Genomic DNA, 60,948 nt, shown 5'->3' with positions numbered 1-60,948 from the left:
TGTTAAGTCAGTGTTTTTAAATGGACCACTTGATGAAGAAGTTTTTGTCGCACAACCTCCTGGTTTCATATGCAAAGGTAAAGAATTGAAGGTTTTGAGATTGAAGAAGGCCTTGTACGGCTTAAAGCAAGCACCAAGGGCGTGGAACAAAAGGATTGACTCCTTTCTCACTGGTTTTGGCTTTCAGAAATGCTCAGTTGAGCATGGTGTGTATATCAAAACAGTAAGTGAAACTGAGATCTTGGTACTGTGTTTGTACGTTGATGATTTACTCATCACCGGTAGTAGCTTGACTGCTATTGAATCACTCAAGCAAGGTTTGAAGAGTGAATTTGAGATGACTGATCTAGGCATCCTGTCCTATTTTCTGGGAATAGAATTTGCCTACACCGAGAAAGGCATCTTTATGCATCAAAGGAAGTATGTGTCCGAAGTTCTGAAGAGATTTAAAATGTTGGGGTGCAAACCAGCAGAGACTCCAGCTGAATTGAATGTGAAGCTTGAGAAGAGCGAAGATGAAGGCTCTGTTGATGGAACTATGTTCAGGCAAATTGTTGGCAGCTTGAGGTTTATTTGTCACAGCAGACCAGAAATAGCTTTTAGTGTTGGGTTGGTCAGCAGATTTATGAGTGATCCTAGACAATCACATTTAGTTGCAGCTAAAAGAATCATGAGGTATCTAAGAGGAACACTCAGTTATGGCATTTTGTTTCCTCATCACACTAAAGGAGATGATAGTTTACACCTTGTAGCCTATTCTGATTCTGATTGGTGTGGTGATATGGTTGACAGAAGGAGCACCATGGGACAAGTTTTCTTGCTGTCAGGATCACCTATATCCTGGAGTTCTAAGAAGCAGACAGTAGTAGCATTGTCTACTTGTGAAGCCGAATACATAGCAGCCTGTGCAGCTGCCTGTCAAGTCTTGTGGATATCCTCTCTACTTAAGGAATTAACGATGTTTACTGGTGAAGCAGTGGATTTGCTGGTGGATAGCAAATCAGCAATTGACTTGGCTAAGAACCCTGTGTCACACGGTAGAAGCAAGCATATAGACACGAAATTCCATTTCCTCAGAGATCAAGTAAGCAAGGGGAGGATCAGACTTCAGCATTGCAGATCTGAGAAACAGCTAGCTGACATTATGACTAAATCCATGAAGAGTGAAAGGTTTAAAGAGTTGAGAGAGTCTTTGAATGTTGTTAGTTTGTAATTGGTTTGAATCAAGGGGAGGTGTTAGAAGTGATTAAAACATTATAAATACCACCCTTGTGCTAAAATGTAATACATTGAATAAGAAAGCATAATTTTCTCTCCCTTGCCTCTGTGAGTGTGTGTTTCGTGTTACGTTTCACCTCTTTCCTCCAACAGCATTGACACTCTATACCACATGATTAACCCTCACTTTTCATTGGCGATTCAAAACTGAAAGCCCCTTGTAAGAGGTCAAAGGAAGGGTGATCCATCATAAGACCCATGTTGAATGCATATATTGCTTCAAGGGAATTAGATTCAATACAAATCCTCCTTGACTCAACCTATCAAATATGCTGGAGAGCTATAATGATAGTTCAAATTTCAATATCCAAAACAGAGCAAGGATTCAACTTCCTACAAAATCCCCACAACCAATGACCCCACTCATCACAAGACACTCTCCCACACCTAGAAGAAATGCCTCATTCACTAAACAACCCATCCACATTAATCTTAATCCACCCCAGGAGAGGAAGGGTCCAAACACAAACACTAGGTTGATCAACTGCTTGAGTGACAGTATGTCTATCTCTCTGCTAAACCTTTTGCCTTCTAAATAATCCCCTTAGTATTCCAATTTATATCTAAAAAAACTAGAGAATTCCTATCCTACCAAATGGACCAGAGGATAATACCAAACATCAAATTTCACTTATTTGAATTTGCACAAGTATTCCTCAAGATCAATTCCTTAACATTAGAATTGAAAAATTCACTCATTTTTTTTGTCAAACTCCATTCCATTGCTCAACTAGATATGACACACAAGTAAACAGTCTCTAAGAATATGGCTATTAGAAGCATTACAAATCTCACAAAAAATCTGGCATCCGAAGAAGGACCCCAAGAGGACTAATAATCACCATTAAGAACTCCCCAGGTTAGGTAAGCCTGTAGAACCCGAAACATGGCTAAAGGAAGGAAATTCTTTAAATAAATAATATCCCAATTATCATACCTAGTATCATATTCACATATTCGACACTACTCTTCAAGGATAGATGTTTTTGAAATGCCACGTCAAACATGATATCCCCTTATGGGAGCCACACATCCAATCAAAACCTAGCCTCCTTACCATTGTTAATATGCCACCTATTATTATTCACTACATATGTAATTTATTATAACTTTAATTATATATAATAAATATATGCATGTATATTGTAAAGATTAAAATACTAATTTTGTATTAATAAGGTAAAATAAAATAACGAGTATTTTAATTTGTGTATTTCCTAAGTTAAATGTTAATTATATATAACTAAAATTATAATTTATAATAAATTACATATACATGTTACATTTACTATATAATTTTATATTTATTATAATTAATTTCAATCATAACACAAATTATTTTATTTATTTATAATTTACTTTAAATATATAAATTTAATTTATAAATAATTATAATAAATAAAAACTGAATTATGTAAAAAATTAAAAAAATCTCTAAAAACACTCGTTAAAGAAATTTTTTAAAAATATAAGATAATCATTCATGTTTAATATATTGAAATTAATAATATGCAATTTATTTTATTTTTTAATATATTTTATTATGAACAGTTTTTCTTTTGGGTTACTTTTATTCTTAGTTTTCGATTCCCATGATTAAGGCTAAACTTTCCCCAAATTTATATATAGATCAAACCGGACAATTCTAACATAGAGCCAGCAAGAGTTGACAAATGTTTACTTTACAAATTGGGAAAACATCTACCATGATGTTAATATGACATGAAATTAGTATTCAATTTCAACAATTCCTAGTCATCCAATATCAAGACAATTTCTTCGTAGCGACGCCCAATCTCATTCCTACGGAAACCAAGGTTTCCAGTGATCTCGTGCTATTTGCTAGAAGGTCTTCATCAAGTGCAATTGAGTTCTGCGGAGGGGTAAAAAGGATGTTACTGCGTGCACATTTTCCAATCTCAATAGGAATAAACAATCTCAAACAAAGCTATAAGTTAAGTAAAGATAAAGTTTTCGAAATGGAAGCAAATTGAACTATTGTACTGGAAAAACTATACTTTTTAACCTCAATTGTATATTTACCATCAACTGTAACTTAAAGAAATAGTGCACTTCAGTAATGTCATTTTCTTAATATGTCAAAATTTAATATAGATTAATTTTTTTTAAGAATTTTGCACAACTGATTCGAACAGGAATAATCATTAAACATTAACTGGCTCTATACGCAAATATATTTTCAGCTACGAAAAATAGTGAGAGATTTCCCTCTCCTCTCTCTACATCCTGATTTACTGTAAAGGTTTATGATTTCATATTTATTTATTAGTTGAACGGTTAGGTCATAAAAATACAAATTATCAATAAAACCATATAGCTTGTGAGAACACATCAATTTTCCATCAACATTTTGTACAATCCTATCAAGAGTGGAATTTTAAAAAATCATTTGTGACATCCCCGTCAATCTCATCACATTGTAAAGTTTGGCCATTACAAAATAGAAATGCCACGGAGCATGCATGCAGATGCAGAGCTTAGTTTAAAGACATGTACCAGTCAAAAGCTAGATACTATATGATTTATACAAAACAAATTACTGTGAATCAGAGATCATAATGTGATGACCATGAAACATACGTATATACAATGGCATGAATTATTGGTGCCCCATAGACAGAGATCATACCAAACATATAAATCAAGGTCAGCAATATCAGGAATCAGGACCATATCCAACTAAATAAATTTCCAACATTCTTACAATAAGACTAAAAAAAGATAAACAGTATAACCAATTATAATACCAACCTTTTCAAAAACGCAAATTACAGTGCTTCCACCGAATGAGAAATATCCGAACTGAAAATTAAGCAAACAAATACCACTCAGAAACAAAGACAACATATAAGATGCGAAAAATGGTAATCAACTGTAACTTGCCAAACCTCATCTCCCTTCTTGACATTGTCGCCCTTTTTCTTTGTAAAACTAATGCTACCAACCATTGTAGCTCCTATTGCAACAAATGCCACCTGAATCCAAATTATAAGATACTGGTCAATATAGGTCTAATTAAAAGGTAGTAGAGATAGTAAGCTATAGGTAACTCAGAAAACATTTCAGCAACGTATAGCAAGAAGTTTCAGCAGGATATAGTCATAAATCATAATCATAAACTAAAAAATTCAGACAGAAATCAATTGCAAAGACCAACCTTTCCAAAATCTACAGTTGAAATTATGGAAACAACTCTCTTGTTCTCCGTGAAGACATTACAGTACTTGCTATTTACAGCAATGGGATTGACCTGAGGAGTAGAACACAATAGGGGGGAAATGCAAATGAGAATTAACAGAAAGAAAATAGACAGAATATATATATCATTTTCCTCAAGTTATTATTACACGTACAGTGTACAAGCATCCAGGGATATCTACAGATTGCTCAATAATTCCTGATACTGGAAAATGGAAACGGTGATAATCCTGCAATAAATATATGTTAAGATTAAAATTTGAAATCAAATTATACACAAAACTAAATGACTTAGAAAGAAAGCAACAAATACCTGTGGTGCCAAACGGAAAATCACCATTGTTCCATCAACAAAAGGACTGGAACACATTTCTTTCCCCAAAAGGCCTTGAACCGAAAACTTTCGACCCTAAAAGTAGTAACAAATAATCTCAAAAGCACTTTGTTTGGCATAAACGTATGAAGATAAAAAGATTAAAGGACAAGGGAATGAGAGATATCCCAATATTTTAGGGTATCTAATTTTTCTTGCCTCTAACTAGCAACAATTTCAACAATGATCTTTGCTTAATATTATAGTATAACCCCTTGAAACAAAAGAAGATGAAACATAAATAGATCATAAAGAAAAGGTGTTTAACATAGTAGTAGTTACTTGTTGCCACAAACAGTACGGTATTTCGACATTAAAAATTGTTCAAGCAGCTAAATTGTTTGATTTTACCTCTCAAGTTTGATTTAGTGCACAACAACAGCATGACAAAAACAAACCTAAGATCATAATCTCATATTTGCAAAACCAATTCCTCCCCCCACACCTCTGTCCTAAAGTAAGGTGAGTCAACAGGCCCAAATGAGTAAATTTATAATTTTATCATTTATATTTAATTCCAAGCTGAAAAAATTTGCTTTGTATCAATCAGATAGTATCTAACTTGACTGATACATGTCTTTAGTGCAGATTTCAAAACTTGGTTATAAAATATTTTTAAAAATTTGCATTTTTGAGATCATAAGCCTATCATGTGCAATTCAAGATATGTAACACCAAAAAACAAATACCTTGATCCAGAATCTTGTACTATCATTAACTGAATTGAATGCCATTAGACGGCAATCAGCAGCACATACAGCAATGTCATCACGTTCAGCAGAAGCAACTGGTCTTGAACCAGGCTTCAACTCCCTTATGAAAAATTCATTGAACGTCTGCCCAGAACATAATTCAAGATAAGTGTTATCTAATGAGATAATCACAACCATTATAAAGTCCTACATTCATTTCAGCATGAGCATTGCTCTAAATTTTCATTCACCTTCTCTCTAATTGTTTGTACAACCAAAAATGTATGCTGCTAGCTCAATATAAACATATTCTTTCAGTTACCCCTTTAGATCAAGTTATTCTGGGATCAATAGAGAAGATATATTTAACTAGAATCGGCAGCATATAACGTTTAACTTTATTAAAATTAAGACATGAGACTATGCATATGATGAAACACCATTAGTTTTCAGCATAAATAAATTGAACTCGTAAAGCATTCTAAATAGCAAACAGGGTCAAAAAGTGTGTTCAGGACCAATTAATTATGCATCAATATCAATAACATATAAACGAAACCTCGTTACAGAGTTTGGCCCACCTTAAAGTGTTCCAGGGGGTACTTGACTTCAGCCAAATTGATTTGATCCTACAACATAATAGTTACATCTTTTATAAGAAGGGAGTAATTATAGGAACACAAGTGCAGCACATAAAGAACTAAAGCAAAAAAATAGAAAGTGTGCTGGGAAAAAAAAATAGGTATCCTACTCTATTTTAGAGAATAACTATTTTAACTATTCATTGAAACTCAAGAGAAGTAAAAAAACTAATGAACATAATCAACAAACATAAGTTCAGAAAATACTTCAACATTAAGAAATACATTCGTACAACAAAAATTTGGAATTTAACACTTCATACACACTTAACGTTATACATGATTGTCTAGGGTCGATGGTGCTTGTATTATATACATAGAATCGTCATTTTCTATTGCTTTGTTGATTAGTATGTTTATGTACTATGCCATATGATCAGAATAATGACATTTTCTATTTCATTGTCAATGGGATGAAATATGCCATATGACGCTTAATCCTTCATTTAATATTTCATATCATATTCATGGCAAGAGTGGCTATTATGGTTCGCAAGTAAAAAAGTTAGGCATGGACAATGTCTTGCAGTATGGAAAATGCTACCAGCTGGACTTAAGTATGTTAATTGTAGAGGGAAAGCAACATCCTTCTGTTTTAAAATACAGAATATGCTTGCAAGATCAAAATGAGTATCTGGGCTGCTTTAGTTCCTCTTAACCATCATTTACTTAATAAACAGGTTGAAAATTTCCTAGTTCTTTGTTTTCTGTGGTGTTTGATGTTGTAGATTTGCTAACTCAATATTCCTTTCTTTCATGTTATTATTGTTTTTCTACTTGGGCTGCGTCTCTATACTTGTAAAAGAAACCACAATATTGAAATAAGGGGTACCATAATGAATGAAATTGGTCCAAACTCAGAATCAAGAGGCACCACCTAACTACATACTCACATGTTCCTAGGACATGACAAAGTCAAAATGTGCAATTCATAAAGAATTAAAAGAAGCTTTGTTACACCTTAAAAGATTCAATAAATTTTGGTATATCTGCAGACGATTCAGGTGAATCCATTCGTGCTCCCTGCTTTTCAGAAATGCTTTGCAAGAGCTCCTTCACCCCTGCATATGATTCATTCAATGATGTAAATACATAAAGTAACTCAATAAAGAATGAAAAAATTATTCAAATCCATTTTGGATCTCATATTGGCTAAAAAACCCAGGTTTCAAGTGTGACCCAAATGCCAGAAGGATGCATTTTGATAAATATTTTTGTAATAATTAATTGAACTTATCATCATTCTTAATCTACTTATAACGCACCAAGTCAGCTTAAACAAATGTCAGCTAGATCTAACATATCTATACAGCGATTTTTAACCAGCAATATTTTTATAGCATCAACTCTACTAACAACACCACCTCTGTAATTTCCACTAGGCCCACAATAGGGAGTGGGCCTAAAGCTTCTTTCAATTATTAAAACAAAAAAAGGAACTCATACCTATGTCCATTAGGCCAAGACCTATTTTTGACTGATAAATGGCTCTCATTGACAAAACAATCTTTTTGTCAATTATTTCTTCAACAAGCCTTTGAGACTTCCGATCATATACCTGATGTCAAAAATAATTTAAAGTTAACAAATATCAAATAACAAGTTGAGAGGGTGATAAGGTACAAATATAGGATTTAAATTACCAGAATTGAGCCATAGAATTGGAGAATGCAATCAGAATTGGTCGTATTACTTATAATTTTTATGTTGGAAATTCTTTTTCAATTAAAATCCTAATTGCATTACAATTCCATGGAACTACATAGTAACTAACTTGAGTCATTTCCAACTCCTAACCCACACCTTAAAAATTGTCAATTTCTCACTCCCAAACTGAACAATTGCGCTCCCTATTTCTACTACTGCTGACTCCACTGCCAACATCCCATTCATCCCTACTTCCATTGCTGCCGTCCCCACTGCAACACCACCCCTGCTACCATTTCACTATCAATGCTGTTGAATTAGAAATTTGGAATCGATTTTAGAAATTCTGATTCTACGTCTAATTCTTTGCATAATATAATGCTTAAAGGCAAAATTGGAATTGAAATTAAAATTCTAAACTGAAATTCCAATTCCAACATACAAACATACCCTAAGGATATCTCTAATTCTCTGCCTTGATGAAGATGTTAAGACAATAGTAATAGAATTCAAATTCTCAAGACTGCAAAAAATGATTTGCAAGAGAAATATTGATATTTGGTAATAGCATGAAAAAGGTGCCGACTTCCAGGATTGATATATGTTAGTAAATAAGCCTGGAAGCTTTCCTACTAATTATGGGGGATGTGATTGAGCAAACTCGGTCATTAGCAACGAAAAGAAGGAATTTCAAAGTGATCCTGTACATCCTGATATAATTTGAACCATACATTCATGACTGATGTATCATAATAAATGTACTCAGATTGTTAAATAAGAAGAGGAAATTGGTGGAAAATATCATATACCAGAATATGGGATGCACTTGATCCAGATCGAATACCAACATCATAGGATGAGAAATGGGCCCACTCACTCAATTTGAAGAACCAGCTAGATAAACAGAAAAAGAAACAAGTCATTTTTATTTTCTTGTGATACAAATCATAAATACATAACCATAGTTCATACATATGGCACTAAAAAACTGGGGTTTAAGTCAATAAAGATTCTCTCTCTCTCTTACCCTGTCTCTCATTAATGCCTAAATTAGCAGCAATTTGCAGAAATTTACCCATACGAAGCCTGCTTATCTGTCAAGAACCCTCCAGCCATCACCTGGTTACCAGTCCCTTCATCAAAACAAAGACTTAAGTGGATCATGCTGTTCAACAGGTCAGAAATCTTAAGAACCTCACCACACACAGGGCAGCAATTCAATAATGGTTCCCTGCAATAACAGAAGCTAGCTAAGCAAATAAGAATCAAACAAATTTCAAACTTCACAAACTTCAAGTCTTCAAAGACAAACACTTCTATAATTATACATTATCAAATCTTAACAAATTATATAAGGATACCAATTAAATTAGTAAATACGACTGCACTTATAGAAAAAGACATCGACAGGTATACAAAATTTAATTTTTTATCTCTTGTAATTTAGATGGGTCATTACTGTTCTTGATGAAAAGTAAGAAGGGAGGCCAACTCGTCCATGCTCACAACACCATCTCCATTCTTGTCAGCTGCTTTGAAAAGCTCTTCTTTCTGTTTAAAAAAATATGTATTGATGATACAGTAAAACTTGTGTATATATAAAACTAGATATTATATTGTAAGATTCACAGGGTAACGATTCACTATTTCAACCATGAGTCCCAGACCAGCTTGTAGTGAAGATTTGGACTTCAATATAACCAAATTTAAGGTTCTAAATTCTAACATTCAATATGTTATTAGTTTATATAAACCATAGAATCTGAAAATAGACGTACAAAAAATCCAAATCCAGGTACACAGGCAAATTAAAGATATTTTAGCAAGCAAATAATCCAAAAATAAAAAGAATAGAAACACAAAGTGTAAAATAACTACTCATGTATGAACCTTGCTGGTTGCAACTTGATTGCCAAAAGCATCAATCAGGTCAGAAAATTCAGAAAGTGAAAGCATCCCATCTTCATTGTAGTCCTGCATAAAGCATCACTTCTCAGGTTGATATTAAATATTAGAGTGCTACATGAAATCAGTACATTTAAATTATCAAGACAACAATGAATTCTGTATGGTACTTTCCAAGATTCGCAGATTAGAAATATTCAACTAGCAATGAAATTTGTACATGTTATGAATGTGTGTTAATACTGAAACGAGGTCTCAGTAACAATCATTGGCACAATATTGGTTTAATATTACTATAAAAGTACCCTCCTGTGAAGGAAAAATACCATACATCATCAATTCTGTTAACCTCGTATGAATTTTATTTAAGCCCACGTTAGGCACAAGCTATCAGAAAGCAGAGGAAGATCAAACTTACCACTATAGATAAAATACGTCTAACAAAGCCTTTCTCTGTTTCAATTGGATCCTGTTAGTTTCAACTCATTATTGTTAGAAAATCCTTATTATACTCAAACAACAATATAATTTATATAATAATTCATAAGTGATATACCTCTACAGAGCATGAAATGGAAATGTTGCCAACCACTTTTCCAGGTACTGATGGATCTAAAAGATCCAATATCTCAATGTCAGAATCAGAATCCTGCACGTTCATATCATTCACAACAAAAGTGTGTAAAATGAATAATACTGAAACAGCATGGAGTAAGCCAATAAATGAATAATTCTAAAATCTGTGATTTCTTTTAAAGTTTCCTCACCTTGGTCAGAAATTCAAGTAGATCAACCTCACAGTATCCAACAAGGGTATTGCTGGACAGTTTGTTGGTCTACATAAGAAAAAATATTAAAATTAGATGCAGTATTAAAGTTAAACAATTGCAAAAAGATTAGGAGACAGGAGATGCAGAATGAAAACAGTTTAAAAATTTTAGTCTATATAACATATTTTTCCTGCTAGGACATAGATTGAAAAAAAAAAAATTGCTGTTGAAATGCAGCAAAATATCCAAACAAACAGCATTTATTTTAGTCTGGAAAAAGTGACATTCTCCCCAAAAATTGCTTGAGGGTAACTCATAATCAAAGAAAACACTAAAAGATTCCTAATTCTTCTAGCATACCTCGAAGACAGAAATTCTTGCAACATGAGCCCCACTCTGTTCCAAAAGAAGTTTCTTTTCCTGTAGAAGAAAATACTGGTCACATAAAAGAAAACTGTCCTATTTACTGGATCATCCACTCAAAACTCATCAAGCATCAGGAAAATGATCACTCCTAAAATATCACAGATGAAACTGAACTGAGTAACCTGAAAACAAAACAAATCCTTTTTCCCCTTAGAAATTAATTCTCAGATACACTCCTTAACCTGACTTAATTCATGTTCTCGCATTAAAAGGAATTATCCGAACTTATCTTGCATTATATCCATGCAAGTTAAAACAACCACACATATGTTTAAACTAAATCATTTATGCAGAAGTCTTTTGTCCTAGAAAACTAAACGATACTAAATCACATTATTTTCCTCGAGATGTTTTAGGAACATTTTGGTCAAAGGAGGGAATGGAGGAATTTTAAAAACTTATTTACCTTTACATTCTTATAATTTTGAACTTTAAAACATAAGTAGTGATATTTTAGACATTATACTCAAAATGTTTTAAATTCTCTTACCTCCCCTCCAAATATTAGAGGGGAGCACAAATTTAATAGGAGAGATTTTGCTCCCCTTCATTCCACTCCTCTCCTTCTAAATATTAAATTAAACAGCAAAAGCTTATCAGTGTGTTTGTTTTTACGTTTGAAATGCTCAAACATCAATTTGACCCAAAGCAACGAGACACAAGCTTCTCCTTTCTGTGACTACTACAGACCAAACACACCCTACAACTCCTCTCCCTTCCATTTCCTCTTAACCAAACACAATGTTAGTTTCCTTCAATTACTCAAACAGGTTCCCTCCAGTCACTTATATAACCAACAACGTAAGCAAACATAATTCGAAACCGTCAATTCGCAAGACTCCTCTTAATGGAAAACCAGTAGCGAAAAAGATGTCATGGCATAGAGCACTCACTGAGTTCCAAACCGGTTTGTCTGTGCTGCACCATCAATAACACAAAATCAATACACGAACGAACCACTAAATAAAAACACCACCACAACAGAATATCCTCTGTTTTTTTTTTTTTTCCTCTTTTTGTTTTGACAGAAACAGAATGATGAAGCATAATTGATAAGCAGTGGTAAGGCAAAGAGCATAACTGGTCAGAAGTGTTGGTGCGAAAAGTCTGTTCCCCGAGAGAAACGCACGCAATCCATTTATCCTTGAACTTCATCTCCGCCTGCAATACAACAGAAGCTGTTAATTTAGAAATTAAAAAAAGGAAAATTAAAAAGAAATAGTAATGCGCGTACGCGAAGGAGGGCGAGGAGAGCAATTCCGGCGAAGTTATCAGCGGAGAGGAGCTTGTGGCCGGAAGAGCCATTACTGTTACCACTTCTGCGGCTGCGAAAGTGGTGACGCAGACGCTCTTTGAAGCGAGCGCGACGCGATTCTTTTGGTTCTGACAATTTGGAGTGTTGGTGACCCATGCCTCTCTGCCTCTGGTCGGAATTGGATAACGAAAATGGATTGTTAATTAATTCCGGCGTAGAGTGCGAGTAAAAGGTGCTGAGCAGTGACCATTCAGGGATTCACAGATATTCAAGGAATCAATTTAGTATAGCGTTGAATTATGAGTCTCGCTTTTTTCCCTAGTGCACTCCACATAAGCAAAGTTAATTCAATCGTTTTAGATATTTTCATATTTCTCTTTCTATATCTTTTTTTTTTTTTTAATTACTCTATACTTTTGTAACTTTTTTTTTAATTCTTATAATTAAAAATATTTTATTCTAATTTTTATACTTTTTTTTATGCATAAAAAACATACTTAATTTTTGTTTTTTTCTTCTTATAAATTATATAAATTTTACGATTTAATCTTTATAAAAATATATAATCAAATTAAAGTGAATATATATATATATATATACAAAAGAACCAAAAGCATAATTAAATCTAAATTTTTATTGTGTTTTAAAAATTTACTCTTGTTTAAAAAATTTATGAAATACATTCCTTTCTATCCTTTTTTAATGTCCCGATCTTTTTAAGAATCATCTTAAAATATTTCTTCGTATTAATTATTTTTACAAAAATTAACTTTAATTAAAATTATTTTTCATAATTTAATAAGTAATAAGTTGAATAAGGTAATTAAAGTTCTTGATGATGTTAATGATAATTTTACAAATATATATATATATATTATTTTATCTATAAGAAACATAATATATATATATATATATATTTATATTTATATTTATATTTAGAATCAAATTAATATTATTAATGATCAACTTTTTAAATTTAGTAAATTATATAATTATAACTTATAATAAAAATGAGAAGAGTATTGATTATTATTGTCACTATATTTAATGTAATTATATATTTATAACTTTGATTGAAATATATATATATATATATATATATATATATATATAGAGGTTGATTAATTTAGTACATTTCACATAAATCGATTCTTATGCTTGATATGTACATAAAATGTGTGTGAAGAAGAAGAAAAAAAATGAGCATAAGCATTTTAAGAGTGAGAGAACACTCAAAATAAAGAGAGAACATGACAGAAATACGGAGAAGACAATCATATATTGAAGAGAAAGGTATGTGAAAGTGAATTTCATGTCATCCACTTTCATTGACCTCCCAAAAGTCTTTATCGGGATTTACATAACACTAAACAATTTTGTGATGTAATTATATTGTGAATATTTTCTTTTGGTAAAATCTTTCATTTTATTTTGTTATGGTCTTTTCAAATTTATTTCCAATAGGAAAAATCCTTGGGTGTGTTATCAGAAGAATAGCAGTGGGATATTTGCTAAAAGAGAGAAAGGATAACAAAGTTGTGCCTCTTTCTTATTCATACGTGAACAATACACGGAAATATATATACAGAATGAAGAAAGAGAATACAAAACGAAAAAAGAGAAAAATCACGTGAACAGTTATAACAAACTATATATAAAATAACCAATTATTGTTGAGACCCCCCTCAAGCTGGGAATATATGTTTAGCATGCCCAGCTTGGAACACAAAGCATGAAACTTGGAAGGTAATGATGATGAACTGCATGAGTGATGTCAGGGCGTGTTGTGGTGAGATAGATGAGGCGACCAATCAATCTACGATAAGCAGAAGGATCTGATAAGGGGGTACCCGTGGTGGCAGACAAACGAGTGGAATAATCCATGGGTGTAGCAACAGGACAAGAAGCAAGCATGCCACAATCAGAAAGTATATCCAGTGTGTATTTACGCTGAGAAAGATGAATACCGGATTTAGTGCGAGCAACCTCCAGGCCAAGAAAATATTTAAGATCTCCAAGGTCCTTTATTTTGAAAGTGACATCAAGAAATTGAGTGATATGTTGAATTTCTGAAATGTTGTTACCAGTGAGAACAACATCATCTACATACACAAGCAAAGCCGTGGTGGAAGAACCAGAAAACTTAAGAAATAACGAATGATCAGATTGAGATTGATGGTAACCATGCCGAAGAAGGAAAGAAGAAAGTCGAGCAAACCATTGTCGACTAGCTTGTTTTAACCCGTAAATGGAACGTTGAAGCTTGCAAACCTGGTTGGGAAAGGTGGAATGAAGGCCAGGAGGTAAATGCATATAAACCTCTTCATGTAATTCACCGTGGAGGAACGCATTGTTGACATCCAACTGCTTAAGGTGCCAGTTAAAAATGGAAGCAAGAGCTAAGAGAAGCCTGACCGTGGTGAGTTTAGCAACTGGAGAAAATGTATCAAGATAATCTAATCCTTCCATCTGAGTATATCCCTTGGCAACGAGGCGGGCTTTATAACGCTCTATACTTCCATCAACATTATATTTGATCTTATAAATCCAACGACAACCAATAGCATGCTTGTTTGGTGGTAGAGTTACGAGAGTCCAAGTATGATTTGTTTGGAGAGCATCTAATTCAGCTTTCATGGCCTTAAGCCAGCAGTCACTTTTAGCAACTTCAGCGTAAGAGGTGGGCTCAGTAACGGTGGAAATGGAAGCAATGAAATTCTGGAAAGAGGGAGAAAGGCGAGTATAACAAAGATAATTTTCAAGAGGATATCGAATACCTGGATTAGGATTGGTTGTGGTTGATGTGAGGGAGCTGTGAAAATCCTTTAAATATGAAGGTGGTTGACGTTGGCGAGAAGAACGACGTAAGGTAGTGGAGTTATTTGGTGCAGGTGGACGATGTTGACTAGGATTAGAAGAATGTTGTGTAGGATCAAGAAGGGTATGATCAGTCGTGAACGGTAAAGGAGAAACGGTAGTAGTGTGAGGATCATTGTTAGGTTGGTGTATATGTGGAAAATGGTCTTCATAAAAATGGACATTGCGAGAAACAACAGTGTTACGAGTATGAAGATTATAAACAAGGTAGCCTTTAGTGTGAGGTGGCAGACCTATGAAAATACAAGGATGAGCATGTGGGTCTAGTTTCTTGCGATGGGAGGTAGGAGTGGTAATGTAACAGAGACACACAAAAACTTTAAGCACAGATATATCACATGGTTGACCAAACAATTTATTAAAAGGAGAAGTATTTTGAAGAAATGGTGTAGGAATGCAATTACTGAGATAAGTAGCATGCAAAAGTGCAAAGTTCCAAAAAATATGAGGCAATCCGGAATGAAAAAGAAGGGCGCGGGTGACATTTAATAAGTGTTGATGTTTACGTTCCACGATTCCATTTTGTTGTGGCGTTTCAGTGCATGAAGTTTGGTGGATGATTCCTTTAGAGTTGAAAAAATCATGCATAGAAAATTCAATGCCATTGTTTGTGCGAATGGTTTTGATGTGAGTATTAAATTGATTTTCAATAAGATTGATAAAATTGATGATGTGCATCCGAGTTTCATTTTTAAAACGCATAAAAAATGTCCATGTATAACGTGTGTGATCATCCACTATGGTTAGAAAATAACGATGACCATACATAGAAGGAGTGGAGTAAGGACCCCAAATATCCATGTGCAAAAGATCGAAAGAATGTAAAGCATGAGAATTGCTAAGAGGAAAAGCAAGTTTTCTTTGTTTAGCATAATGGCATGTACTACATGTAAAATTCTTATTGATGGTCAAACAAGGATAAGTCTCTCGCATAGTATGTAAACGTGTATCAGACAAATGACCCAGGCGAAAATGACACAAGTTGATGGGTATCACATTACATTTGGGATGGACAATGGCAGAGTTTGTATAGTGTGGATTAAAACTTTGAGGAAAGATCTGGTATAAGCCCCCTTTCACATCAATTGAACCAATCGTCATCTGGGTGTTCAAGTCCTGTATAAGACAGGATGCAGCAGAAAAAACGAGTTGACACGGGATGGTAGAAACAAGTTTAGAAATAGAAATTAAATTGAAAGTGAATGAAGGAATGTAAAAAACATCTATCAATTGAAAGTGAGAAGAAAATTGAATAGTTCCAGAATGTGTAGCAGTGACGTGATGACCATTAGGAAGACGAACAGTAACGGGATCAATAATATGATAAGAGATGAAAAATTGAAGAGAGGATGATACATGGTCGGTGGCCTCGGAATCAAGGATCCAAGGGGTAGTGGAAAAAGAATTGGCAGTGCAAACAATAGGGTCGATTTTACCTGAGGCAGAAGGTGTGTGTTTGGAAGAAATAGAACCAATTTGGTTAATGTGAGCCGTATTTGAAGCTGAAGTTGCATGTGGTGGCTGCTGAATTAAAGCCAATAGAGCCTCATATTGCTGTGGTGTAAAACGAATCTCTTGGGTCTCAGTAGCAGCAGCATAGTTATCCTTCTCTGTGACCTTGCCTTCACCTGTCACAATACTGTTAGTAGAAGAAGATTTTCCAGTAGATAAACGATGACCAGGAGGAAACCCATGTTTCCGATAACACACATCAATAGTATGGCCGCTCCGACCACAATGAGTACAATGGTTTCAGGAATAACATCAGCGACAGAGAGTTGGTGTTCATGTTGAGCAACATAAGGAAAAAAATTTGTAAGAGGAGGGAGGGGATCCATCAAAAGAACATGAGAGCGAACATTAGCATATTGATCATTAAGACCACGAAGAAATTGCATAGCCTGATCTTCAAGTTTTCGATGAGCAATGATGGATGAGACCTTACAGGTGCATTTGATAGTGCAACTGCATATAGGATCAGGCCGAAAATTTTCCAATTCATCCCAAATAATGCGAAGTTTGGTAAAGAAATCTGTGACAGAGAGATCACCTTGTTTAATAGAGGATGCCTCGAATTGTAGATCAGAAATACGAAATAAATCTCCCTGAGAATATCTAGATTTGAGGTCACGCCAAATTACCTCCGCCTGATCCATCCAAAGGATGCTCTGTCGTATGGAAGAAGAAACAGAATGAACAAGCCAAGAAACGACCATGTTATTACATCTTTTCCAAGCTCCATAGCTACGATCAGACGGTAAGGGTTGGGGAACACTTCCATCAATGAACTCTAATTTATTTTTGGCACTCAGAGCAGTAAGCATGGACCTGCTCCATGAATGATAATTGGTTGAATCAAGTGAAGGAGAAACGAGAGCCATAGCAGGATTTTCATTGGGATGTAGATACAAAAAACTATGAACATTAAGAGATGGATCAGCCTCTCCGCTCATGGTTGCAGAGAAAAAAAATAAGGATCTTACGCTCTGATACCATATCAGAAGAATAGCAGTGGGATATTTGCTAAAAGAGAGAAAGGATAACAAAGTTGTGCCTCTTTCTTATTCATACGTGAACAGTACACGAAAATATATATATAGAATGAAGAAAGAGAATACAAAAGGAAGAAAGAGAAAAATCACGTGAACAGTTATACTCCTTCCGTTTGTTTTTCATAGTCGTTTAAGGTTTTGCACGGGACTTAAGGAAATTATTGATATTTTAGTTTTCAAAAATATTTATTACTTACTTTCCAATTTTACCCATTATTTTTTTTTTTGCATTTTTTAGACTGTTGAACTACTCCATTAAATAGTTGTCCCTTTTTTTGTTTTTTTATAGTATTTTGTTGGAAACATATTGCTCTTATAAATGCATATTAACTTTATATGAGTAGTTGGAGAAAAATTAGGTAGACATTAAAAATAAATACACACATTGTTCAGGAAACATGTATTAATTATCAAGGATAAAAATGGAAGAAAAAAAATTAATAACTCATTGATTTTAGTAATATAACAATGAAAAAATAATAATAAACTCTGACAAAAAGACTATGAAAAAAAACGGAGGGAGTAACAAACTATATATAAAATAACCAATTATTGTTGAGATGTGTTTGTGTGTTATTCAGCACTATTAGGATTTAGGATGCTACACTACACTACAACCATAACTTAATCAGACATGTACGAAGAATATCTTGGTAAGGCCACGTTAATAATGATCTCTCATCTTCTAGTGTATAAAAGTTCAAAACATTTGTGAGAAAAGTCGGGTTTGTAAAGCATTAAATTTCACACAATAACTTGGAGGTGGTCCTCTGTACACATTGAGTAAGAAGAATCAAAGTACCAAAATGTTAGACAGCTAATAGGATAGCTACAGTAAATAACCTAAAACTATATATAAGAGTCACCTATTTATTCATGTACCTTTACTGACACGATTACACTATCTTAACTAACCTATAACTATTAATTTAATTAGATGATAACTTTACAAATATTACCATCTTAGAAAATTTAAAAAAATTATAAGTTACAGAATCTGGTTCTTAATTAAACCTTCATGTTTCGTTTCATTTTATATTTTTTTTTTGTCTATATTGAAATAAGGTATAATCATTAAATATATTTATTTAAATAAATCAATTTATTAAGGTTAAGAACTTTTTTAACGACTTAAAGTCTGCCCTTAATAGATTTCTTAAAAACCATTTTACCTTATTTATCATGATATGGGTTATTAGCTCCATAGATTCCAAATAATTATTTATTTATTTATTATTTCTCCTTGTGACAATATTTAACACACGATTTTTTTTCTTCAAGAAAAATCTAATGTTATGAATGTTAGTTTTTCTGTTTGATTTCTTATTTAAAAATAATATTTCTAAGAAATATTATTTTTTGAAAATAATTTTTTTTATGAGATTATTCTAACTTTCTGGATATAAAAATAAAGTTTTAATATGATAAAAATATCACGCTATATTTATTTATTTGTTTAATATAGTAAAAATTATTACTTTTTAGGTAATATTTAAAAGTATTTATATATGATTAATTAAATATATTTTTATAATTTTTAAAAATCACGATTCTTAATAAACTTTCAAATTTTTAGATGCTTTTGAAGTTTTCGTAATTTAGATTTTGAATTTTTATGTATTCATTTTTGAAAAGTAGTGATTTTAGAAGTTTTTCTCATTCTCTTTAAATTAAATTGAGTGACTATTTTGTATTAAAAAATTATTTTTTTAATTTTTATTTTTAATTCCTCCAGGATACTATCACATAAATTTAAGAGGAGGGTTATAATAACGGTATAACTTTTATTAATTATTATACTTCTCAATAACTTTATATTAAATGTGAATTTTGTAAATTCAATCGTTAGATTGAAATTTATATTACTTTATATATTTATATCAAATTTTGTTAAAATTAAACAACAATTTGAAGATAATCAAAATATTCATATTTTAATATATTTTGAAATGAATATATTATATCAATTCTATTTTATAAAAATAAAGTATTAAATCATCTTAAATTAATATAAAATTTTGTATATATAACCTAAGAATAAAAAATATTCAATCTAACAATTAGATTTACAAAAATCACATTAAATATAAAATTATTGAGCGGTATAATACTTAATAAAAGTTACATCCATATTATTATAATCTTCTTCTAAATTTAATATTAATTTAAATTTGAATGTAGTTTTAAATTTTAACATTTTTTTTTTAATTTTTCATTATAAATTTGATTAGTCAATATTGAACGCTCGTGTTTCCTCTCACTTGGAATAAAAAGTTTTAGAAACTTACTGTGCAAAATGGATTTGTTGTATATTATGGAAATTATAAATTTTGGTGTTTGTCTACTTTATCACCATCATGCAAATTTTGTTCTCTTGGAACTAGTTCAACTGATTGGATTCTCTCTCTAGTTTATGTTGATCGTGATGTGAGTTAAGTAGCTCACTTTCTTGCTATTAGTGGTGTTAGACAAGATTTTAATTTGATTGAATGACATAAGTCCTCCCCTCTCTTCCAAACTGTTATTTTTCATGACAACCTGCTTGGAGTGGACAAAATTAAATTATGTGAAAATTAAACTAAATTATGTGAAACAAAAACTAAACCAAACTTAGTTTCAGTTAATTTTTAAAAACTGAACCTTTGATAGTGCAGTTTAGTGCTAATTGGTTCACCAGAGTGAAGTAAAAAAATTAAGAGAAGCCTCCTTTCCATGTGCACTGCCAAACTGTTTTGCACGAGAGTAAAGAAAAAAAAGGTAGAAGAGACCCTAGGTGTGTATTTGACCAAAGTTAAAAAAAAAAAAAAAAACCCTACTTCTTTCGTTTTATTTAAATATAAGTTATATTAACTTATAAAAGCAAGATATGAAGAAAAAAAACTTAATTATGCAATATTATTATATCATAGTGTAATTGTTTTTGCTTTTCACTCTTATGAAAGAAAAATTTTCTTTTTTATTTCAATTCTATAAACAAGAAATTAATAATAATTATAAATGAGTGTGTTTCACTTTTTGGTTTAAAAACTATTTTATAAAATAATTTTCAAAATATGATTTTAGGAGAGTATAAGTAATTGAGAAAAATATAAATTAGTTCAAATGTTTAAAGTATTGTACAGTGCAATATAATTTAATAAAACAAAAAATAATTTAATTTATTTCAATTCGCTTGAACTGATTTTTAATTTAGTCAATTCAATTCAAGCAAAATTTCTTTTACAATCTAGTGTTATTTTTATAAGTTTAGTTCAGTTGAAATAAGTTTTTTTTATTTATAGTCCAGTGTTATTTTTATAAGTTTGGTTCAGTATATTTTGTTTATTCCTAAGTGTGAGTAGTTTCTTGTTTGTTTATTTTTTATAAAAAAAAATATTAATATTTTTTTTTTATCATTATTGAAACAAGATTCATTCTTTTAAGTAAGATTTTAAATTTGGATTTCGTAAATGATAAAAATATAATTAAGATGAGAAATTTATTAAAGGTGATGAAGATAATTCCCTAACAAGTATTAATTACCAACTTTATTTAACATCAATAATATAACTTAAAAAATAATATTATTTAATAATAATATAATTAAAAAAAATGAAAGACACATGTGTACATATGAGTGTACATGTATATGTTTTTTTATTGAGTATGAATGTACATGTGTATCTGTTGCACGATTGCATCTCCAAACAACTCAAATACCAACTCTGCTACAAATGCATTAAGAGATTATTCAAATATATCAATAGTCAACAAACAATTCATTCTGCTTCAAAAAAAAAAAAAACAATTCATTCAGGTATTTTTTTTATAAAATAATTGATAATTAAATATAGTTACACCATACACAATACATGTGTTAAGAGGGAGCATCCACGCGTTAATATATTTATAATAATAATAAAAAATGTTCATTTTAAGTAAAGTATAATATGTAAATATTAAATTTATCCCTTTTTCTAAATTTTTTATACTTGGCTGCATATAAAAAGTGTATTTGAGGCTATTCTTTAAAAAAAAATTTACTTTTTGCTACATCATTTAATATAAAAAGTTTAACTCCCTTGATTAAAAAAATTTAAGTTTAATTATTTTTAAAATTTAAGTTTTATGATAGCTCTGATGTATATTACATTTTTATAATCTAATTTAGATTTCATTTTAAATATTAAGGGATTTAACTCATATCAAATCAAGAATTTCAAAAATTGTGTTTATTGTTATATACAATCGTTTTGAATTTAATAACTTTCGTATTACAAGTTCAATTTATAGATTCATATATTTTTTTATTTTTTTATTATGCATATGTGCACATACGTGTATGTGTAAATTAATTAAAGTTTAATATATTATTTTATTTTTAATTTTTTTTAAAAAAAATTTAATTAGATTTTTAAAATTAAAAAAAAACTATAATCAACTTTTTTTATGTTTTTATATTTTTATATTTAGAAATTCATTAAAAAATTATTTATTACCTGTAATCTTAGCATTTCATATACTTAGAAAAAATGATAAATATAATTTTTTTATATATAAATATTTATAACATAATTAATATATATATAAATATATATATATATATATATATATATATATATATAAATATATATGGGTCACGTGTACATATGCATATAAATGTTGGTGTATGTGTTGTGGACTGTTGCACCTTCAAACAAGTCAACAAACAATTCATTCAGGTATTTTTTTTTTTTAAATAATTGATAATTAGACATAGCTACACCACATACAGTATAAGTGTTGAGAATTAGCATTTACACGTTAATCTATTTACAATAAAAAAGAATGTTGAATGTTCACTTTAATTAAGTAAAGTATAATATGTAAATGTTAAATCTATTTTTTTAATTTTTAATACTTTGTCATATATATATATATATATATATATATATATATATATAATTTGCTGTTTTATCTTTTTTATTTGACTGTTTGCGTAACGGGTTTAGTGACAATGTTCTTTGGAAAATATAAATTCTAAATTTAGTATATTCAACTAACTACATAACATATTTCAATACAACCATAATATAGGACTGTGAGAGAGAAATGTCAAAATAATTAATACTTGGTAGTTTTTTAATCAAATAACTTAAAATAAAAAATGTTCAATAAAATTAATAAATTGTATAATAATGATAAATGTGAGATAGAAATTTCACCCAGAAAAAAATGTGAGATGGAAAATCCATTTAAATCATACAGGGACCATTCTTTTTACGTTGTCAAGAGATATAAGAGATTTAAAAAAAAAAAAGTATGTTATATTTTTTAGGTGATTTTTCTGTGAAGTAGAAAAGTGGATGAGACATTTAAGTTTATATGTAAAAGTATTAAGAGTTCTATAATTAATACAAAATTTCTAAGTTTCATCTTTTTTCTTTAACAAGTAAAATTGGTGATGAGAATAGACTAATAATAAGTTTGGTAATACTCTCAAATATTTATGCAATGAAATTGGTCATAATAGTCTTTTGGGATGAGTGTAATGGTATGATTTGGGATTAGGAGCAGGGGAATGTGATGGTTATGAAGATGTTTTGGAAGAAGGTCTTGGGGTTTTCTAAAAAAAGGTTCATAAGTGTGATTGAAGATTTAAACTTCACGGTTAGAATGAAAGACCAGAGAAAGGTGTGAGGTTGGTATTGAGGTTTTCATGACAAGGTCATCAGGTAAGTGGGAAATGGATAGAAGATGTACGTAAGTAATGGAATCTTATGCATGTAATGACACTTGATGAAAATAAGCCAATGAAAGAGAAAAACTTTCTCCTAAGATAATAATGGGTTCAATGTGGTAATCAAAAGTCAGGATAGGAATAGAAAAATTAGGTTGAATTTTTCCTAATGTGCATAACCAGGCAAGACCAAGAATCACATATACACCCTTAATTGGTATCACATAACAGTAGTAAATTAAACATGACATGATGAATAGCAATAGAAACATTAGGTCATAATTCCTGGCAAGTAATATGATCTCTATTACCAATCATCACCTGAAAAGGGGTAACAAAGTATCATAGGTAGCTGCAAATGACAAACCAACTTTGTTTGGATAATATTGTGGGTGTTTCTTGTATCAATCAACAACAATACAGATAACTCATTAATGGTCCTTTGAAATTGAGACTTTGAGAATGCTTGGGACGATAGTTGAAAATGAATGGCTAGATTAGGATCAAATTCGTCCAATGTAGAATCTTCAAGTAATTCAATTGTAGAATCTATAATAAAGTCATGTTCATCATGGGATAAGTGTTGAACATTTATAACTAGGACGAATTTTTTCATCACAATTATAACATAACCCACCCCGCAACATGACGTTCCTATAATTATTGTGAGGAAAGGTGTTTAATGGGTAATGTAGTAGGGTTAAGGTTAACAGCAGATGGAGTTGTATAAGGTTTAGGCTTGGTGTATTGGAGAATAGTGGAGGTAAGGTTTGAAAAGCTAGAACATAGATTGCGAGGTTTGGCATCTTTGAGTTTTGCCTCAATCAATTCAGCTAGTCCAATAGCTTGAGATATTGATTAGAGTTGAAATAGAGCCATTTCATTATGATTTTCTAGTACTAAACCTGAAATAAAATAATTTTTTTATCACATCAAGAGGCACACCAAAAACCCTATTACACGATTTTTTTTCAAAATTTGCCTAAAACTTAGCCACATAACCAATTTGCCTTAATTTCAACAATTCAACTTGATGGTTCTCATAGGAGGAATGGATAAAACAAATCTCCAAAACCCTAACAAATGTATGTCAATCACCAAGTTAGTGATTGTGATACACCCATTTAAACCAAGTAAGGGTTTCCCCTTGCATATAAAATGTGTAATAAGAACCTTTTGATTCCATGGAACCTGGTAAAACATGAAATATTAATCATCTTTGAAGAGCCAATCCATGGGTTTAGAACCATTAAATGTCAAAAGTTGTAGTTTAGGAGGTCAAATATGGGAATTGGGAAAAAAGTAGATGGAGGTGATGTGGATTGCATAAATGAGGATGAATTAGGTATAATTGTAGAAGGAAAAAAAATTTGGATTGTAGTAGTAATAAAAATGAAAGGAGAGGGTCTAGGAAAAGACAAACCAAAATAATGTGGTGGTTGTGGTTGCTAATAAGGAAAAATTGATGGGATATGTGTATATGATTGTTGGGAAGGAAATAGAAGAAGTGGATCGGAAAGGGTCAAAAATGTGTCTAGAAGCGTAATAGGGCAACCAAAATGATCTAATAGGATAGTCATGATATGGGCTAGAGATTCTTGATTCTAATCTATAGGGGAATGAATAGTCATGTAATGTGAACCAAACAACTCCAATTTATGGTTGTAGATCAGTAATCTTGGTGGTAAAATGAGAAAAAGAGTAATATTTTTTTGGTATTTTTTTGGGAGGGATGATGATGAAATGAAAGCATTAATAATAAGAGTTGTTAGAGAACAAAACTACATAGATTAAATCTACGAAAGATATTTTTCATTCCATATTATCAACCAAGTCTCTTAATAAACCATGAAAAAGAGCTACACATTCATTATTATATGTGTAAGGTGTGAAAATTATTGAATGAAAAATAGAACAAACATTTTATTAAGAAAATGGACCTAGTAATCTTCAAATATAATTTGCTAACCACTTTGAAGTTTGAGTTATACATTTTGGCTTCACACTTAAAACTAACTCCGTAACAATATGAATTTATAAATTAAGACACAAAATATATGAAGTATACTTTTTCTATATTATTCTCATAACAATTTCACACACAAACATTTTAATCACAATTCACAAATAATCTATGGAGATAATTTAGTACTGGGGATTGCAAGAGGTTATAGCAAGCTAGACAAAGGACTATTATCGCATTTATTTTGAATTTAAAAGCAATTAAGTTTTGCGAGTTCTGTGGTCATTCTTACATCATCCACTAGTCTTCATAATGCCATAGTTGTTGCCCCCCTCGAAGCAATTTTTTAAATCAACCAAACTTTATACCTTTATCATATTTTAATTCCTTTTCTACGGCCCTCAATTGGTTTAGTTATAAACTCTCATGGCACATAGCACAAGACAATTTTTCCACTTATTCTTTCTTGCGTATGCTGAGATTTGATCACTTAGGCGACAAGTTCTCTTCCCTTGGCACAACCAAACTGAGAGAATTTTCAATTTTGATTGCCTTTTCCCTTTCGATTCATTTTGTGTGGGGTTGACTTATTTCGAACCTTTTTGTTGACTTTTGATGGTTGCATGGATCGATTGGTGTAATTAACTTCATTCGAAAGCTACATAGGTATTGGACTTACAATCATTCTCACTAGTTGCCCTTCCAACTAATGTTTTAAAAAAAATCATCATCATCATACCAAGAAAACAAGCAAGCCAAAGGCCAAGATTGAGATGGATGGGTACATGTCAAACACCTGCTTCCCCTTTATATATATGCCATTATGTACAAAAATTTTGTTGCGATCAACCAAAGCTTTATGAACAAGTTGAAAATTTGGCCCATTGGGAAGGTTTCATGACTTTGGCAATCATTATAACGTCCAATTTTGATTTGGCATTTTCAACTTTCCACGTCTAATATGGAGCATATAGTTTACTAGGGATTGAGAAGCAAAGTCTAATTATGTGTTTTGAGTAATGGTTTTTCGGCTCTTGAGTTTGAAGTAGCTAAGTCCACTAATACACTTCTTTTTTCTCTCTCTCTCTTAAGTCACATGTGCAAGTTAACAAGTAAGCACGAGTATATGATTAGGAGGCTTCTGTGGTTATATATGGTATGATTAAGCAATGGAATAGTATTATTTATTATTATTATTATTATAAGAAACAACTAGGGTGGGGGAGTTCTTTCTTGAATTGTGATAGACATAGACTCATGGAAACAACAAAAAGGTTTAAAGCATGCTTATTAGATGTGACAAATCACTAATTTTTTACTTTTAACTTTAAAAAGTCTTCGGAGTTTAACATTTTTTTTACCAACTACAATAATTAAGGCCTTCAGTTTTTCGGTAGGATTGTAAGATATTTACTCTTTAGCTACCAACTATTCAGAATTTATAAAGTTAATTTTTTAAAATTATATTGATCCGAAGCATTTACTAATTTTATTAATAATAATAAATTTTTATTATTATACTAATTGACCATTTTTAATTAGTTTTCTACCATCAGATGTTATAGCTAACCAACTATAGTACTAGATTTGATATTAGATGTTATAGTAGTGGTAGATTAGATGTAGAGGATAAGGATAAAAAACCCCGTTTCTTGGACTCATCTGTTTTTGATTATCCATTCTTCAGCCAATTTACACGCAGCTTTGTGATTAAATTACATGGCCCTTCCCCAATAATTATCTTGTCTCTTGTAGTGGATATATACGAGAAGAGAAAGAAGGCCAAGAGAATAATAAGGTAAGCATCATGAATGGTGCGTCACAAAATGGTGACAATATATAATATAGTGCTCGTGCTGAGGATTGAAAGCATGCGAGTGCTTGCATCACACATGACTTGATGCTTCCCTAAGCAGGCACCCAAATATATATGCAAGGAAACCAACAAAAAAGGAAATCGTTCCTTAGCATAGCAATATTGTGACCCAAGACAACTAGCTACCAAATAATACCATCAAAAGTAGGCAAAAGCTACAAGACTTAAATAGTTTAATGCCCAATGCTCAGTTGCAAGCATCCCTTACAGTGCTTAATGGGCTCCACACTCTCTTCCTCTTCTCACGTTTCATGAATATATATTCCTTCTTCTCTCAACCATCCCTGCACGTCCCAAATCAAAGGAATGCCATTTCATATGTATCTTTTTAGGTTATGAATTTTTTAACATTCCAATAATACTACATGTATCATTTATTGAGAGAAATCTTGTTCTAAATATTTAATATAGTATACTTAGGACTTGAAACTTCTGAATAAGTTGAAACAACTTTGGCCAACTGATACACACGCTATACATTGTAAAACTAACATGTAAATATTGTATCTAATAATGAAAAAAAAATGTAAATTAAAAGAAATAAGAGGCGTCTTAATTATTCGGATTTGCAGGGTTATTTAGCCATATATTAACGGCTGAGAAGGGCTACTGTGCTTGCTGGCAATAATCCACGTGTCCTTGTACAAAAGAAAGGGCACACAAATTTGAAGGGGATAGCTAGTGAGTGGGATCTTGAAAAGCATAACGTCATACTACATAATATTGTTTGGCCATGAATTTTTTACATAGTGCCCCACTTGAAGGGCTGCTATGAAAATCTGGCAAGAACCATTTCACTGATTACAATGCCACCTACACTACTTGATTTAACTAGAGCCGGTAAATAACATCAACCATAACAAGCAACAATTATTTTAATTAATTATTCACTTGGAATATCATACTATGGCTAGCTAGCTAAATCATCACTTGCATAATCAGCTAATTTGGTAAGCTTATTTCATCAAAATCATCATCCAATGACAAGAAAACTTCATCCAAGCAAGACAGCTCTGTTCCATTGTCATCGTCTCCATTGCGTTCATAAACACGACATATCACCCATTTGTTATAATCCTGAATCAAACAAACAAATCAGCAATCAAATCAAAATGTTGCACAATAGTTTTCCACGTTGATTAAGAGGATGTGTACTAAATGAGTACTGCTTACGTGACCATTTAATTAAGTCATGTGTATTTTTCTTTTAGTTTTGATCATTTAAATATACCTTAATAATCTATATCTGTACATGTATGTATAATAAGAACTTACCATTTTTTGTTGTGACTTTCTTTTGGATGATCTGGTTGAGGAAGCAGAATCTGATAAACGATATTCTTGCATTATCCAATTGGTTTTGATACCAGCAGCGGCTTCACCCACATGGAACACAAAATATTTCTTCATACCAACTCTCTTGTTGTTTGTGCCTGAAACCACTGGTTCTTCCATTCCCGTTGGTTTCCAATACCCATTCCCAGTCACCCTATTTTGTGTCCTTCTGCTGTAGTAGTACCATTGGTTTCCCTCTGCTAAAGCTCTACCTGCAACCACATGCACCGACCACCCAAAATTAAGTAATATGCAGACATACATGCATACAATACACCAAATTAAGTAACAAAAGTTCAATTTTCTAGCTAACTAAATATGTGGTATCTACTCTATATTTGGTATCTACTAAGAAGAAGCACAAGAAATTATTGTATAGTTCAAAACTACCATTTCGATCAATCTTTACATAACATACAAGTGAGTTAATTTTATTAACTCTCATGTATGTGTACGTGAATTTTAATTATCCATGAAGCATTGTTCAAAATGGCAAGGAGTGGTACATACCATCAAGTTCCCATGGATCGTAGGGGTAGACCTCAAGATCAGGGATGACATCTGGGTGGCAAGGTAGAAGTGATGCTTTTCTATGAAGGAAATGAACTACTAGTTCTTCATCTGTGGGATAAAACCGAAAACCTGGTGGAAGGTTGACATTGCTATCTCCCATTGAAGCAAGCAAACAGAGGCAGGGGAAGATGCAAGTGTTGGTTTGGAAGGATGGTATTTAAAGTGCAAAGAGGTGGGAATTAATGAATAGATATAAATTGATTTATATATATAAGGGTGTGACGTGAAATTGAAGATGGCGTTTATCACGTACAAAACAGATACATTTCATCAAATAATTGATAATATTTATTCGGCACGACAGCACTCAACTCCAAGCAAGCAAGGCGGCAGATAACGGAACGTGATATATAGATATACTTGTTCAAGAAACGGGATCTACAAATCTATATATGCTGGAGGAAGCGAGTGTTGCGTGGCAATAGATTCTTTATATTTAGTATTTTTATATATTAAATGATAGACATTGATGCTATATGGGTCATCATCACACTTCATGCTGACATCATCCTTCTGCAGTTGTACATGTGGCATACATTAAGATGGGTTTGGTCTTAGGCCAATTGAACTGGGGCGTGACCCACCTCTTGAAGTGTATCTATATATGCTTCATAATTATCAGCAATTATAGAAGGTTTTTAGATTAAAATATACCAAGAACTATCTTTTTGTTTCAGTCTCAAGTCTCAACTCATATGCTTCTGCCTAGACATGTAATCAATGGATTAGTAGGAGTAACATAGTGGGAACTGCACACACATCCCACATGAAGCATGTAAAGCAATCAATTATTTCTTTGGAAGGGGGAGTTGAACTAACTGAGAAATTGTATCTATTCAACGAAGAAAAAAATTAGAAACAGAAAAAGAGAGATGTTGAATGAAAAAGGCAGAAAAAAAAATATTATATGTATTTTACATAGTCAATTGGTGGAGCCAAGAAAATTCCCACATTAATATATATATATATATATATATATATATATATATATATAATCAATTATTAAGGAAAGAAACAATGTACGTACATAAATAAACTACTCTAACAATGAACTACCTTGCTTATAACTTATCCAACCGTTAATTAATTATATTTTGCTGTTTATTGATATTGATGTTTTTCTAATTTTGAAGGTCGGCAGTAATATTTATTCTCTAAGTAGATATCATTATGTTGTTTCTGAGGAATAATTTTTTTACTTTATATAGTAACATTAGAGTCCAAGAATAACCATATCGAGAGTTAAAATCTGGAAGAGAGTTACTATTTACAGTACCAGGTTGTACGGTGTCTTTCTTATAAGTCGTTATCTGTTAACTGCACAATTGTGCTTCATAAAATAGGAAGAGATGATGATGAAGGCCATTGAAGGGTAGTTAAGTACCTTTCTTCCTGCATTGGCACCAATGAGACTGGCACTGAAGTAGACATGTGCCCTATAAGTTGGTACCAACAGAACTCAACCAAACTAGTCATCAACAACCAAAACAATTAGTTCTGGATCCAAATTCTTTTACCATTTCTGCCTTCAAATCCTTTTACCATATACTATTATATTAATTTAATTCACAAGGCTTTTATATTAGATGTACCATTTTTGGATAAGGTTTAAATGACGCCAAAAATTAGAAAAATAAATCCGGTGTTTTGGGAAGAACATATTACATATATGTGGAAGTGGAAGCACTATCTTTTGTGCAAGCTATGCCCCAGTTCTGGGCTCTACTGAACCAAGAGTTGAGATTCATCTTTCCACTTAAAAGGTAAATTCCATACATATAAGGCCCAGTGAGCAACATTCCTAAAATTATGCACCTAGTTCTTTCTTTATGTACATTAACTTGGTGGTATTCACCCTAGTCAACTTATTGGTTGTCACTTGTCAGTGCTTGTTCCACAATTGAATTGCTCATGCAGACCCTTAATTGTTTTTTGAATTTTTCCTTCTATGGGGACAGAGGAAAGAGATACCAGTGAAACAACTTCCAAGTTACAGTATGTCGCAATTTTAACTTTGTACTATCTTTCAATGCAATGGACACTAAAGTTGTGGGGGATATTTTCTTTTCTTGAGAGGAAACACATCAAGTTTATTTCAAGAGAAATTTATCATATAATTGTTAGTCACGCTTAGCTCCAGTTGTTATATAATTATGTTCTAGCAGCAATCACACTCTCACACAATAGAGTGAATCAAGTAAGAACATGAGATGAGTTATTTTTATCACACACATTGTTGGAGCACTAACAAATTTTATGTCAGATCCATGTTGTACATTTTGATATATTTCCATGTAGCTACCATGTCCTGAAGTAATTATTTAGATGCTATAAGCATCTAAGTAATCCGATTATATTATTATTAATCTTTTCTGTTGTGTCCTTTTGTCTGATGTATAATATATGCTTAAGTTCAATTAGAATCAAAAAGTGTACTAAAAGATAATCATAATGGTTGAAATGGAGCTGACTATGAGGATGATGATATGATAAGTGAGTGGTGGGTCTAAGTTAGGCAAGTTTTTCTCTCCAACGATTTTATCCCTTTATCCTTTTCTATTTGTTGGCCTTGGTCGACATCAAAAGATGGGAGAAAAAAAATAAAATAGAATGAATATTATATACCAATTATTTACTGTGGCTAGTAGCTGCTTGTCTGTTACATTGAGAAATTGGTCGTGGAGTACTTCACTGTCACTGGACATGACAGCACAATGGTTATTTTATCCTTGATTCCCCCGATCTCTTTTGGACAGCTTGTATACCAAATTTATATGAAGAATGAAAAGAAAAAAAAAAACTGTAATGTTTTATTTTTTAGTCTTTTTTTAATTTTAAAAGGTTAAAATCAATTTATAATCAATCTTAATAAAATCGACATTTTATTATGCTAAAGGAAGAAGTGACAATAGTTTATACTTTTACAACTAAATATGGTCACATATACATTTTAATAAGAGAATTAATTTTTATACTAGAATAAAATGATGTAGGAGGCGAAAAAATCCTCAAATTTTTATTGCTAATTAATTTAAAACAATTTTTATTGCTCTTTTAAGTAGGAAGAACTACCAATATTTATACTAAATTAGTATAATTACCGTGTCGTGCACCGATATTAATTAATTAAACATATAGTCTTTATTTTTATATTGTATGATTTTTTTTATATTGTTTTAAATATTTTTATATAATTTTGTTAGTATATATTTAAAATTGTATAAAAAAAATCGAATATTGATAAATATGTGTATATATATTCACATTATATTATTTTAATTTGTATAAACATGTGTTAAAAAATATGATTTATAAGTATACAGGGATATATACATATATAACTTTAATGCTTATTTTTTCATGTAATTAAATATAAATTAAGTAGGCTGAAAAATCCATTTTATTGAAATAAAATAAAATAGTTGAGTGAAAAAACATTATAAAAGAAAAAATATATTTATATCAAAATTAATATTAAATTGTAGAAAAAAATATATATTTATATATAACCATTTTTTTTATGTAAATGAAGTATTAATGTATTTTTATGTCAAAAGTTCACTTACATAAGTTATATTTATCTGTAAGTTAATTATTAATCAATAGATATTATTGCGAAAAGACTAATGATTATCGTACATGCAAAAATCATTCACCTGGTTCGCACCCCGTGCATGACATTGACATGCACTTAATCGCATATATAAATATTATTAGATTTAGTTTTTATAGTCGTTAACTACTTGTTATATAAAAAAAAATTACTGCTACACATTTCAATAAATACAAAATATTATTATTCATTTATGAGATAAAATTAATCATGTTTAGACATTTTAGTAACCTCGTAACACTCTTGTTACTAAAAAAAAGGAAACTGTAACATTCTATTAATCACACGTGAATAATTGATACATCTACTTTTGTTTACTTTTAATTTAATCACTTGTAAAAAAAATAATCATATTTATTATGTAATTAATGTCATGAACGTTTATCATTTCCAACTTATTTCTATTATTTTTTTATTCATTATTAAAAAATATATTTATGGAATATAAGAATTAATTTCTCTAAAATATTTAATAGATATCCAAAAAATAGACAACTTTTCTCAATTTTTTTTTTTTTATATTTACAAGAATTTAAGATTTAAATCTTAATTACTTAATTAAATTATATAAGTCTTTTTACATTGCCACCAATTAAAGTTGGTCACTTATTTCTAAATATGATAGATTCAAGCTTAATATATAAATATTATCGGCTAGGCTCAATTTGTCAAAGTCTAGTATAACATGTTTTTACTTCTACTAATGATAATATTAAATGATTAAATAATTTAGTGTTATTTAATTATAAGCTATGACTTATATTTAAATAATTTATGCTGGATAATTTAAAAGTAAATTTTCAATTTTGTTGTATAATTTTTTTTAATCAATACCCTTTAATTAATTTATTTATTTTATACATAATTAAAATATAAGTAGTACATAGTTGGTGCAAATATGAATATATAGTTATCATTGAATATGGATATGGTAATCAAAGTTGTTTCATATATTGTTTTTTAAAATGTGGGTATAGAGATGTATTATAATACTCTATATATATCCTGGAAAGGAAAACAAAAAGAAATTAAAATAAAAAAGTCATAATAAATTGACATAAATTAATCTAGGATCAATTTGTTATAGTTTACCTTTTTATCATGCCAATTTGACATGTTATGTAATTACTAAAAAAATTATCTAAAATATATTTATTCAAAGAAATTTTTTTAGTTAATGTTAGAGGTGAAAATTTTCTGATAAGCATTTGTTGGCTCGCAAATCGAAAAATAAAAATTTAAATTAAATTAAGTATTACTAAATTTTGACTAACTACTAATTAGACGATAATACTTGATATGAAGATTAACAACATATTATTGATTCATATGTGGTAATTATAGAATGTCATTCTCTTTCTATCATTTTTATGGATAAAAAATGAGAAGAAAAAAACTCAAAAACATTACAAAATTAGTCGGAGAAAACTGGGTCATAATATATGCATGTTGGTTAGAGTAAGATGCCATATTAATTTGAGAGTGACTACTCATGAGAGCTAACATTTTAGCACCACAATTTGAGAGTGAGAATGAATACTCCATCCTTTCCAATATATATCAAATGGAGTTGCCTGCAAAATATTCCACAATCTAACATAATTCAGCAATCGAGTTCCATGCACAAGCCTCGGAAATTTGACGAATCTTTGTATTAATAACCATCCACCGTGATTTCACTCATACGCCAAAATTATCTCTCATGCATGCAATATAGTTTTCCACTGTTTAACAATGCTGTCGAGTCATGACATTTGGACACTCAATTTTTGTAAATTTATTGCTCATTTTTTCTGTGTCTTTTTATTGAGTCTCTTAACAGTGATTTGAAGAGTAACTCAATTTTTTAAAATTGACTTATAAAATAATAATTATTTTTTTAACATATATTATTAGTATGGTCATATTTTTAGATGATGTGAATCTTTAACACAATCTTAAGAATGTCAATCTAATTCAATATTACAAAATCAATTTTTAAAAATAATTATTTTTCACACACATATGAGGAGAGATTCATTTATTTCAAGAATAAATTTTTTAAACTTACTCTATTTAATAATTCATGTTTTATATCAAATTACAATAATCTAACCGTTGAATTTAAAATTTTTAATGAATGAATCATGTATGCAAAAAAAAATTTAAAAATTTAAAATTATTTGATACTTCACTTCATTAATTTTCTAATTTGAATTAATGAAATGAAATATCAAATGATTTTTAAATTTTTTAAAAACTTGCAAACTTGATTTACATATTAAGAATTTTATGTTGAATGGTTGAATCATTGCAATTTGATATAAAAAATGAGTTTTTGAATGGGGTAAATCTACTTTAAGTAGATTTACTCCTAAAGTAAACAAATTCATTCCAATTTCCAAGAGTTTCCAAGTGTTGGGGTATGTACAAACAAAGTTTCATATCATTAGATCATAAGGAAAAAGGAAGGTTTATAAAGCATATACAGTCATCATTGATATGAGGTCTTTTGAAAGATGATCAAAAGTAAAATCATGAAAGTTTATATGTAAAGTAGAAAATATCATACCAATAGGAGACGATGGATCTAAGTGTGGGATCCCAGTGTATCTCCTTGATGTGAGCTAACGGTAGTGCATGTATCTAGAGTTAAACAGGAGTGACTAAAGTTCTAAGGGTCACTATTACATACTTGTAAATGAAGAAAAAAAAAAGATTTTTGCTGAAGGGAGGTTAAATAATGATCTTTTTTTTAAGGAGAGATTTATTGGGAACAAAGTTTCACATTATTGAAACATGAAGGAAAAGGAAGGTTTATAAAATACATATAACATCTTTTGAGAGATGACCAAAAATAAAATCTTAAAAATTTAAATTCAAAATAAATAATATCATAGTAATATAAAAATATGTATGTATAAATCTCAATTACTCAACACAAAGTGAAAAGGAAACACTCGTGGAGGGGAACACCCCACGAGACAATGAAGTACAACAATGTTAATATTATATTAGGTGCATGGTGCACAACACCCTTGGTTTATACAGTTTTTCATTTTTTATTTTATTTTGTAAGAGGGAAACCAATAGGATAAAAAATTAAATTAAATTTAAATAAAAATAGAAAATAGAAAATTCTTTTTAAAAACCATTTTCTTTATTTTTTTAAATTTATTAAGTACAAAACTAATAATCATACACTTTGGTTATTGAAGACGACAAGTGTTATTATAGTAGTCACTAAAACTAAAATAAAAATCTGTAAAATATTAAATGAGTTCCGAGATTTAATTACTATTATCATTTTAATTCTTATAAATATATATAAATATTATTACTTGCTGTCTTTTTTTTGTTTCCCACTTTTTTAGGTCGGTTCTTGTAAATTTTTGACGTAAATTTATGTAAAAAATTTAAAATATACGACGTAAATTACTTTTTTTGTACTAGTTTTACGTTGCAATGCTCCCATGGTCACATAAACCCTTATTCGGAGCTGGCTAAGATTCATGCTCAAAAGGGTCACTTAGTTACCTTCATAAGCACCCCCAAAAGCTTAGAATCATTCATCAAATTGGTGAGACTACCCTTACCACATATAGAGCATCTGGCAGAAGGAGCAGAGAGCACGATGGACATTCCCACTAGCAAAAGCTATTACCTCAAGTTGCCTTACGAAGCCCTCCAACTCAACTCAAAGTGTTCTATGATGTATGATCCACCAAAGGATCTACTCAACTCAAATTTCACACTTGAAAGCATTTGTGGCCCTCCCACGTGGCTTCCTTTCAGCACAAACGTTCATCTCAGGCCTTACGAGATTATCATAAGAGAGCAATGAACGCTATCAAAGATGCTGACACCGGACGAGTGCCTAATTTTGATCTCAGCAATGCCTATTCCATCTGTGACATGTTTCTTCTCTGAACTTGAAGGAGAATGGTTAAAATTATCTTGCTCACAGTAACAGGTACCCTATTTGCTGAGTTACGATCATTGTGTAGTGTTCGAGACTCAGTATTACTAGTTAGGCCCAAATATTTCGCCCATGTGCTCAGTAGTTTATAGTAAGAGTATATAAATTTGGATTAGTTATATTTTTATTCCTTAAAAATGAGATCAATTTTCGTTCGGTTCATAAAATTTAAATTTAATTTTCTTAGTCCAGTAATTAGAAAAAGAAATTCTTATCTTAGTCTTTTGGCTCAAATTTTATGAATGAATCTTTTAAATATTATTGTATAAAATTAATTTACTAATGTTGTTATTAATGAAAACAAAACACATTTAACTTATGCTGCATAATTTTCAACATGTCAGAATTAGTTATGGTATTGATGATTTAAGCAATTAAAATAATATTTTTTTAAAAAAAATTACTTGAAATTAGAAAGATCAATTTTAAATTTTAAAAATTAAAAATGAATTTATTCTAAATTTAAAGGACAAACAACATTTATAATTATCTAATAATTATTTATAATCAGGGTGATTATAGTGAAATTATAACTAGTTTTAATTTGATATTAAGTGATGATAATTGTTATATATAAAAAAATTATAATAAAAAAACAGTTATATATAATGGGTTATTATGATGACTCCTACAGGTAGAAGGTGCGGGTGATTCCGTTGGGTTTGATTCCAGCATCTTTAGAAATAAGAGATGATGAAGAGGAAGACAATTACAAACTTAGTAGGGTTTGGGAGTGAGTTGAGACCTAACCGAGTTGCCTTTCTTTTGGGCTTTGAGGAACTTGCAAGAGTTGGGCACCCCAGGGCCCAGACTAAGATTTTAGGTGATGCATTAGTCACTCTGGTATACAAAAAAAAAAAAGATAAAAAGACCGGTTTATTCCACTTAACTGTTAAACCTCAATCTCTGTAAATGCAAAACGATATATTATTTCCTAGGCCAATTGGCTCCAACTTATGCATCCTGAATAAGGAATACAAAAGGGGTCCAGGAATGCTATAGATATTGAAACCCAAGTGTAACTTTTTTTTCTTTTTTGAAATTGAGACCAAAGTGTGACTAAGTGCATGTTTGGGCACACCTCCAAAACTTAGATTGGATCATAAAATCACATGCATGATATAAAAGTTACATTTGATAATTTCCATTTTGACATGATAAATCACATCCAGACTTCTAACCAAACACATACTAAGCTATACCTAGATCTTATTTAATAAATTGTTTTCCATCATTTTACACGCACAAAGCATGTGCCATATTCCAGTAGATTAATCCAAAATCCAAACCAAATGTCATGAGTCATGAGTTGTGCTGTTTCCCTCTCAACTTTCCTCGTAGTTGTTGAAATTAGAAGTGAAATAAAAAATAAAAAAATATCAAATAGAAGAGTAATAAAATGAAATAGATGTATTATTTAGGGTTTATAAAAAAGAAATAAAATAATTTTGCTCTGCTTATTTAGATTAATGAAAAAGAAAGTGAAAACAAATCAATAATTACATAGAAATATTAATAACAATTAAAATACATAGTTTATTAAACTAATATTTTTCTTAACATAAAATTATTTATTATATATATATATATATTATGATTGCAATGAAAATTTAACATTTTTATCTTATTACCACTTTTTTTTTTTTCATTTCATCTCTTCTCAGATAAACAGAGCTGATGCAAATCTTGTTCGGATGAAAAACTTAAAAAAATAAATTAAATTGAAATATTTTTTATAAATAAAAATTAATATATACGTAGATTAAAATTAACTTATATAAGTTAAAACTAAAATTTTAGAGAAGTTAAGATAAGACTTTACAATTAAGCTAATTATAAAAATGAAAAAAGAAATATTTTACTTTTTTTTTATAAGTTTATTGAAACATACTTAATACTCGAGCGAGTCCAAGTGTCACCATTAGAATCAACAGTTAAGTTACAGTATTACATGCAGAGGCACTTATGTGTCACGTCTCAATACAGGCAGGTTGAATTGATGCACTCCTTTTCAATCCATTTTGTGACATCAAATTCCTCTGAGCCTGCAGCTGAGGGAAGTTCCTTACAAGAACACACTTGTTTTTCAAAGACATGCCCCAATCCCCTCCACCCTACTTCACCCTCTATGAATTTCTTCTTAATATTTGCCTCAATTCACGTTTGCTATAGCTCAATTTGAATTTTGGATGAGTCAAATATAATTATTTGGTAATGTATTAAAAACATAATTCTAAATGTTATAGTCAAGTTTTATTGAAGTTATTATAAGTAAAATTTATATCAATTCTCAACAAATAAAAAAAATCTTTTAATTAAGAATATTTTAATATAAAAATAATTAATTTTAAATACTATGAATTAGATATTATATAAATGAATAAATAATTATTTTAAATTAAATATTATAAATAGGTAAAGGAACAGAGGCAGTGTTATAGCTAAAATTACTGACTAAAAACTAGGTACAAAGTCGGTTTTCCTTAAAATCAATTTTATTGATTAGACACATTAAGATTAACCTGGAAGTGATGAAATGAATTTATCCGCAGGTGATGGAGATAAAATGAGAAAAAGTTAGAAGGACTTATGGCTCAAATTTGTACACGGAGTCTGAAGATGTCAGTGGTGGACACAGATACTGCGGTTAATGAAAGGGTTAAATTTCATCAAAGTTTTTACAGAACTGGAGAGGATCCTTTCGGTTGATACAATCATAAAAGGATGACCTCATGAGGTTTAGCTTTTGAAAACATTAACCACTTTCTTTCATCTCTCTATCTCGCACACACACTGATTCACATCAGACATGGATTCACTACCAGTAACCAAGAAGCCACATGCTCTTCTGATCCCATTTCCAACTCAAGGTCACATAAACCCTTTTCTCAAACTAGCAAAGCTCCTCCACAGTAAAGGCTTCCACATAACCTTTGTGAACACTGAGTTCAATCACCAACGCCTCCTCAACTCTAGAGGCTCCAATGCCCTCAGTGGCTTCCCAGATTTCCACTTTGAGACCATTCCTGATGGTCTCCCTCCCACCAACAAGGATGCAACTCAAAACATTCCAGCCTTGTGTGACTCCACAAGAAAAAATTGCTTCACCCCATTTTGCAATCTCATCTCAAAGCTTAATCACTCAAATGCCCCTCCAGTCACTTGCATTTTCTCTGATGGCATCATGTCCTTCACAGTCAAAGCTTCTCACCAATTTGGGCTACCCAACATTCTCTTTTGGACTCACAGTGCTTGTGGCTTCATGAGCTTCAAACAATGCAAGAATCTCATGGACAGAGGCCTAATACCACTCAAAGGTTATATTACAAGACCATGCATGTTCACAATACTGCATGTTTTGTTTCACATCATGATCCACATTTAGACAGGAATCCCATCAAAATCGAAGCAAAAGCAATTAATTTTTGCTTCCACTAATTCACATCAATAATTCACATCCAACAACCAAAATTATTGATGTGAATTCAAACATGTTCATATTATAATTTCATTCAACTTAGTATTATAATATGATTTATTTCTATATGTATTTTTTTTTTCATTGTGATCTTGTTTTTCAGATGCAAACTATTTGACAAATGGGCATTTAGACACTGTCATAGACTGGATTCCTGGCATGAAGAATATCAATCTGAGGGACCTTCCTGGTATCTATCGAACCACAGATCCAAATGACATACTTTTGGACTTTGTGGTAGAACAAACTGAAGAAGCTTCAAAAGCTTCGGCAATTATTTTGCCAACTTTTGATGCATTGGAGCATGATGTGCTGAATGCACTCTCCACAATGTTTCCAAAACTTTACACCATAGGCCCACTGGAGTTGCTCCTCGATAAAACCTCAGAGAGCACATTTGACTCTATTAAATGTAATTTGTGGAAAGAAGATTCTGAGTGTCTCAAATGGTTGGATTCACAGGAACCAAATTCGGTTCTTTATGTGAATTTTGGTAGTGTTATTGTCATTAGACACCAACAACTTGTTGAGTTGGCATGGGGAGTATCAAATAGCAAGAAAAAGTTTTTGTGGGTGATTAGGCCTGATTTAGTTGAGGGTGAGGCCTCAATCTTGCCAGCAGAAATAGTAGAAGAAACCAAAGATAGAGGTTTATTGGTGGGTTGGTGTCCTCAAGAGCAAGTTTTGAAGCACCCTGCAGTGGCAGGGTTTTTGACTCACTGTGGTTGGAATTCCACGCTTGAAAGCATAACCAATGGGGTGCCACTGATTTGTTGTCCTTTTTTCAATGACCAAATTCTCAATTGCAGGTATATTTGTCGTGAATGGGCTTTTGGCATGGAGATGGATAGTGATAATGTTACAAGGGGTGAAGTGGAAAATCTTGTGAAGGAATTATTAGAGGGTGAAAAGGGTAAGGAGATGAAGAAAAAAGCAACTGAGTGGAAGAAATTGGCTGAAGAAGCTACCAACACTAATGGTTCTTCCTTTCTGAATTTGGAAAAAATTGTGGATGAATTGCTGCAATTCAAGAGTTAGGCAACAGGAAACTAAGTTGACATTACTTGGTTTTCCAACTACTAATCTTAAATATATGTAAGATATTGTTGTAATGCACTAATGCTATCTTCTAATGGTGATGTAGATGAATTTTCCAACTGTGTTAATGTGGGATTTAATATTTTCATTCCGAGTTAATTGTGTTTTAGATCTCTAAATTTGGACTATATTTTTTTTTCAAATTAAAAATTTGTTTTTAATTCTTAAAATATAAAAAATTATTATTTTTTCTCTTTAAATTTAAATTTATTTTTTTAGTCTCTATAGTTTTAAAAAATATTATTTTAGTCATTAATATTATAATTGATTGGATAAATTGGTGGAGTTAAAATAATAGTTTTTAATATAATGAAAACTTTAAATTTAAAGAATCAAAATAATTTTTTTTAGAAAAGCTATAAAAACTAAAAATATAAATTTTAAATTTGAAAATAAAAAAAAATATATATATATATTCAAATTTGAGTAACTAAAAATATATTTAAATATTTTTTTAACTATTTGATGCTATAAATTGTCTGAATGCTCTAGTCAGTTTACCTTGGAAAATTGTTTGTTTTTGCTTGCTTCCAACAATGGACTAATAATGTTCATATTTTCTTTCTTTGTTTAGTGTTTACCTAACTTTTTTTTTTAAATTTTAAATGCAATATTTGCAATGAACATTAGTTGCTAAAAATCTATTTACATGGCAATGTGAACCATGAGTCACGTGGAACTGTCAATTTTGTCACAACCTTTTTTTTAACTCACTAATAAGAGTATTCAGTATTTATTTGAATAAAAGTTGAGTTTAATCCAACTCATTTCCACCTCAAAATAATAATTTTATTATTCTTTTAAATTTTGAAATATGGAAACACACATTCCAATGTTTTTAAACAGGTAATTAAACACAGCTTAAAAGCCATTCGGTACCGGCTCCAAAAAGTAAAGTGATTGGGCCACGATTTTTACAGATCACCAAACACACCCTTAAAAAGCCTTCAACTGATGGAAGAGCATGGGCTAAAGGCCCAACCACTAGAGTTATGGCCAGAAAGTTACTTGAAGATTTGACTGCTTCAGAGCTTAGTGGGTCTAATGGGCTTGGTGGGCTTAGGGTGCTTCTCACTTGAGCTTTGATTGATTAAACACCATGATTAATTATATTTTCTTAGTATAGGAATTTACTTTGATGTTGGTCTTTCAATCGATACTGGTTCCAAAAAGTGTTCCGCCACGATTCAAGGTGGGTCAACTGAACGTGCTTACTGTTTTCGTGAATGGTTGCCAAATTTTTTGGTACAATTTTCATGTAATATGAGTGCACAAAATTATATATATATATATATATATATATATAAAATTCACTCAAATTTCAACTATTCAATCGTTAAATTAAAAAAATTTTAACATATAAAAATTTAAAAATTTTAAAAAATTTAAAAATTATTTAATAATATATTTTATTAATTTAAATCAACACATAAAATATTTTTATGATTATCTATTAGTTTGAATAAATAAAATAAAGTATTAAATAATTTGTAAATTTTTAAAAATTTATAAATTTAATTTATGTATTAATTAAATCGTTAAAATTTAATAATAAAAAAACATAAATTAATGAGTAAAATAAGTCTAAGCGAGTTTTTCTTTAAAAACAATAATATATATATATATATATAATCAATTACTAGTAACTAATAATAAATTATTTTAAGGATTAATTTTAAAATAATCATTATAAAATAAAAAGGTAAACATTTTCTCTCTATTTGTTAAATTTTTTTGGTTTGTAGATATTAACTCAAAAAGAACAAGTCATTTGGATCTGAAAATGAGATGCGCAATGTTATACGACCATGCATTTTTTGTGGGAACCATTCACAATCTCTCTTTTTCCATTATAGTATGTGTGCTTAATTAACGGGAATAAAATAATAGTTGCGTGGTTCACATGCATGTTTTTTTCTATGCATCATTGCATCTTCCTGATGGATTCAATTTTACATATATAAAGCACAACACGGATGATAGTATGATACATAGAAAAGTAACGATGGATGAGTCATCGAATGCCAAGACCCCCAAGCCTCTCCACATTGTGATGTTTCCATGGCTAGCCATGGGTCACGTATACCCCTGCTTCGAGGTTTCCAAGATTCTTGCTCAAAAGGGTCACTATGTCACCCTTGTATCCACCCCTAAGATAATAGATCGTTTGCCCAAACTCCCTCAAACCTTGTCAAACCTTATCAAACTAACCAAATTGCCCTTATCACCCCACATCGACAAAAACCATCTCCCACAAGATGCTGACTCCACTATGGACATTCCCTCCGACAAACTCTACTACCTCAAATTGGCCTATGATGCTCTCCAACAACCTATGTTCGAGGTACTCAAAACATCAAACCCTGATTGGGTTTTCTATGATTTCGCAGCTAGCTGGATTCCACAACTAGCCAAGACCCTACACATTCCATGTGCCTATTTTAGTCCCTGCCCTGCATGGACCATATGCTTCTTTGACACACCAAAACAACAACTTGGTGATGATGCTGCCACTAGACCAAACCCTGAAGACTACTATGGCCCTCCCAAGTGGATTCCTTTCTCTACAAACATTGGCCTAAGACCCTATGAGGTCAACAAGTTGTTAGAAGATGTCAAGGTTAATGAGACGGGTGCCTCGCCTGTCTTTGATCTCAACAAAGCAAACTCTGGCTGTGACATGTTTGTCGTTAGAAGCTCGAGAGATCTTGAACAAGAGTGGTTGGATTACCTTGGTGACTTTTACCACAAGCCTGTTGTGCCCGTTGGGTTGCTTCCACCACCAATGCTAGTAAAAGACTCTGATGAGGAAGATAACAGCCCCGATTGGATTCAAATCAAGGCATGGTTAGACACACAAAAAGGGTCATCAGTGGTGTATATTGCATTTGGGAGTGAAGTTAAACTTAGCCAAGAGAATCTCAATGAGTTGGCACTTGGCATTGAGCTTTCAAAGTTGCCTTTCTTTTGGGTTTTGAGGAAAGGATCATTTGAGTTGCCAGAAGGGTTTGAGGAGAGAACCAAGGATCGTGGTGTTGTTTGGAGGAGTTGGGCACCACAACCTAAGATCTTGGCTCATGACTCGGTTGGTGGTTGCTTGACTCACTGTGGTTCGGGTTCAATGATTGAGAATCTCCTCTTTGGACACGTTCTTGTAATGTTGCCCTTCTTGCTTGACCAAGCTTTGTATTCTAGAGTGATGGAAGAGAAGAAAGTGGGAATTGAGATTCCAAGGAATGAGCAAGACGGGTCCTTCACAAGGAGCTCAGTGGCCAAGGCATTGAGATTGGCAGTGGTGGATGAGGAGGGAAGTGCTTATAGGAACAATGCTAAGGAGATTGGCAAGAAATTTAGCAACAAAGAGCTACATCACCAATACATTCAAGATTTTGTTTCTTCTCTTTACAATCATAAGTATACATAGGGATTGAGTAAATGTGTATTTGACCTGGTTCACTCGTTAACAAATTAGGGATACATCACTCTGAAACCATTTTTCTTACTTGGCACAAAAATTCTTAAATTCTGAAGAAATTCCAATTGAAAATGAACATTTTTATGTTTGGTGTCAAGGAAAAAAAAAAAAAAAACTTTGACTATCTCCGCAAATTAGAACACCATGAAATAAGTTTTAACTTCTATAATTGTGTCACTTTTATTTTACATTGAATTTATGCATATTGTACATCATTAAAAAGTGCATATTATAACATGTATTTAATTTAATTAGATACAATAAAAATATTTTTAATATGACTAAATTATTTAATATCATATAAATTTAAAATATGTTTAATAACTTTATATACTATAAATATATTATAAATTATGAAATAATATTTACTATTAACATATATTTACTCTATTAATATATAATATATAATCGGGTTGAATTTAAGTTACTTATCTTATGTCGAATATGGTTGATTCATGAGATATAAGTTTTTTTTTTCACTAATAACTTATTTAGTAAAAAAATAAGAAGAAAAATTTTAATAATTTTTTTTATAAGAAAAAATTACCTTATACATAAGTTAAAAATAAGATTTTGAAAGAGTTAAAGGAAATAATTTATACAAATTAACTTATTTATAAATTAATTGAAGCTTATAAAAGAAATTTATTTCATTTATTTCTTTTATTTAGAAGTATTTATGGAGAAATTTATTTAAATAAATTTAATTTATCAAATAATTTATAAACCTAGTTATTTAATTTTATTCTCATAATAATAATAAAATATTTATTCCACTAGCTTGACTTTTATATAAAGATAGAATTGGAAGATGAATATTAGTTTTAAAATCATATATATGCGCTTACATATTTGCCTATATCTGACAACGGGACACAATTTATAATAAACCTATTAATGTTTTGGTTTTGTTTAAGTGCCCCCAATTTTTACCACCGTCATTTTACTTTTATATATTTTTTTGGTATTTTTTTACTTTTATACGGTTTTTTTTTTTTCGTTTTAGGGGAATCAACTTGTACAATTCAGGAATTTGTGATGAGTTACACTAAAGTTGACTATTTTTAACTTTTTACTTTTTGTTAGTTTGTGATAGAACAATTCGAATGAGTTAAATTGACTAACTTTCACAATTCTATTAATAATAAATTATAAATTTATCCAATCAAAAGATTGTATTCATTATTTATATCCTTTTAAAAAAAATTGAGGATGGAATAAGTAAATCTTGAAAGATACACTAAATATAATATAAATTATAAATATATAGTCCTACAAATCATAAAATAATTACTACTATTTCCTATCATTTATAAATAAGAATATTTTTCCCTTAATTATGAGAAATACATAACTACTTATACTAATTTATTATAAAATCTAGGCTATAATAATTAAAAATTTTAATTTCGTTTCACTTTAGTTTTTGTTTCAATTTAATCCCCAATAATTTAAAAACACATCAATGTGGGACTTCGGTCCAAATTTCACAAACGGTGTTAAATGTGGACGACGTGGATGCCACGTAGATGTATATGTGACAAGGTTTCCTCCTCCTTCTTTAATACATCTGGGACGGTCCGTTTTAAAATTAGAATGGCCCGTTCTAATTACACTCGTCGTGTGTTAATTTTGCATCTAGAACGGCTCGTTCTTAAACCATATGGAACAGCCCGTTCCAGATGCACAATTAACACACAACAAGTACAAGCAGAATGAGCCGTTCTAGATGCAAAATTAACACATGACATACGTATGGGACCCTTGCCACGTGAAAAATTATCATATTTTTATTTTTTTCTACATGAAAAATGTCCAAACGACGTTAAAGAAATTTGAATGGAAGTCCAACATTGCAGTAATTTAAATTATTAGGGACCAAATTGAAACTAAAGTTTAAAATGAAACTAAATTAAAATTTTAAAATATTATAAAAGACCAAATTAAATTTTTAACCTAATATTTATTAATAAAACACTTATTAGGGATTTTATAGTATAAGAGTCTATTTGGTTCCACATTGATTTTGTGACTTCTCCTTTGAGCTTGTGCTTTTGATGTAAATTTTGGAAGCTAGAAAGGGTAATTTTAGGTTGAACGAGACTTTACCAATTATACTAAATTTTAATCAAACACGTACTAAGTTACACTCGTTAGTTAAAAAATAGTCTCTTAAATTGTTGAGTAATATCATCACTTAAATCGTTTAATTCTGTGAATATCTTATTAAATATATTTAAATTTTATAACATTATTAATTAAAATTAACCAATTTAACTTCTTTTATAAACCCAAAAGTTATCGGTGATACATCCTTCAAAAACATAAAATTTGAGTTATAAATTAATAGTTAAAATAATATTAACATTTCTAGTCAGATTTATTAAAAAAATAATTTATTTGATTTTTGTAATTTATTAAATATTGGATCATTTTATAAACATCTTTAATAATGCTTATGTATATATGTTGAGAATAATATTTTCAAGAATAACTGTTGTTACAATAATTTAAAATATATATTAAATTTTAATAATTTAATTATTAACTTAAAAATTTATCATAATAGATGAAATTTATAATTTTTTACAAAATTTTAAAAATACTTCATATTTTATTACATAAATTCAAATTAACTTGTACTTATAAAAATATATTATATATTATATCTATTCAATAAACACTTTTAATTTAATTATTAGATTGTTAAAATTCAACAAATATCATTAGAAGATCTCTAATGGAAATTCCTTAATAATACAATGTTATTTTCTATATGTCACATATATATAATTTTGAGTTGCTTAAAATTAAATAGAGTTGCTTATTCTTATAAGTTGCTTATCATCTGTGTGTACATGTAGGAAAAAGAAATATATGATATTAAAGAGAAATAAAAATAAAAATTATGAGTTATTTTAAATCAATTTTATTTTTTTTAGTTGATAACAATGTACTAATTAATACACTTATTCAATATAATATTTTTATCATTCTTACTTTTAGGTTAATAATATTTTAATAATGCAACATATTTATTTTAAATCAATTTTAATTTTTTTAGTTAATAACAATGTACTAATTAATACACTTATTCAAGATAATATTTTTATCATTCTTACTTTTAGGTTAATAACATTTTAATAATGCAACATATTTATTTTAAATCAATTTTAATTTTTTTAGTCAATAACAATGTACTAATTAATAAGTTTATTTTAAAATTTAGTTTGTATTATTATTTGTTCTATCAACTGATAACATTACACAATTTATACTTATAATAAGATATCAAATAATTTATATCTATATAAAATGTTTAAATTTTTATTAAGAGATAAATTTAATTATATTGACATGATTGACCCAATCTAATCCAACTTATTCACGAGCTGAATTGGGTTGGATTTAAAAGAAAAATACATAAACTCAGTCCAATTCAACATATTAAATTTTGATTAAATAAGTAACGGATTCATCCAAACTCGACTGAATTCAATCAGCTTACACTCTCAAACACAAAGCTTATAATCAAATTTTCTTTATATAAATCTACCTAAAACATTCCCTTACAAAGTGATTAACTTAAAATATTTATTCAAATAAATATAAATTTGAGCCTATGTTAAAAGATTAATTATAAAACTGTTTTAACATGTAAAAAAATATTAACTTGCAAGAATTATCTTTGTTACAAAGTAATTTATACATGATTTTAAAAAATGTTATTAAAAAATAATTATGACGAAAGAGAAAATGTTGCTACTAAACTTATCATAATTACATTTATTGTATAATAAAGTAATATCACTCTAATATAAAATTCTAATCATTATTATATAATCTTTGAGTTCAAATTATTAACTCACTTCATACATTCATATGTGAAATATATATAATTATATCACATTTACTTTACATACAAATTTTATACTCTTCTTATTTGGATGCTTATTTTATAATTATTAAATTTTATAATTTCATGCAATAATAAAATACTTTTAATATTATAAAATTTTATCCTATACATTTATATATTCATTGGTGCAATCCCAAATGTGTGGTTCAGCGATAAGGGTTGATTCACACTTAAGTAAGGTCAGGGATTCGAATCCTACCTTGTGTATACAGTCGCGTTAAATCTTAGAGCCAGCTATCCCATCCTTTGAGAAGATTAGTCACTGCTATGGACAGTGTATACTCCAGGGAGGAAAAAAAAAATATTCATTTTCGCATCCCACGGATATCCACCCTAATTCAAAGATTACAGATTTTGGAAATAAAATAACAGCTGCGTGGTTCGCGTGGCACTGGTAAGATTTTTTTTGTTTCATTATGTATTATATAATAATATTTGAATCACTAAAGGTAACGAGACAATGAATTATAATATTATTATATTAGGTGCGTGGTGCACGCAAGGTTGCAATTCTGTTGAACAAAAAATATCAAGTTACATCATTTTAAAAAATTAAGAAGTTAAATCAGATCATCATTTTAATTATGTTATGGTATAAAATATCTATTAACTTAATTTATTAATAAATTCTGTTGAAAATTTTGATTAATTTTTTTAATGAAATTTCTTCTTTTAATCACATTATATATATGTGTGTGTAAAACTCAAATTCAAAACTTAACGAGAATGAAATCTAATATTGATAAAATTAGACATTTTAACAACAAAAGTATCGAATTAAAATTAAGGGAAGGATTAATATAACCTGAAAAAATTAGAAAGATTCTCTCTAATAAAATTGATTATCTTTATGTTTTCTTGGATTAAATAAAAAAATATGAACATTCGGACCACGCATAAGTGTCACTTTACTTGAGATGTGCATCCTTAGCAAGTATTTATATGACAATCTAGCATTGGCAACTGAAACAAAAACAGCAGTCCTCATGGATTCAGTTTCATGTAATGGCAATGGCAAAATGGATAAGGGTCTTCACGTTGCCATGCTCCCATGGCTGGCGATGGGTCACATATACCCGTACTTCGAGGTGGCCAAGATTCTTGCTCAAAAGGGTCAGTATGTGACCTTCATAAGCACCCCCAAAAACATTGATCGCATGCCCAAAACCCCCAAAAGCTTAGAACCATTCATCAAACTGGTGGGACTCCCCTTACCACACATAGAGCAACTCCCAGAAGGTGCAGAGAGCACGATGGACATTCCCACTACCAAGAACTGTTTCCTCAAGAAGGCTTACGAGGGCCTCCAAGATGATGTATCCGAGTTGCTCAAAACCTCTAAGCCTGATTGGGTCTTGTACGACTTTGCAGCTTCGTGGGTGCCCCCCATAGCCAAGAGCCTCAACATTCCCTGCGCGCATTACAACATAACCCCAGCTTGGAACAAAGTTTTCTTTGACCCACCCAAGGATAAGATGAAGGATTACTCCATCCAAACCATATGTGGCCCTCCCACCTGGCTTCCTTTCCGCACAACCCTTCATACCAAGCCATATGAGTTCTTGAGAGCATGGAACAACACCAGGGACGAGGAGACAGGAGAAAGGGCTAATTTTGATCTCAACAAAGCTTATTCAAGCTGTGACATGTTTATCCTCAGAACCTCCAGAGAGCTTGAAGGAGAGTGGTTGGATTATCTTGCTGGCAACTACAAAGTGCCGGTGGTTCCTGTGGGGCTGCTTCCACCCTCCATGCAAATAAGGGATGATGAAGAGGAAGACAGAAACCCTGAGTGGGTCAAAATCAAGGCCTGGTTGGACTCACAAGAGCCCACGTCGGTGGTGTACATTGGGTTTGGGAGCGAGTTGAAGCTGAGTCAGGAGGACCTCACCGAGTTGGCTCATGGCATTGAGCTTTCAGGGCTGCCCTTCTTTTGGGCCTTGAAGAATCTGGAAGAGGGGAAGCTGGAGTTGCCGGAGGGGTTCGAGGAGAGAACCAAGGCACGTGGGATTGTTTGGAAGAGTTGGGCCCCCCAGCTTAAGATCTTGGCCCATGGAGCAATTGGGGGTTGCGTCAGTCACTGTGGCTCTGGGTCTGCCATTGAGAAGGTTCATTTCGGGCATGTGCTTGTTACACTGCCTTATTTGCTTGACCAAGCCCTGTTTTCAAGGGCGCTAGAGGAAAAGAAAGTGGCTGTTGAGGTGCCAAGAAACGAGCAAGATGGGTCGTTTACAAGGGAGTCTGTGGCTAAGACATTGAGGTTTGCAATAGTGGATGAGGAGGGGAGTAGTCTCAGAGAGAATGCCAAGGAGTTGGGGAAGGTTTTCAGCTCCAAAGAACTTCATAATCACTACATTCAGGAACTCATTGCTGCGCTTCAAAAGCATAGGATTCATTCCACCACCTAGCCACCCTTCATGCCTTTCACTCTTTCACCTATCTTCTTTAATCACCTTTGTTATCTTCTAATAATAAACAAGCTTACTTCAACTAAGTTTTGTTTTATTTTTATTTTGACAATTTCAACAGTACTTTCACATTTTGGGAGGGTTTTAAATGTTTGACTTTTCGCCATATCATCAATTTTCAGTGAGATCATTATTAGATTAGAATAGCCAAATAGTTCACTTCAGAGGTTTTGGGATTGTATTCCTTAAATATTTTGTTCTTATGATTGGTCCTATTTTGAAGCTCTTCATGAAGAGAAGCATGGCCCGTAGTTCTGTTCTACATGATTATTTATTTTACAAAATAGAACTACAAAATAGAGATACTGCTGATGAATTAGAGAACAAACCATTTACTAGATCAAATCATATAATGTGGGCTCTAATGAAAACTTGATTTTGATTTCAAATTTGTGATTTGAATATGATAATACAAATCAGAGAATTTTGTTACAGTTACCTCTGACTTATTTCTGGTCTCCTGGAAGAATTCTCCGAGAAAACCAACGAGGAAAAATGAGGAAAAAAAAAAAAAAAAAAAAAAAAAAAAAAAAAAAAAAGATGAGAGCAGAGGATTTAAAGACTTTTTTCAAATCCTCACACCCAAAGGATGCTTCACGTTTCCCACATGAAGCATATGTTGTCCCAGTGGAACTTTCCTGTTGCCAAGCTCATCAACCACACTCAAATCCTTGCAAACATCTACTTTGAACCTAACCTGTGCTTCTGATTTTCCTGCCAAGTGCACTTTCTCAAAACCCAACAAGTGTTTCTGAGGGGCATTGTGCACAGAAGGAGGAGTAAAGAACAACAACACTACATGGCTACTACTCATTTGGCCCATGTTCTTGACCACAAGGTGAACATCAAAGGCCAAGTTTTGGCAATGCTCATCAGCAACATCAAGTGACATGCATTCTGAGGAGCGGCACTCATGATCCTCTGCTAGGGGAACAGACACCAACTGTGGTGCTTTAACTATTTTGTGCTCAACACTTGAGAAGCTTATTCCATCTCCAAAGGAGAAAACAGTTTCACCTTTATAGAATCTATATGTTCTTCCAGGGTAACCTGTAGCAGGATCTGCCCTCATGTTCATGTTTGTCATTGGCACCTTGTCTACATATGATTGTGGATACCATGTCATTGGTAGCCTTCCACCTGCATCAGGAAATCATCCATCAGTGCCAAAAGTTGTATCATTTCATGAGATTACACAAACATTCCCTACTTTTTTTACCCTACAATAACTTTCTTAATTATTTAAAAAAATATTACATAACATTTGTAAGAAGGTTGCTGTAAACGTTAAAAAAAAAAAAAAAACAATGGTATCAACACAATATCAAATAACTTCAGAAAGTATTAGTGTAATTTACTTTTTTATATATGTATAAGTGAGACAAATTGTGAATGACTTACTGGGATTATAAAAGCCAAAAATCACATCAGCTATGGCAGCTCCACCAGCTTCGCCAGGGTAACCAACCCATAGGATGCTTGAGATTTTATCATTATTTTTAGCAAAGGACACATCCATGCCTCCACCAGACATTATGACAAGAATCACAGGTCCCTTGGAAACATTAGCAACTTCACTCACTAGAAGTTGTTGTTGTCCTGGTAGAAGAATGTTAATTCTGTCAAGACTTTCAGCCTCTATAGCAAGACTTGCACCCACTACAATCACTGTTGCATCTGCAGACTCTGCTATCTTTGTGGCATCATCTAACTGCGCATTCGCGCATTGCACATCCGGACAGCCAGGAGCATAGCTCGTAGGAACCAAGGCTGTTAGGGCTTGCAAAGGTGATGTATATTTACAAGGAATGCCTGCAAAATTTCAGGAACTGATCAAATGTGGTGTTAAACACAAGGTAGAGAAAAAAGTGCTCAACAATAGTAACAAGCCATTTGTTAAATTTTGCCTACAGTTAATACATTTCCCAAATTTGGCATAGTTCCCAACGTTACACATTTTTCTGTCCTACCACATGTATCCCTAACCCACAAGAGTCAGAATAATCACGATCTTGATACTGTAACAGTCAGTGACCTGAAAAAATTTCGCACCCGACTTTCATACGAGGCCTAATATAGGAGTAGGAAATTTTAATTAATACCTTCATAGTTTCCAATCATGACCCTGGTAGCATTAGCATTGGGCCCTATGACTGCCAATGATTTAATGGCTTTGGCATTGAAAGGCAATGATCCTGGACTATTTTTAAGCAACACAATCCCTTGCCTTGCAGCTTCACGAGCGAGTTCCTGGTTCGCTGAAGTGCATACATCCGTTGGACCAAGGTTTCCATAAGGCTGCTTGCTTGGATCACCATCAAAGAAACCAAGACGCATCAATGTAGCGAAATTGTTGGAGACAGCATTGTTGATGGATGCTTCATCCACAAGCCCTTGCTTCACTGCCCCTTCTGTATATTGGCCTAGATAATTTCCACAGTCCAAATCCAACCCTGTGCAACCAAATATAAGTAACCAGGTATATTGCACAATTTGTTGTGCAAACCAAAACTTCTGAAAATAACTATCCCAATTTATTAGTCTTCTCATATTTTCTTACCTGACTGAATGGTTTGGGCTGCAGCTTCTTCAGGAGTCTTGGTATAGTGCTGATCTTTGAAAAGCACTTCTACCGAGTCACAGTCAGAAACTATATATCTGCATACGCCAAATATTCATATCATTGTAAATTACTAAATTAACAAACATGATCCGTTAACCCTGCCTAAGTATATAAGATTTAGAAATTAATGATACCCATTTAATTTCCATTTGCCTCGGATAATCCCCTTAAGGAGGTCAGGGTCTGCACAGGTTGGTATTCCATTAACCTGGTTGTAGGAACACATGACACTAGCAACATTTCCATCAATCACACAGCTCTTAAAAGGTGGTTGGAATGTGTCATCCAAATCTTGTTGTGTCACCTAACAAATTAAACAGATAAGAAGGGGTGACAAAATGATTTTTCTGCATTAACATCTCTACAGAAATCACATTAACTCGTTGAGTTTTAATCAAATGTAGTAGATTACCACAGCATTGAAGGTGTAACGCTGAACACCTTTCCAGTTATCCAAATCATAGGCTGTGTAGTGTTTGCAACAAGCAGCAACCTTGAGCTTGTTCGAGTCTCCATCATCAGTTTGTTGAAGACCTTTCACGTATCCTGTTGCATATTTGCTACTTAGCAAAGGGTCTTCCCCTGGTGTCTCTTGTCCTCTTCCCCATCTTGGATCCCTAAATATGTTTATGTTTGGCGACCAATAAGTCAAACCCGCCAACCCCACATTGTACATTGCTCTGGCTTCCGTTGAAACCACCTGAAATCACACAAATTAGTCCTAAACACCACTTGAAACCCATTCTTTTTAAGTTCAGTGCCGACAGTAACTATGAAAATCATAAAAGAAGATGAGAATTGTGCGTTATGATTATTTTAAGCAATTTGGTCATTCCCCATTTTATTGTACGATCTCTTACAAAAGTGGATTATAGATTCTAAAACAACTTTACAAAATTTGTTTATTACTTTCAACTTATATACATTATTTTGGGATCTCTAATACTATAAAAATGAAAATAAAGACTAATTAATTTTTGAAAAATATCACTAGCAAGTGGCAAGCAATCAACATCAAAAACTCTGTCATTCTCTTTCACCTTAGTTTCAATTAGGGGGGGGGGGGGGGGGGGGGGGGGCTAGGGGACTCATAATTATCTACGTCCAAACTCTGCAGGTTCACACCTGACAAGTCACCTAATTTTTAGTTTCATTTATTGTTGCATTACTTAATCAGAAATTTGTACAAAAAGGCAGAGGAGTGAAAAAAAGTCCTCTATGTAACTAACCCCACCCATCTACTTCTCCTAATCAATAAAGAATACATTCAACCTCACTGCTAAAAACACCTGTAAGTAACTGCTTATTCAAACCTACAAATTCAACAACAACTAATACTCGTTAAATCAACAATGTACACTGTACAGCACCACGAAAGTAATGAACGTTTCCCATAAACTGGAGTTTCACATTGAAAACCTGACCAAACTCCATGAAAAATTAAGGGGAAAAAAATAAAAAAAACACCAACTCGAGAGACTAAAATTAACGACTTTTGATGTCGTTATGCAGTAAAAAGGGGAAAAAAACCAGTCTTTCCCATTTTTTGAGGAACCCCTTGTGAATGTGAATTGTGTGAACCATCGCAATCCAAGCCAAGAAAGAAAAAGGCTTTAACTTTAAGACATGACAGAGAGAAAAAAGAAAAAAGGGTGACTCACTCTTCCAATGGCCTGAAACAATGAAGAGTTGAAAGAAGCCGCGGTGAGAATGGGCATGGGGAAGCTGGTGGCAGCAGGAACAACACTGGAAAACCTTGTCCCAGGTCCAACGTTGGAGACCCCATGAAGTGCCTCAGACCACCACTGATACTTGGGAATCCCGAGCCTACTCACATTCACCGCGGAATTCACGAGATTCCCTATCTTCTCTTGCAATGTCAACCTCTTCACCAAGTCAGCCACCCTCTCCTCCACCGACAGTGACTTGTCGCAGAATCCGTAACCGGCCAAGGCAGGGTTCTTGGCAACATCGCAGGCAAAAACAGGCGCTGATGTCTGCCCCCACACCCGGTCGCAACTAAACAAAACAGTCGCACAGATGAATGTGAAAGTGAAACAGAGGAAAGCAGAAACCTTCGGTTGTCTGTTTTCGGTGCAGGCCATGTTAGTGTGACCTCGGAAACTCAAAACAAAACAAAACAAAAGTAACGGAACCACGAATGAGGAGGGAAATGCGTGTTAATGAGTCATTGAGGATGCAGTTGTTGTGTTTTGGCAGAGAGCCAAAAGAACAACTGAGATAAATGTATATACAGTTTTTTATCAATCACTCATTCAGCTAAAAGATATGTTTGGAACCTCAACTTGAAGTGCTTCTATATATTCACGCCTCAACTCAATAGTGGCTATAACTTTCTATTTTTATTTTTTTTTACATAAATTAAATAATAGCATCAGTAGCATCGCTGGCGCTGCTACGATAAATCACGTGACGCGGTGTTTGGCGGCTAGATGCCTTCCCCATTTTTGGCTTTCTTTTGAGGGTCCCTTTTCCTTTTATCTGCATCTTTAAACTTCATTCAAATTTCACTTTCCATGCCTTCATTTTTAATCTTACAATTTTTTCTTAATTTATAAAATAATAAATTAGTTATATTATAGTATTTGATTTGTTTGAAATGAATAATAATAATAATGTGTCCTATTTAGACTAACAACATGTTCCAAATGGACAGTAAGTTTATTAAGCCTAAGGTGGATATCCTACTTAAGTTAATGAGAATTCTATGAAAGTAATTATGAAATTAAATGCTTATATGGTAAAATAATATCAGTTGTATTTACAGGAGTTGGGCTAACTCCTATAAGGTCTCAAGGCATCTCAAGAACAATAATACTCTCTATCTCAGTGTAGTAACAAGGCAATTTTGTTTCAAATCAAGGTTCATGTATTCAAGTGTTGACTTTAGTCAACATGTACAATCTGGGCTAAGACATTCTACGTCAAGATAATGCATTATTTAGATTGATTTATTAACATAATAAAAAAAATAATATCATATATTTTTTGTTAATATAAATAGAATAATATAAGTTTTTAATTCTTTGAAAATATTTTTTTTTCTTATTATATATGAAGAAATATCAAATATATTATCCTCGTTTTCATAAATAAAATGTCTTTTTAAGTTCTTTATTTAAATAAATAAGGAATTACTTGTAACACATTTTCACAAATGAAGAACTAAAAAGATAATTTATCTTTTAAAGACTTCAAATAACATCTTATTTATCAAAAAGAAATATTTAATCTTTTTATTAAATATAAAAGATGTGACTGTAATTTGACATTTTGTCCAAAAATCAGCGGATCTCAAGTTAAGGAAATACAATGAAAAGGGTTGTCCTGTTACTCCTGTATATGCGAATTAATTGCGAAGGGAAGTGAATCTTGTGAAACTTAGCTGGGATCCATTTGGGTTGTCATTTTCATGGATAAAGCCAACTGCCATGAATGTATGCATTATAAAGGAAGCAAACTAATTAGTATGAGGTTAATTATGGGTGTGAATCGTTTGTGATTTTCTGTGCTCTGTGTTTTGTCATAAGAATGCGATGTTTGTTTATTTTGTTCATGTATCATGAGGATGTTCCACCTTTCAATGCATCTCAAGATCCATCTTTTCAATCAATGCCTAATTTCATTCCTGAAAAAACCAAAGTTGGGGTTTATAAAACAAATTTGGCGTTTATAACTAATTTTATAAACAAATTATTTTACTTTTAAAAATTCCAATATTTGAAAATAGAATTTTTCTACTTATATAATTTTAATCTACGTAAACAAAAATGCATATTTGTCAAAGTATGGAAGAAACTTATAAGTATTATACAAAAAGCAAATTTGTCAAGTTATTGGAGAGACTTTTAAGTATAAAATTGTTTGATATGCAAACTTATCTAGAAATTTTAAGACAATTATTTTTCTTTCAAAAGCCTCAACTTTCTTTTTTCCAAAATTCTCTCAAAACGTTTTTATATAAAAATGTTAATTATCAAAATAAAATAAATTAATACAAAATATATTATATGAAAAAAATATCAAAAATAAATGAAAAAATTAGATTAAAATATTTTAATAATTAGTAATAATTATTATATTTCTACAATAGTATAAAATAAATTTTTACTAAATATAAATTAAAAAAATGTATAAAAGATATCAAAATGAAAGAAAAAAATCAATATATATCAAAATAATGAAAATAATTAAATTAAAATATATTAATAATTACTAATAATTTTATATTTCCACAACAGTATAAATTTTACTTGTTTTTTTATAACGTCAGGTTTATTAGGAATATAAATTTTACTTATTTTATTATGAATATGATAATTAATAATTAAAAATGAGAAATGAGTACATTAATAATTATTTTAATTATATTAAAAAAAATTATTAGTAATAACATTTGCCCGTAATTAATTATCAATTTTGTAAATACAAAGTCATTAGATTATGCATTACTAATAATTATAAATATTACTATTAATAATTATTAATTATTTATCATTCCAAAATTATTTTTATTATTTAAATATTTCCTATCATAAACTATATTGCCTTATAGTACTTCTATTACACACAAAATTCTATTTAATTAATATATTACTATTTGATTTAATTTCATAATGAAAATAAAACAAAATTTTACGTTAGACGTCATTCCAAAAAAAATCAAGTGAATATTAACTGCATATATTATTTATATATAGAGTGTATTTGACTTTCATAATAAAAATGTATTATTCAGTGTGAAAATATTTATTCTCAATTAGAAGATATGAAATTGTTAATATTTATATCTTTTAAAAAAAATTTATTTTATTTTATTTTTATTTAAAACTAATTATAGAAATTTAATTTTATTACTTCACATATACAAGAAAACAAAATTCAAACCTCTTAAGAAATTATTGATTGACAACTTTGATCAATAACTTGAAGAAGACTTTACTTATCTCATTAAAGATGTTTTAATAACTTAAAATAAAGCAAAAAAATTAAAGCAACATTAAATAAGTGCATGTATATCGAAAATTTTTTGTTGACACTAAGGGGGATGTATTGGATTAGGATTTTAAATGACTTTTTTAGTTAAAAAAAATCCTGCGAATTTTAAAAGACTTTGCATAATTTTTATGACTTTTAAGATTTTGCAGGATTCTACAAGACTTAAAATCAGAATTTTAATGGATTCTGCAAGACTTTTAAATCAGGATTTTAATGGATTCTGTGAGATTTTGTGGAGTTTTGACATTTGATAAGATTTAAAAAAAAATTCATACATTCAAATTTAAAAAGAGTCAAAGATAAAAATAATATAAAAAAAATAATGTATAGATAAATAATAATAATAATTTTTCATAATATCTTATTCTCTTTTTATAGCATCCACTATCAATTGTAACAATTCATCGGAATCCTCCTTGGTCCAAGTTTCATAGTTTTATTTCTCTTTTCCTTTTTCTTTATTATTTCCTGGTGAATCTCTCATTTGAATTACTAAAACAATATATGTTGAAAACTAGTTATATAAATAATTATGGATAAGAGACAAAATTAATAAAATTATATTATTATTTTTAGAAGCACACCAATCATACAAGATCGAATATATCTTGGCTATTCAAATGGATCAAATACCTCAGTCATTATAAAAAAAACATGTAAAAACGGAAATATAGAAACATAAGATAATTTTTTATATAAAAAAATCAGTATATTCGATACTGAAAAAATATTTAGATATATAATTTTTTTTATATAAACGAAAGTATTTAGATATAGAGAATATATATATATATATATATATATATATATATATATATATATATATTATTTTAGTTATATATTATATGATAATTTTTAACGATATTTATAAATGAAAATTATTCTAACAAATATTTTAACAATATTTTCTTTTTTTAAAAATAAGCTAATGAAGACATAAATCCTAAATCCTAAAAAATTAGATACTGTAATGTCTTATGTTAATTTTTCTTTTTTTTTAAATATAAAAAAATCATAATTTCACAATATAAAAATAAAAATAAAAATTCATAGTAAAAATAAAATAAAATAATTGTTGAGTAATTAAAAGGAGGAGGGATAAGAGTAATTAATTAATAATTATTTTAATTATATTTAAAAAAAATTATTAGTAATAACATTTTCCCGTAATTAATTATCAATTTTGCAAATACAAAGTCATTAGATTATGCATTACTAATAATTATAAATATTACTATTAATAATTATTAATTATTTATCATTCCAAAATTATTTGTATTATTTAAATATTTCCTATCATAAACTATTTCCTTATAGTACTTCTATTACACACAAAATTCTATCTAATTAATATATTACTATTTGATTTAATTTCATAATGAAAATAAAACAAAATTTTACGGTAGACATCATTCCAAAAAAAATCAAGTGAATATTAATTGCATATATTATTTATATATATATATAGAGTGTATTTGACTTTCATAATAAAAATGTATTATTCAGTGTGAAAATACTTATTCTCAATTAGAAGATATGAAATTGTTAATATTTATATCTTTTAAATATTTTTTAATTTAATTTAATTTTTATTTAAAACTAATTATAGAAATTTAATTTTATTACTTCACATATACAAGAAAACAAAATTCAAACCTCTATTAAGAAATTATTGATTGACAACTTTGATCAATAACTTGAAGAAAACTTTACATATCTCATTAAAGACGTTTTAATAACTTAAAATAAAGCAAAAAATTTAAAGCAACATTAAATAAGTGCATGTACATCAAAAAAAATTTGTTGATACTAAGTTGAATTGGGTCGAGTTTGTGCAGATTTTTTTAAATATAACCTAATCCAATCTGATCGAGTTGGGTTGAATTGAATTAAGTTTTATATCATTTTACATTTTTGATTAATTTATAAATTAATCTTATCAAACATTTTAATAATTAATTAGTTAATTTAAGTCTAAATTAATTTTATTAAATACATATAAAATGATCTCTTAAAAAAAATGAGTTCAACTTAAAAGAATAAACAGAAAAGGTAGAAGAGGAAATAAATAATTCGTGTTTGACACAATTATCTAGTGTTTGGCTAGCTTAAGACCTTGGCAAAAACTACATCCATTAAAATTGTGGGGTAGAAAATTTATTTGAACAAAAGGGAAGGTTTATGGTATTCGTACTTGATTACCCCTCCTTTTTTCTT

General features: G+C 30.7%; 7 protein-coding genes across 8 annotated transcripts; 3 read left to right on the top strand and 4 right to left on the bottom strand.

Moving 5' to 3' along the window:
- Positions 1-2,874: 2,874 nt before the first annotated feature.
- Positions 2,875-12,512, bottom strand: LOC109804098 (phosphatidylserine decarboxylase proenzyme 2). Of its 2 annotated transcripts, XM_020365871.3 has the most exons (21): positions 12,186-12,512; positions 12,033-12,112; positions 11,845-11,869; positions 10,886-10,945; positions 10,523-10,591; positions 10,312-10,404; positions 10,174-10,224; positions 9,741-9,824; positions 9,310-9,401; positions 8,926-9,081; positions 8,660-8,744; positions 7,650-7,761; positions 7,164-7,264; positions 6,144-6,191; positions 5,560-5,706; positions 4,811-4,906; positions 4,653-4,727; positions 4,457-4,549; positions 4,188-4,274; positions 4,051-4,101; positions 2,875-3,151 (listed from the first exon to the last, which is right to left on the bottom strand). In XM_020365871.3, the coding sequence occupies exons 1-21, from the start codon at positions 12,360-12,362 to the stop codon at positions 3,044-3,046; spliced, it is 1,890 nt and encodes a 629-aa protein (XP_020221460.1). In that variant the 5' UTR covers positions 12,363-12,512; the 3' UTR covers positions 2,875-3,043. The 2 variants fall into 2 exon arrangements, with proteins under 2 accessions (XP_020221460.1, XP_082923719.1); XM_083067593.1 differs by lacking the exon at positions 12,186-12,512 and having other exon boundaries at positions 11,845-11,864; positions 12,033-12,054.
- A 1,398-nt stretch (positions 12,513-13,910) lies between these two features.
- On the bottom strand, positions 13,911-17,536 carry LOC109804103 (retrovirus-related Pol polyprotein from transposon RE1). Its single transcript, XM_083071761.1, has 2 exons — positions 16,794-17,536; positions 13,911-16,722 (listed from the first exon to the last, which is right to left on the bottom strand). Exons 1-2 carry the CDS (start codon positions 17,534-17,536, stop codon positions 13,911-13,913), a joined length of 3,555 nt encoding a protein of 1,184 aa, XP_082927887.1.
- A 10,329-nt stretch (positions 17,537-27,865) lies between these two features.
- LOC109804104 (NAC domain-containing protein 104) lies at positions 27,866-29,443 on the bottom strand. Its single transcript, XM_020365879.3, has 3 exons — positions 29,018-29,443; positions 28,448-28,719; positions 27,866-28,249 (listed from the first exon to the last, which is right to left on the bottom strand). Exons 1-3 carry the CDS (start codon positions 29,178-29,180, stop codon positions 28,115-28,117), a joined length of 570 nt encoding a protein of 189 aa, XP_020221468.1. The 5' UTR covers positions 29,181-29,443; the 3' UTR covers positions 27,866-28,114.
- A 9,892-nt stretch (positions 29,444-39,335) lies between these two features.
- Positions 39,336-41,321, top strand: LOC109804100 (7-deoxyloganetin glucosyltransferase-like). Its single transcript, XM_020365874.3, has 2 exons — positions 39,336-39,968; positions 40,233-41,321. Exons 1-2 carry the CDS (start codon positions 39,461-39,463, stop codon positions 41,165-41,167), a joined length of 1,443 nt encoding a protein of 480 aa, XP_020221463.1. The 5' UTR covers positions 39,336-39,460; the 3' UTR covers positions 41,168-41,321.
- A 1,903-nt stretch (positions 41,322-43,224) lies between these two features.
- LOC109804523 (soyasaponin III rhamnosyltransferase) lies at positions 43,225-44,871 on the top strand. The gene has a single exon (XM_020366369.3). The coding sequence runs from the start codon at positions 43,233-43,235 to the stop codon at positions 44,649-44,651; it is 1,419 nt and encodes a 472-aa protein (XP_020221958.3). The 5' UTR covers positions 43,225-43,232; the 3' UTR covers positions 44,652-44,871.
- A 4,652-nt stretch (positions 44,872-49,523) lies between these two features.
- Positions 49,524-51,351, top strand: LOC109803496 (soyasaponin III rhamnosyltransferase). Its single transcript, XM_020365099.3, has one exon. It carries the CDS (start codon positions 49,539-49,541, stop codon positions 51,027-51,029), a length of 1,491 nt encoding a protein of 496 aa, XP_020220688.2. The 5' UTR covers positions 49,524-49,538; the 3' UTR covers positions 51,030-51,351.
- A 245-nt stretch (positions 51,352-51,596) lies between these two features.
- On the bottom strand, positions 51,597-56,019 carry LOC109803495 (beta-xylosidase/alpha-L-arabinofuranosidase 1). The gene is made up of 7 exons (XM_020365098.3): positions 55,374-56,019; positions 54,125-54,412; positions 53,847-54,016; positions 53,650-53,747; positions 53,192-53,542; positions 52,491-52,901; positions 51,597-52,229 (listed from the first exon to the last, which is right to left on the bottom strand). Exons 1-7 carry the CDS (start codon positions 55,815-55,817, stop codon positions 51,658-51,660), a joined length of 2,334 nt encoding a protein of 777 aa, XP_020220687.1. The 5' UTR covers positions 55,818-56,019; the 3' UTR covers positions 51,597-51,657.
- Positions 56,020-60,948: the final 4,929 nt, after the last annotated feature.

The sequence above is a fragment of the Cajanus cajan genome, chromosome 1 (assembly GCF_000230855.2).
Source record: "Cajanus cajan strain Asha chromosome 1, NIPB_CcT2T_4, whole genome shotgun sequence".
Lineage (NCBI taxonomy): Eukaryota > Viridiplantae > Streptophyta > Magnoliopsida > Fabales > Fabaceae > Cajanus > Cajanus cajan.
The sequence above is the reverse complement of the archived record's forward strand: the minus strand, read 5'-3'. Positions and strand labels throughout refer to the sequence as shown.

Bases quoted from the DNA above. Each gene is read 5' to 3' on its own strand.
- LOC109804098 (XM_020365871.3), bottom strand. From the start codon at position 12,362: ATGGGTCACCAACACTCCAAATTGTCAGAACCAAAAGAATCGCGTCGC. The intron at 4,728-4,810 runs GTATTTGTTGCT...TATTTATTGCAG, and splicing joins TTTTCCGTTTGGCACCACAG to GATTATCACCGTTTCCATTT. The intron at 4,102-4,187 runs GTTTGGCAAGTT...CTTAATTTTCAG, and splicing joins ATGTCAAGAAGGGAGATGAG to TTCGGATATTTCTCATTCGG.
- LOC109804103 (XM_083071761.1), bottom strand. From the start codon at position 17,536: ATGAGCGGAGAGGCTGATCCATCTCTTAATGTTCATAGTTTTTTGTAT. The intron at 16,723-16,793 runs GTGTGTTATCGG...TTCTACTAACAG, and splicing joins GGAGCGGCCATACTATTGAT to TATTGTGACAGGTGAAGGCA.
- LOC109804104 (XM_020365879.3), bottom strand. From the start codon at position 29,180: ATGGGAGATAGCAATGTCAACCTTCCACCAGGTTTTCGGTTTTATCCC. The intron at 28,720-29,017 runs GTATGTACCACT...ATGTGGTTGCAG, and splicing joins CGATCCATGGGAACTTGATG to GTAGAGCTTTAGCAGAGGGA. The intron at 28,250-28,447 runs GTAAGTTCTTAT...TGTTTGATTCAG, and splicing joins GAAAGTCACAACAAAAAATG to GATTATAACAAATGGGTGAT.
- LOC109804100 (XM_020365874.3), top strand. From the start codon at position 39,461: ATGGATTCACTACCAGTAACCAAGAAGCCACATGCTCTTCTGATCCCA. The intron at 39,969-40,232 runs GTTATATTACAA...CTTGTTTTTCAG, and splicing joins AGGCCTAATACCACTCAAAG to ATGCAAACTATTTGACAAAT.
- LOC109804523 (XM_020366369.3), top strand. From the start codon at position 43,233: ATGGATGAGTCATCGAATGCCAAGACCCCCAAGCCTCTCCACATTGTG.
- LOC109803496 (XM_020365099.3), top strand. From the start codon at position 49,539: ATGTGCATCCTTAGCAAGTATTTATATGACAATCTAGCATTGGCAACT.
- LOC109803495 (XM_020365098.3), bottom strand. From the start codon at position 55,817: ATGGCCTGCACCGAAAACAGACAACCGAAGGTTTCTGCTTTCCTCTGT. The intron at 54,017-54,124 runs GTAATCTACTAC...TTAATTTGTTAG, and splicing joins GTTACACCTTCAATGCTGTG to GTGACACAACAAGATTTGGA. The intron at 53,748-53,846 runs GTATCATTAATT...TGGCGTATGCAG, and splicing joins GGCAAATGGAAATTAAATGG to ATATATAGTTTCTGACTGTG.